The sequence below is a fragment of the Cavia porcellus genome, unplaced genomic scaffold (genome assembly GCF_034190915.1).
Source record: "Cavia porcellus strain 051 isolate PalLab524CR breed Dunkin Hartley unplaced genomic scaffold, mCavPor4.1 scaffold_32, whole genome shotgun sequence".
Classification (NCBI taxonomy): domain Eukaryota; kingdom Metazoa; phylum Chordata; class Mammalia; order Rodentia; family Caviidae; genus Cavia; species Cavia porcellus.
Window position 1 is genome coordinate 10,457,633 of NW_026947515.1, and position 65,607 is coordinate 10,523,239.

Consider the following 65,607-nt stretch of genomic DNA (forward strand, 5'->3'; position numbering starts at 1 on the left):
GCAGCTGTGTGCATGAACACAGCCCCAGTAAAGCCTTCCAGTTTGCATCCCCACACTGACTGCTGAGGGGATCATGTTCCTGTGTCTCCCATCATCTGGGCACATTGCTGAGTTCAATAGCACATTCCATCCTCTCAAGGCTACAACCCACATCCCAGGGCTCCTTACCTTGTGACTTAGACACTAGGGACTTAGGAGGCTCCAGATGGCCCATGAGAAGCTTGGCCTGGGGATCCACCTTGGAGTTCAGCTCCAGTGAGGAGTCAAGCATGAGAGATGCAGATCTGGAGCTAAAAGGGAGATAGCAAAGCAAGAGGTCTGGCCTCTCTTCTAACACTACTTACACAGGTTACCTTAGCAAGAGGCACATGGGTCTCTAGCCCAGCAAGTTCAGTGTCCACTCTCACCCTCTACCAACTACAGTGTGGCAGTGTGGGCCTTTGGATCCCTGAGAGGCTGAAAGAATGCTCCATGGGAGGCAATCCTTGCTTACTGGTATGACACCACTCCCTTCTTTAGGGAAGCGTGACAGTTTCTCCCTACTCTTACCCTTGCAGGTCAGCTCAACAAAGGCAAAGGCTGATATCTGCCATGTCTTTCCACTCAAGGCCTCAGTGCTGGTGCTCCATGAATATCTGAGAAGTGAGGAGTCATCGATGCCTATCCCGACTTTCTCCAGTGTCTAGATCAGACAAAGATCTGCTGCCCAGTTCTCTTGGTCTCTGTAGAACTCCTCCTACATTGTCTGTAACCACTTCTAAGGTTGGCCTTGGACATAGAAAGACTTCCTTGAGGTGAATAATATCTGTTCTTCTGCCGATTCTGACTCTGTGGCCTCCAAAGAACATCAAAACTCAAAAGCACAGTGGTTGCACCTGTTCTGCTTAGAAGATCATGGACAATACTCAGAAAAGTGTCCTCACACAGCGTGTCTTCATGTGTATTTTGGCTTGATGACACCCACCCACTTTGCAATGATACATGTAGGCCATGGACACTTTGCCATCCCTAAGAATTCCTGCCCTGAGTATACCCTGAATCACCTTGAGTGACTCTCCAATCTCCTTTCCAACGAATAGAACAGTTTTCCCCATATGTGTGTGTCAGTGAGGGGGGTGGAAGGTCATCCCTGGGAATCAGGACAGCCTCTGTAGCAAGTCTTCATGGGGCCAAGGCCACAGCTAATCCCTTGCCATGGAACCCCTATTTCATCCTCAGTGAGCCTGCACTCTGGATCCACTCAGCACCCCACAGTTCAGTGTTGTAAACTGAGACTGAGGTGCTTGCACATGGCCAGGACTTGAATACACAGGTGGCCACATCCTGCGGGGTTGCTCAGATGAGAACTTAACTTCCCTGTATCTGAACTAGTCCTGGACTCAGTGTTTATGAGTGACTGGTGGTTGAGCCTAAGGATATGTGTTCTGGGCTTCCTCTTGTCTCTGGGTGCCTCTGGGAACCTCTGTGTGCCAATGAGTACTGACCTGAGTTGCTGGCAGCTGGGTGTTTCCAGTTGGGCTTCCTGAAGCATCTGCACCAAATGAACCATCCTCTCCATATGTTTCCTCGTGGTTCCCTGACACAGGGTCCTGATGCTGGGCCACTAGCCCTGGGAAAGCAGCGTAGCATGTTCCTTGTTTACTCTCTCAAGCCAGCCATCTATGCAGGGCAACTATCACCAGATCACAGTGCCTGGTGATCAGAGCCTTCAGAGTTCTGTTTGGACTTATCACCAAGGAAGTGTGGTCATCTGCTGGGGTCCACACTTGAGGCTGCCCCTCTGATGCCTCCTTTGTTTTTATTGTGAGCTAATCTGTGTCCTCCTTAGAAACAGCAAGTTAAAAAACTAGCAAAATGTGTGTGTTTTTAGACTTTTCCATCCAAATGACCTTTTCCCTTGAGGATGAGGTGCACAGTTTCTTCATTTAGAGATTCCTCAAATTTTATTTTGACTGTCTTTTCTGGACTTATGTTAGTTTCATTTCATTATCACCAAGGAGCATGGAGATGTTCCCAGAAGGCCCATAATAATTTTCCTTGAAGGATATGAAATGTTTCATGTTTAACACCCATCTGTGCAGGAAAGGAGGATTCATAGCAAGTTTTACTCTCACATGCCTATGAATGATCATTTCATCCTGAGATGTTTACCTCAGCCACACACTGTAGTGCTCCATACTCTGACCTCCTTTGTGTGGGACAGCAGGTGGTGATGGCAAGGGGAGGCTTTGCAAGGCCATGGACATCATCATCCCTTGCTGATGAAGGACTCATGGGCACCCCTCCTGGGGAATTTGTCTCCTAGTCACTGTTTTCACTTCCTGTTCTCTCATCCTAAACAGACCATGGGCTTTGTGTCCCTGCTGGGTAGTTTGCCTTTCCTAGAGGTGATGGCACTGAGCCTGTTCAGTCTGGATGCTCTTGGTTGGTCTCCTTCAAGTAGCATCTCTGTGCTGGGCTCTCCACGTACTGCTAATTATTGGTGGTGGAGCCACCACACACTCTCATGGGGCTGAACCTGCCAACTGCAACTTGTTCATGCATCTGTCACTCACCTACTGATCCCATTTGTTCTGTTTCTGGGTTGGCCCTGGAAAGCCAGCTGCCACAGCCATTCTTATACACAGTCTTGAGTGGACATAGACTTTTATTTAAAAGAAAAAGTACTTAGATGTGAAATTTCCAGATTATATGTCTTGTGTATGGTTAACTTAGAAACTGTTAAGGTACCCTTGGAAGGATTATTTAAAATCAGAGTTAGGTGGTTGTTATGTTATGTTATGTTACAGTATGTTTAGTCTTGGTGAGGATTTTGAGTCTCCTTCAGTGCATTTTCAGTGCTTTCTGATTTCATTTTGTAAAACTCACTGGATAAACTATGACACATCACATAATCCTTGGGTAATTTTATTTTGGAAAAAATTTAGAAAGTAAATGAAAGCCATCCTTGGTAGTAAACATCTCTAACATGAGAAGTTACAAGGCTGAGACAGCAAGATTGCTGTGAGTTGAGGTCAGCCTGGGCTACAATGTGAGTTCAATGAAAGTCTAAACTTCTTAGCAAAATCATGTCTCAAAAATAAATAAATAAATCAAAACAAAAGATACATTTAAAAAGGTTTAAAAAGACACAAAACCATCTATAAATCAACAAATCAAATCTTGGTGAATTTTTCTTACATATGTACTTTATTCAGCACACTGAGCATTAGGTTTACCATGAGGTAGACATTGATCTACTGCCAAGAAGTTGAACTGTTTCAACTTTTTTGATCTTTGAACTGAGATGAATGTAGATATGCTACTGAATATATACTCTTAGGATTTGGAGAGCTTAGTATAAAGAGAATTTGATGGTTCTTTTTATTTTTGTACTAACTTTATATATGGAAGTAGGATTTGAGCAAAGGATTACTGTTTTTTGAAAAGACTTGTCTTATTTTAGTGTAACTCAAGTACATATTAATAAGGACCACATAAAAGATGCTATTGTTAAGTCTATAAAAAGATAAAATACAGAATAATAATGAGAGAATAACATTGGCTACTATATTGTGCACAATGATTTCTTAATGATCTATATTTTCATACATTTGTAAAATTTGTTATTCTCTTTACAAATTTTAAAGCATGATCTCACTACGATTGTGAGTTTCCCAGGCCATGCTTAAACCTTTTCTTATTCAATCTCCCTCCCTCTCCCAGAGGGCTAGAATTGCAGGTAATATCTTGAGTTGGTAATCAGCAATAATTTTGTGCATTGATACAAAGAAATATTTGGCTTTGATCTTTAGACACTTTGCAGAAAGAGTGGATCTAGTTAAGCCATCTCCCAACTTCCTAACTGGCAGTTTTTTCAAAGTAAGTAGGATTGAAAATCCCATTAACAATCTTTGTAGATTCTCTATTTTGTAACTGTGGTCATCATGTTCTTCAGAATATCACTGCAAATGCCTTCTACACTGGGACTGAGGCTTGGTGTCCTTGAAGCACATTCTCTCTTTTTTTTTCCCCTAATGGATTTTGATGATTGTTTGAAGTCAAACCACAAGAAAAGTGTGAAACCTAATGCACTTGGGCACACTGCCCTCCAGAAGGCCAGGACAGTGTAAAATATTATTTTTTCTACCGTTGGACTTTCCAAGTTGTTTTGTTTTGCATTCAGTTTCTATGGATTGAATACTGAGATTTGCACTTAGCTCCATGGCCTTTCACATTTAAAATTCTTTTTATTTTCATCCAGGTTCCGCATAAGTGGCTATATTGCTGAGGCTCTCCTTAAGTTGGTGATGTTTCTGCCTCAGCCTTCCAGACTGCTGAAATTACAAACACACCACCAGACCTGGTTTCATCACAGTGTTGTTAAAAACTCATTGGCTGAGCATGGAATGTTGAAAATGCCTGCAATGCCTGCACTCAGGAGGCTGAGGCAGCAGGATTCCTGCGAGTTCCAGACAAGTCTGCAACACACTCTGAGTTCAGCTTAGGCCAGAGGAAAAACTTGACCAAAAACTGAAGAAGAAAAAGAAAGAAAACTAAAGGAAAGGGAAATGAAGGGAAGCAGAGGGGGAGGGGGAGGGGAGGGAAGGGAAGGAAAAGGAGAAACAAAACAAAATTCTTGGTGACTGTATGAGTTTTTCTCTACTCGGCAGGCCTTTTTAATCTGTGGTCCAGTTCTTGCAATATAGGACCCTTTTGACTGTTGTCACATTATTATATACCAGGAAACTATGTATTTTGTTGCCTCTACTTTAATGTTTTTTCCATGGCTATATGATGACTCTTTGTCCTTCCCTGTGCATTTTCATTTTGTTTTTTCTATCAGTGCCAAAATGGAACTGGTATTTTGACAGGAATGGCATTTAAACACCTGGTTGCTCTGGGTAGCATGTACATTACAACAACATGAATTCTTCCCATCCACCATCACAGTCTGTCTTTTCTTCTCTTAGTGCCACTTCACTCATTGCTTCAATTTCTACAATTTTCCAAGAACAGGTGAGTTTGGTTTAAATTTTACATGAGTATTAATTCTTTTGGATGAATTATGAAATGAACTGTGCTCCTTGTATTTGAGTCTGCAGTTTGTTTTTAAGCACATAGATATGAATTGATTATGACATATGGATATTGTACCTTGAAACTGAATTTATTTTTCCATTTGTTCTAAAAGTTTTTCAGTGTAGTTTTAAGTTTCTTATATGAAATGTTGTGTCCTCAGGAAACTGAGACACCTCTTAATTCTTCCTTTCTGATTTGGTAAACTTTTGGTTCTTATTGTTGACTCAATTCTAGGACTAGGACTTCAAGTAGTGTGTTGAAAAGAGTCCAAAGCCTGGTCGTGTTCCTGGCCTGAGAAGCAAATCTTGCAGCTTGTCAGCCTCTAAGCATGATGTCAGCGATGGGCTTGTCATGTCTGTTCTTTGCTGTACTGAGATTCATTCCTCCTACACATGGTGTGTGAATGGTTCTTATCATGAAAGGATGGTGAACTTTTGAATTTCTCAAAGTGATTTTTCCAAATCTCTTGAGGGTTTAGCTGTGCCTCATACTGTGAATGTGGCAAGTGACACTGAATGATTTGTGCAAGTGGAACCATTCTAGCACCACTGAGCGTGAATCCAGTGTTTATTGTGGTGTTTAAATTTTGCATGTGCTGGTGAATTTAGCTGATGAGCATTTAGTTGAATATTTTTGTGTATGTTCATTAAGAATATTTGCCATTAGAACATTACCATTTTTTTTTAGCATTATGGTCTGGCTTCATTTTCAGGGTGACTTCGTCACTTGAAAGGAATTGGTGGTGGTTCCCTTCCCTTGAAAGACATGAAAATAATTAGTATTTATTCTTTTTCAAAATTTTATTTTGATATAGTAAAATACAACAGAGCAAACAGAACAAAGCACATGAAGACAATGCAGTGAAATTGATACAAAACTTCACAACAGGGTCCATGATAACAGTAATATGTACCATAGTACATCTCATTATCTTCACAATTGGTTTCCATTCAGTTAGTTATAGTGAAATCCAAACAAACACAGAACATTTTAAAACCAGTCAAAAGATAATATTGAATAGAGAAAAGCAATTAATCAGAACACAGCAAAAAATTAAAGACAACATTTCTTTTCAAACACAAGATAGAAAGAAATCCCCCATATTTTCTATATTGCACACAGTCATCTTCCCAAGAGATGCTCTCCTTGCTAACCAAAGGTGGGCAAGTGAGATGTATGGCTCTCAGTCCATGCACCAGTAGGCTCACTGGAGATGCTGCCTGGTTCTCTTCCTGGCTTGCATCAGGGGTGCTTTCCAAGGAAGGCAGGAGAATTGTTTTCTTGTTCAGCTGCGTAAATCCCAACATGGCCAGATCCAGTATTTATTCTGTACTATACACTTCATACAAGTCAGCAGGACATTTATCATATTCTGGCATTTGTTGTTGTTATTAAGCCGTTATGATTGTTGATTGATTGCCCGTGTTTGTTAAAGCTATGTCAAATGGTGTGTTTTTTTCTGAGGGTGTGGGTCAGGGACAACATGGGAGATCATGTACCGATTAAGGATCACATCACATTTTACTTAGCGATGTAGCCATTTACTTTTGTATCTTCAAACTTCCCCTACAGTATATATTTTTGTGAGTAATCTGTTAAGTTATTTAGTCTTTTAAAGCACATTGTTGCAGGTGCAGTTACTCCTGGAGGACACTGGGGCAGGCTAGGGCCAGGTCTCTTATTTCAGGCTTTGTACCATTACCTGCCTGCAGTGTTCCCACCTCCTGACCTGCTGCCTAAAAACAAATGTCTTGCTCCACAGCTGTGGTGAATTCACATGTGGCAGTTGAGATCTCACCTGGGTGGAAGACATTCAGTCAAGGTAGGCTCTGAAACATGCTGATCTTCTTGTACAGAGTTCCAGTGAGTGAGACATGGGAACTCAGGACTGCAGGGACGAACTTGGACAGCAGGGCCACAACAGCCCTCTCTTTTCCAGCATGCAGTGTATGCTGTTTGTTGAGAAGCTGACTGGTAGATCAGGAGTCCTGACCTGAGACTTTCTTGCCCATGGTACACTACTAGATGCCGTGGTGTCCTCCATATCTGCATGGTCCATCTTCCTCCTACTTCGAAATTCCACAGAGATCTGAGGAGCCCTGGGCTTCCCCTTCAAGGCTCCAAATCTATGGTGAGTTTTAGTGTGAATTTTATGATCAGGAAATTCAATTTGTATACATTTAACCTGGACATTCCACTTCTATGTCCTCATTATAAAAAATGAGATTGAGAGATACCCGTGATCTCTTCTTATTCAGTTAGGAGTGTGGACAGTTGGAAACCATGAATGTACCACAGCAGAGCTGCTCAGTCAATTATACAATTATAGTCACAGAAAATGCTGAAAGAAGGCCATGTCCTAGGCCATGTCCTGGATGCTACCTGAGATGATAGAAGAGCTCATAGCCTGGCCCTCTCTCCACCCAGCAATGAAAAGACCCAGGCCTGAATAGCAGGTGAGGACAGATGGGAGGAGCTCCTGGAGAGCAGAGCACTGAACCTGGGGGGAATCCTTTTTAGTGTTTTTTCCATTCCATTGCATTATTTATGGTGTTCTATTCAATATTCCTTTTATTCAAATAAGTTAATATTTAATTGTGGCTAACTTCTTGAATAGGTATGTAAACATGGATGATTTAATTTCATTATATATACTGAAAGTTATGCACAATACAGACACTTCAAATATCACTATAAATATAAAATAAGGAGGCTTGGTATTCAGCAAGCCAACACATCGCTCATAACTAACTTCTAAAAATTCTAACACAGAAAGCCATGAGGATCCTGCTGTGGTGGGTGTCCTTGCCCTTCCTACCATAAAAGCCACTGAGCTGACCTATGCCTACTACTGCCAGAGGACAGCAAGAGTTTTTCTTCAGTGTCTTTTTCCAGCAAGGAAGTCCTGACTCTTCCTGCTTTCAGGCAGCACAGGGAATGTGCAGCTTGCCCAGGAGCCTAGCACTGCCTGCCTTACACCCTTTTCCCCCACCTCATCCATGCTGCAGCCCTGCAGGCAAGGGAAGGCAGAGCAGCCAGGATGCAGCAAAACCTCTGATTCCTCAGCCCCAGGGGCCTCAGTTCCTGGGTCCTGGTCTCAGCCTCCTGAATCTCAGGATTCAAGTGCTATCCTGAATTCGTCTGGCTTAGTGGGCAGGGCACCCAATCTGCACCTCTGGAGATCAAGACCACGAAGGCCACTGTCTTCAATGACCCTTCTACTCTGCAAATTTTGCTTCTATCTTTGCAACTGAGGCAGTGGCATTGGAACAAAACACAATATTTTCATTACATTTCTCTTTGTTGTTATTTTTTCTGGCTTCTTTGTTTTTTAAAGCATATATTTAGAACTGCATTTTGCAAAAAAAAAAAAAAAAAAAAAAACAGTTCTTTGCCTTTTCACTTCCCAGATAACTGAAGTTTTTACAGATTTCTACTGTAGTTCAAACCCTATGTGCCTGAATGCTGAGAATCCACTCTCAAGCCTGGTAGAATGAGGGAAGCAAAGAAGAAACTGAAATTGGCGACACTGCTGTGCCTTCCAGCATTTTGTACAGCAAACCCTGAATCATGCCTTTTTACCCATAACATATGGGCTTCAATACCAAGTGAATCTGCCACTGACAAATGAGTTTCCTACATTTACTTCAAACAATCTCATTTCCCCTCAACTTGGTAAGCACATGGTCTAAGGATTCTTACACCCAAACTTCAAAAATAATTTCCAGTAAACAAGAGACTGCTACCCATCCTGAAATCATGGTGGGGTTGTATGTAAAGACATAATCTGATCCACATCGAGGCATTCATGAGCTAAGGGGGCAGAGATGGCTTGTGCAGATAGAAACACTTTGAAATTGTCAATCAGCAGCAGCATCAAGGAGGGAGTAGAGCTGCCAAACCCTCACATTTGGGTGATGGAATCATTTGGTGGGTTTTGCCTTGGGTTTACTGAGGTGGCTCAGTAAATCTAGGTTGCTGTAGTGCAGTGCCAAAGGGAAGTCATGTCCATGTAGCATTTATTTGGAGTTATTCTTTTGCAATTGTGAAACCTGCATGCATGAGGTTTTACACCTCTGCCACTGAAGAATCATCCACAGGCATTATTTCCATGACTTGTAAAGGATCAGTTTATTTACACAACATGCAGAATGCTGTTCTCAGCCTTGTTTTTCTCACACTTGTGCATTTTCAATCATTTCTTCAAAAGGAAGCTAAACGATTTAGTTTGAGCAAACTTCAATTGTGTTGCCGTGCTCCTGTGTGATGTCCTTGTTGACAGACCTGAAGAGGAAGTGAGGTGGACCTTCTGGGGGTTCAGCTCCAGAGGGATACTCTGCTCAGGGTATCAGTCAGGGCTGTCTCAGCTGACTGGCCACTCTGGCATCCAAATGTCCTTGCTCAGTGTTGTCCCTGGTGTTTGGAAGAACTGGTTTGCAGTGTAGACTCCCAGCGCACTGGTTAGCCCATGAAAAACCTTGCTGTGCTGAGTTTTTCACCGCTAGACCTGCACCTCAAAGCCCCTGGCCAGAGTTCCCTCCAAAAATCATGCATGGCTTCTCCAAACAGCTCTCCTGTGCATGCCCTACATGAAGGCTAGGGAGGTTCCCAGTTCCTTCCTGATTCAAACAGTACTGTGAATCAATCTCTTGAAAAGAAATCTTGAAAATTTGTGTAGCATTCTCCGTTGGAGAAACCTCTCTTCTTAGTCCTGTGAGGTCTAGTGACGGCTCTGTATATAGCTGTGATGGGAGCAATGGTACAGGACTCTGTCCCCCATGTTCTCTTCATCGCTGTTCAGCTCCTGCCTTAAAATGTGCCATTGGATGGGGAGACAGCACATCTCAGTGATTTGTGCCTGTGCTTATCAACTTAGGGAGGCTGAATGTTTTCTGCACCTGTTGGCCACAGGTGGTGATTTCCTTTTGAATTACAAGACTTTCTCACTTCTCTCACAAAATGAACTGGTGAGACCTCTTTTACTCCGATAATTCAAACCCTGGGAAGGTGAAGCACTTTCATCACCAATCACAGCACTACACAATGAACCAATCACAGATGCTAGGTTTAGCTGCCTCTTTGACTTCAGGAGGCTTTGGTGGGGACACCCAGATACAAACAATAACACCTTCGAAAGTAAATCCTCTGAAGATGCCCATGCTCTGGACTAGAAGATAATTCCCTGCCTTAGTCCAGGGTTTATCTTATTTTATTTTATTAATTTATTTTTTAAATCTCTCACTGTGTAGTTCAGGCTGGCCTTCAATTCACTATGTAAATTAGGCTGACCTAGACATTGGAATAATCCTCCTGCCTCAGCTTCCTAAGTGCCAGGATTACACGCATGTACAATCACACCCAGCTATTGTTTGTTAAGCTGTATTTATTGATTTACTTGAGATTACTCAATTCAATTATATTTGTTATACTTAAGTATACAAAAATGCTAATAAATGTAATAAAATTCCAGCCCAATGTAAACAACTTAGCAACTTAGCAAGGCCCTGTCTGGGAATAAATTATGATAAAAGGACCAAGGCACTGGATTCAATCTTCAGCACAGCAAAATTAAATAAATCTATAAATAACAGACTTTGTATAAAATAATCTATAAATAAACAATACTGCTTAGAAATAAATCTATAAAAAACAAAATTGCTTGTCAGTAAATCTGTAAGTAAATAAAGCTTTTGTGGATAGCTCAGATCAGAAGTGTTTTAAAAGCAATTTTATTTCATTATAATTGACATACAATGAACTAACAGGGTTAAATACAAAATTGGATGAAACTTGACATGGGTCAGAGATGTAGCTCATTGGCAAAGTGCTCCCTGGCAATCACAGGGTACAGAATATGGATCCTGGTACCAAAAATAAACAAATCTGAAATTAAAAACAAACAAACCTCTAGGAATCTTGTCATACATGAGCCCCTTGAAAATCATCACTGAAGTGGTGATGTATACGTCACCTTCACATTTTCCTTATGGTTCCTTATAATTGCTTCCTTCCATCCTAAGCAATGTGTCTACTTTTTGTCTCTGGGAAATACTTTGTATTTTCTAGAGTTGACAGGCCTGTAACTACACAGGATGCTGGTATACTAAGATGCTAAAAATTAAAATAATTGATTAAAAGATAATTAACAAAACAGTTACTTAAAAATATAGTTATTAGTAATATTGTCATGATGTACTAAACTCATTACCCTAGTAACCAAGCACCAACCACATAGTTATAAATTAACTGACTGCATAGTTCTGCTGTTCTGTAATGCGTCACCCCTCCCCTACCTTAGTGACCTGTGTGCTATGTCAACATTTGTTCCCCTTGTAAGAGACAAATGATCTTGTTTCAACCATTATTCCCTTTATGAGAGATAAATGTTCCTGGAATTGGCAGCCCAAGTGCTATGAATTGGCTAACCACCCACTGTGAAATGCCTCTTACCTCTGCAAAGGGGAACAAAGGCCCACCTTATTTCTGTTTCTCATCACTATGTACTTAATGATCAATGAGCTAATCATAAATGAACTATAAAAATCAGTCAAAACTCTAACTCAGTTGCAAAGCTTTGCAAATTCCATCTGCACTGTGTCGCTGGGCCAACTAAAATAAAAGCGATTCTTTTAAAAAAGACATCTTGTGCCATTTGTCATCTTGGGGTCTTGCCTGTTTTTCATCATGGGGGCCCTGTTTTTTGAGTAGAGTACAACATTTGGGGGCAATCTGGGATTACATGGGGACCCCTCCCCACATTTTTTCACCAATCAATCGGCTTGAAACATCTGTAAGTATTTGGATCTTTTATTCTTTGTAATTTGAGTGCGCACCTTTGAAGTTGCAGAGAGCTTGGCTGGTTCCTTCTGCACCCAAGCGGGATGCCCTCCGGGACAGGGCTTCTAGGCCATTTATGATTTGGGATTTTTTTTATCCGTTTGGTTTTGTGCTTGGCATATTTTTACGGTGGAGCCATTTGTTCATTTGAATCTGTTACCTCAGTACAAACATTTAGATTTCTTTTTTCTCTTAAACTACTGTTGCACGTTCCATGCGGCTTATTGGACTTAAGGGTCATAATGAAAATTTATTTCCCTTTAGGTCACCGAACCATGGACAGAAAATCCTTTGTTTTTGTCTTTAATGTTGGTCTTGTCTTTTGTGGCACCTTGTTTAATGTTTTAGTTCTCAACTGATTGTGTACAACCTTGGCATGTCTTTAAAAGTGTTTTTCTGGTTAAAATGTAAATATATAACAATACATATATATTTACACAGACACAGACACAGATATATATATATATATATATATATATATATATATATATATGGCTTTTAAAATCCTATTGGCATTACCAAATAAAGCCAGGTCATACTGTTATTGAGCCAGTTTAAAAAGTTACAGTTTTTAAAGTGTAACATTTTAAGATGGTAAAAAGACATAAAATGATTTAATATATTTTAGACTACTAAGAAAGTCACTTCAAGCATTTTGTTAAAATTTTTAATGTTGTCTAAAAAGCTAGAAAAAAGGTAATTGGTAATAAACAGAAACAGAAAAACAAATGTGTTCAGAATTTGACAGTATTGGATCAGTAAAATCTTACTGCAAAATGTTTCCATTAAAATGAGATTGTATTCTAAAAAGGGGAGGACAAACTAGAGCCCTTTGTCATCCCAAGTTTATATAATGATAAAAAGTCAGTGTTGACCATATATAAAATATATTTGCCTATGAAAATAAAAATTAAAAAGGACTGTGATTCTCAGTCCCATCCGGACTAGAAGCCATCAGCGTTCAGAATTCCTGTACTCCTCTTCCTCACCCCCCTTTTTCTAAGGACCCTCGTGGCCTTATTTCTCTTTTGAAATTTGTCTTCTCCATTCATCACCCCACTTGGGATGACTGCCAGCAGATTTTACAGGTTTTGTTTACAGTAAAAGAGAGAGAGAAAAAAAACCTTCATGTTGTGGGATAAAAAGCAGTGTGCATTCCAAATAAAAACCTGTCCTCTGATCCCAAATGCCAGAACCAAGTTTCCCTTTGTCCTGCCCCAATGGGACAACCAGAGGTAAGAAGGCTCTCGTTCAGTATTGCCAGTTGTTCTCAGAAGCCTTTAAGGGCTGCTAGAAAACCCACCAATTTGTCCAAGGTAACAGAGGTGAGACAATTAGATGATGAGTCTTCGTCAGGGTTTCTAGAGAGATTGCTAGAGGCCTATTACATTTATACACCTGTAGATCTGGTAGCACCTAAAAAGGCAAGGGCCATTAATATTACCTTTGTAACTGTCAGCACCTGATATTAAGCAAAAGTTGCAAAGAATTAAGAGATTTTAAAAAATGTCCCTCAGTTAGTTATTAGAGTTTTCTTAAAACTGACTCTTTCCTCCAGCTGGTGCAAGCAATTCAACAGATTCCAGTTCCTGTGACTAAAAAACAAATATAAAAATTTCTAGGAGCCATAGGATATTGCCTGCTTTAGATTACAGACTCACAAGACCAGGCTTTTCAGCAATTGAAATCAGCCTTAACAGAAGCCCCAGTTCTGGCTCTGTCAAAGTTGCAAAAACCTCTTTCCCTCTATGTTGATAAAAAACAAGGGATAGCAAAAGGAGTACTGACCCAGAGTTTAGGACCATAGCAAAAGCCTATTGCCTATCTTTCCAAGAGACTTGATAATGTGGCAGCCCAATGTCTGCCTTGCCTGCAGATGATTGCCTCGGTGGCCCTCCTGGTGAAAATGGCCCAAAAGGTGACATTTGGACAAAAACTTTTAATTATCTCCTCTCATTCACTGGAGACTCTCATCAAAGCTTCACCGGACGGATGGCTGCCTATCAGGCATTACTTCTAGATCTGACTACCATCAGTTTCAAGGGGACAGTGTCTTTAAACCCAGATACTCAGCTGCCTGATGATGACCTCTCCTTGCCCCTCTGATCATTTCATGGGGCTTTGACCAGACTTGACAGAGGAGCCACTGTCCGGAGTTCCATCATATTTCTCTGATGAAAGCAGTCACATATATCAAGGTAAGCAGGTCGTGGGAGCCACTGTCACAGACTCTCAGATTCTATGGGAACAAATCTTAGAGCCAAAATCATCAGCCCAATGGGCTGAACTCATTGCCCTCAATGAGGCCCTCAAGTTGTCAGACAGATAGCACATATGCATTTGCTACTGCCCATGTTCATGGGGCCTTTTATCAGGAATGAGGTTCACTGACTTAAGGGGGCCAAAAGATAAAAATGCTCCCCAAGTTTTGGATTTGTTAGCTGCCATTTGGATGCCAAGGAATATGGCTATTAAATAATCTAACAGATGCAGCTCCCCAAAAAGCAGCCACAAAATCAGTGGGGATTGAGACAATCCCGGCATTGCTACTGATTCCACCCACTCTGTCAGAGCCCTTTTGCACTCAAAAAGACTTACATTTGGCAGCTCAACTCCAAGCAAAGTCTGATATCCCTGGGGGCTGGTACCAACTGCCTCATACTCAAGTCCTCCTCTGCGAGGCCTTGAGATAAAAACACATCCAACAAGCTCATCAGTCCACTCAAATGGGAGGATCAAAACTCGCTGCCCTTTTTGAGATCATTTCTTTATCCCTCAGTTATCAAAGCTTACTCAGTCTGTGAGCCTTAGAGGCCCTGTGTGCCAGTTGGTAAATCTTAAGCAACCACAACAAATGAAAACCACTTGGTATCATGGGACTGTGCCTGAAAAACATTGAGAATTAGATTTTACAAAAAAAAAAAAAACCTGGACTTCAAGGGAATGAGTACTGGTAGATAGCTTTTCCCAATAAGTCTTGAGTCAGCCCTGATAGCAGTTTTTCCAATTTGGCCTCCCTTTATCCATGGGGTCTGACAATGGCCCGGGTTTTATAGCCCAGATAACTGAAAAACTAACCCAAGCTTTGCAGATTGATTAAAAACTCCATTGTGCTTACCGGCCTTAAAGTTGAGGACAAATAAAAAGTATAAACCAGACTTTAAAAATGGTAGTAACTAAGATGACATTCAAAATTGACGAGAACTGGGTGAGTCTCCTTCCTTTTTCCCTCTTGCGTGCACAACGTACCCCCTATGTTACAGTTGTTTCCCCTTTAATGTTCTATGTGGGAGACCTCCTCCTCTTATTCCTAAGATTTCTGAAAAAAAAATTAGCTGAGCTGGCTAATCAAGATCTTGCTAAGTTCCTCCAGGCCCTTCAACTTGCTCTGACTTCCATCCATCAGTTATTCCGAGAACAACAACCTCTGCCTACAGCCCATCCTGAAGACAAACGTCCTGCCGTGAAACCTAGGACACTACTCATCAAGAGACATCACCGTGAGTCCCTCAAACCATGGTGAGAAGACCCTTACACAGTGGTCCTCAGCACTCTGACTGTCTTCAAAGTCATAAAAAAGCCTGCCTCAATTCATCATTGCTACCTCAAGCCAGTTCTGGCCTCTGACAGCAATCAACCTACAGGTAAGTGGACTGTTGTTCCCTCCAAGGATTCTTTAAAGCTTAAGATTGCCAAATGTATCTGATAATCTTGTTCTTAGGTGTTTTTCCTTATGGAGACCCCAAGGAGATACCTTGTAACCCACTGTTTAAAACTTACAATTACTGACTATTTCACTGGTAAATTATTGGAAGCCAATGCTACTGTCTATAAGATAATTAAGATAAATTTATGTTCCCTATTAGATAACATCCCAGCAAAAATTAGACAAAAAAAATTGTTGTTGGGTGTGCATGTCATGCTGCCTGATTGGTTGCTAATCGAGATGTACAGGGACCTATGTATTCAAAAAAATTTACCGTCCACTCGCTGGTATCTTTGTCCCCAAAAGCAACAGCCAGCCTCTGATTATAGGTGTTCACAATCCATAGAGACAAAATATTTTGTAGACATTGGGGTTGTAAATTTGTATCTCCTTGACAGGGAAATAAATGGGGTCTTTAACTTTTTCCTCACTTTTGAGACCCAATCTTCTGTTCTCCTCCACTAGACTTCCTGCTCCTGAGACCTTTTTGCCCTCTGCGATTTCTGTGACATCTCTAGCCCCTTCTTGCCTCTGGACATTGCTTATGGCAAATCAACTTTTAATTCCTGTACAGATGACACCTTTGTTGGTGGGATGCTAAGCCCTGGCTCACACTGGACAATGTACAGGGTGCTCCAGGAATCTGTGTTTACTCTGCCTCCTACTCCTTGCACACTTCCCCTAATGCTGCACTCTGTAATCCTACCTCTTCAGCTTTGATTTATACTTTTTCCTATCCTGCTAATCAACACCTTGTTGCTCCCAATGGAGCCTGGTTTGCCTGTAGTTCTAATATAACTCCTTGTTCCATGCATCACCTGTTTACCCAGTGCTCTGAGCTTTACATATTAGTCCATATCTTTCCCCAAGTGTATTGGTACCCTAGAGATAATGGTAAGAGTCACTTGTTCCCTAGCTTTGACTTAAAGAGTCCAGTAAGAGCAAAAAAAAATCCTGCATTATTACCTGTATTACTAAAAATTGAGATAACAAGGTCAATAGGTTTAAGAGTGTCCAGCCTAATAGTCAAAAGACCAAAATTATAGACACTTATGTGTACTCATTGACCAAGATTTAGCAGCCCTTAGTGATTCTGTCTCCAAATTAGAGGATTCTTTAAGTTCACTGACTGAGATGGTTTTACAAAACTGGCGGGGTCTAGATCTCCTGTTCCTAAAGGAAGGAGGCTTTTGTCTGACATTAGGAAAATATTGTTGTTTGTATGCCAATCATTCTGGGGTTATCAGACAAAGTATGGTCAGCCTTAAAGGGCAGCTACAGGATCAAGAACAAGCCAGACAAACGGAACAGAATTGTCTTGAGGGATGGTTTTCTCTATCTCCCTGGTTGACAACATTAATCATAGCAGCCTCCAGACCTCCGTTAATCTTACTTACTTGTTTAACAATTGGACCTTGCATATAAACAGATTAGTAATGTTATACTAAGATGCTAAAAATTAAAATAATTGATTAAAAGATAATTAACAAAAATATTTACTTAAACATGTAGTTATTAGTAATATTGTCATTCTATACTGAGCTCAATACCCTAGTAACCAAACACCAACCACATAGTTATAAATTAACTGACCACGTGGTTCTGCTGTGCTGTAATGCGTCATCCCCCCACCTTAGTGACCTGTGTGCTATGTCAACTTTTGTTCCCCTTGTAAGAGACAAATGATGCTGTGTCAACCACTGTTCCCTTTATGAGAGACAAATGTTCCTGGAATTGGCAGACCATGGGCTATGAATTGTCTAACCACCCACTGTGAAATGTCTCTTACCTCTGCAAAGGGGAACAAAGGCCCACCTTATTTCTGTTTCTCATCACTATGTACTTAATGATCAATGAGCTAATCATAAATGAACTATAAAAATCAGTCAAAACTCTAACTCAGTTGCACAGTTTGCAAATTCCATCTGCACTGTGTCGCTGGGCCAACTAAAATAAAAGCACTTCTTTTAAAAAAGACGTTTTGCACCATTTGTCATCTTGGGGTCTTGCCCCGTTTTTTCATCATGGGGCCCTATTTTATTTGAGTAGAGTACAACAAAGAGCTGAGTGCCAATTAGTGACAAGGGAACTATGTGGCAAGGGGAACTTAGAGTGTGAAGTCCTCGGGTGTCCCTGCCTCACCAGAAGGAAATGTTTAATTGGATTAGGAATTTGGTTCCATTTCAGCAATAATTGTCACACCCATGCTTGGCAATATGATCACTTTCAGAATTCAGAAACTATATGAGTCTGAATGAGTAGCAAGCTTGTCTTGGAGAACTGATGCTAGCTTTTATTTCATCCTTACTCTGTTGCAGACCATTACTATCATTTAAATGTAATGTCTTCACTTTACACGGTAACTATGCTCCTTTTGTTTTCACATACTGGGTTTCTAGGTGGAAAATTAATAGAAAGGAGTGAAAATCATTAAGATGAAGTCTGCTGCCTCTAACACAGACTTCCGACTCTCTGTTCTGTTGTGTCCTGTCCTGGCCTGTTCTCAGAATATTTTCTGACACCAGTGGATTTTTTATTCCTGGAGGATTGAACCTTAATCCTGAAAATATTTGCAGCCCATTATGGAAAGAGTCCACTGATCCTTGAAAGAAAGCAGGGGTAGCCATGAAATGGCAGGGATAAATAAGAAATTTAGAGAAGACCTAACACCACCACTTCTCAAAATTCAATGAAATTGAATGGTAAATTGTTCTTCCCAATTCATTCCTGGAAGCAAGCATTACCCTGATACCAAAACCAGAGAACAATCCAAATAAGAAAGAGAATTACAGACCATTCTGCCTAGTGAAAATTGAAGCAATATCCTCAGTAACATACTGGCAAACAGACTGCAGAATATCATCGAGAAGATTGTACAACATGATCAAGTGGAATTATTCCCTGGGACGCAAGGGTGGTTCAACATACATAAATCCATACATATAATACACCGTATTGACAAATCCAAAAGCAAAAATCATTTGATCATTTCAATAGATGCAGAAAAAGATTTTGACAAAGTCCATCACCTATTCATAATAAAAAACCTACAAAAATCAGGAGAGATGATCTTTGTCTCAATCTGATAAAAGCCTTTTATTACAAACCAACATTCAACCTCATACTAAGTGGACAAAAACTGAATTCTTTCACTCTAAAATGAGGAACAAAACAAGGATGTCTACTGCCTCCGCTCTTATTCAATATAGTCCTGGAAACTAGCTGGAGGAATTAGACAAGAGAAAGAAATAAAAGGAATAAAGATAGAAATGAAAATGTTAAACTATCATTATTTGCAGAAGACATGATACTCTACTTAGAAGACCATAAAAATTCCACCAAAAGAATTCTAGTTAAAGAAGAAAATTCAGTAATATAGCTTGTTAAAAAGACAACACTCAACAATCACTAGATTTCATAAACAAGAATAAAAAACTCATGGAAAGAGAAATCAAGCAAACAATAACTTTTACAATAGCATCCAACAAAATGAAATACTTAGGAATCAATCTAACAAAGGATGTAAAGGATCTCTATACTGTAAACCACAGTACTCTCAAAAAGGAGATTGAAGAACAGATTCTAAAATGAAGAGCTATCCCATAGTCTTGGGTAGGGAAATTCAATATAGTGAAAATGACCATACTTCCAAAGCTATTGTACAGATTTAGTGCAATCCCAATCAAAACCCTGTAGCATATTTCAAAGAATAACACAAAATAATTCCAAAAATTCATCTGGAACTAGAAGAGACCTAGAGTAGCAAAGGTGATGCTTTGAAACAAAGGAAAGATAGGGTTCATCAAAATCCCTGACTTGAAATTATACTATAAAGGTATCGTGATTAAAAAAATAAGATGTGGTACTGACAACAAAACAAACAAAACCAGACCCAAAGATCAAAGGAACAAATTAGAAGATGGAAAAACAACCCCAGACCACTAAACCATCTTATCTTTGACAAAGGTGCCAAACAAAGTCATTGGAAGAAAAGCAGCCTCTTTAATAAATGGTGCTGGAAAACCTGGCTCTATACGTTATGAATATTATCTTTCAACGTGTATTAAGCTAAGATCAGAATAGATCAAAGATCTTATATTAAAACAGAAACATTAAATCTGCTGCAAGTTAGAGTAAGTAAAACTCTTGCAGACATTGATGTACGAAAAGACTTTATGAAGAAAACTTGGATTGAACAGCAAAAATCAAAGAGAATTAAGTGAGAATCTCACCCTACTGAAAAACTTTTTAACAGCAAGAGAAATCACTAACAGAGTGAAAAGACAACCCACATTGTGGGAGAAAATATTTGCCAACTCTTCCTCAGACAAAGTATTACTATTGAGAGCACGGAAAACTAAAAAATTACAGTCTTCCCAGATTTAAAGACCCAATCCAAAAATGTGCATCTGAGGTGAAATTCACAGTTCTCAGATGAAAAAATAGAAACAGCAAATAAATACGTGATAAAATATTCTGCATCACTCGACATTTAACAATTGCAAACTAAATAACACTGATATGTCACCTTGCTCCAGAAAAAAAAATGCCTACTGTCAAGAAATCAAGCAATAACGAATGCTGGAGAGGTTGTGGGGGAAAAAGGAATCCTTCTCCATTGTTGGTGGTAAGGCAACCACTGTGGAAATCAGTGTGGAGATTCCACACAAACTAGGTCTACAGGTCCCACTCAACTCAGTTATTCTCCTTCTGGGTATCTACCCAAAAGAATAAAAATCATCATACCACAATGATATATGTGCACCCACGTTTATAGTAGCACAGTTTGTGGTAGCCAGATCTTGGATGGAATGCAGGACCTCTAGCTTGCCAGCCAGGCGATTAAGCTAAATCCCTGGACCCTTTTTTTTACTTTTTTAACTTTCAAATAAAATGCATTTGGGAGAAAAAACAAGGACTGAGGTAAAGACTTTCAGTGCAAATACCCATCAGACGAGCTGAGGTCAACATTCCAGAAGACAGCCAGCTCCAGGAGCTTCCACCATCTTTCATTGGGGATCCACAGTTCCAGGGTGGGTTTTTTTTCTGTAATTATTCTTGGTGGGGAAGGCAGGCAGGAGAGCAGGAGCCAATCAGTGATGAAGAGGCTGGCTGTAAGAACTGTCCAATCAGGCGGGCCAAGGTAGGCGGTCTCTTCCGTGTCATGGCGTCAATTGCAAAGCCAGGGCAAAAAAGAGAGCGCTAGATGTTTGCTAGACCACTATTTTTTGCTTCTATTCACTGTGGACTGCTTAGAAAGAACCTGGGAGACCTCCAAACAATGCAATGGTGATGTTATGGGATGGGAGCAGTTAAATGGGGTGGAATCTGGTTGAGACCAGTTAGAAGTGGTTTGAAGGGGCTGGGGTTTAGCTCAGCTGCATAAGTGCCTGCCATAAAAGCAGGCAGTCATAAGTTCGATCCCCGGTACCAATAAAAAGGAAAAAGACAAAAAAAAAAAAAAGTGGCGAGAAGCAGCTGTGCTGTCTACAGCCTGTGTGCTTAGCCTCAGACCCTAAGGTCGTCTAGTGCTAGCAGTGAGTCATCCTCTGTCTCTTTTACCTCTCACTGGGGCCAGGACAGTTCTGGGTCCCTAGAACGCTGTCACCACTGTGATACAACCAGGCCACAAGGCCATTTTTGAAATCGCCTGCTGCCCTTGCTCCTCCAAGTCTGGGCCCAGGACGGGGCATGAGGAGAGCCTGATTCCGATGTGGTTTCAAGCTGGGTGCAGCTGTAATAAGCCAGGTCTCTGCTCTCATTCCTGTCAGCAACAGATCTGAAAGCCAGAAGTTTATAATTGTCTGTGCTGCAGGACCTCATAGCCACAACTGCTCTCCTTAAAGTTATGCATTTATGTATTTTGTGATCACCTAAATTTATACTATGTTCTCACATTTTCAACCCCATGACAGGTGTTGGCAAAGATTATGAGAATTCAGAGATGTGTAGTGATATACTTCAGTGGAGAAAGGCTTTCCAAACACCTGGTGAACTCCTGTGTATGATAAATAACAGTGCAAAGAATTTCTGAGCATTCTTTATGTGACACATGTGCTCATAATGTATGTTTGTGAGAACAGCCATAGAGGTTTGAATTTTGAGAAAAATGAAGCAGATATAAAAGTGTCATCAAGGCCAGGGTAAAGTGTGCTTGCTAAGGATAAATTCCAGAAAAGGCTGCGTGTTAAATTCTCTTTGAAAAATGCCTAAATTTAGTCATTTGCATGAACATATACACGTGATTTCCTTCTGAATGGAAAGGAATATGGGTGTCATCTCTGAATGAAGAGGTGATTTAATAGCGTGGTTGATCATATACATTGTTTAAATATGGAAATGCTCTGTAATGGACTTTACTAATTCGTGTAAAGAGATGCCCTAAATTGAAATTGTGCAGGGATATCAGTAGTTATGTCATGAAGGGTTTTCTGCTTAGGGTGGATCAGATGAGCATGGAAAGGATGTGGAAGTGACTGGCAGGACACAGTGTGCAAATAGCAGGACATACAACAGAGAGGGTCTTCACTGAAAGTCAGGTAGTTCTTAGGGTAAGCATGAAGTTAAAGTTAAATTATGATACCTTCCTTGAGGTGAATAGCACAAGCTCTGGTAAGAATCAGTATTCCACATCCCTGTCAACCCATGAATTCTGTGTTGTTCACTTGAGATCTAGTTTTGATTATCTTGAATTATGACCCAGTATCATGAAGGTGAAATTTGAATGTTTTTTGTACCAAGGATCGAACTCATGATCTCAAGCTTGCAAGTTAGGTTTTCATGCTGCTAGCTAAATACCCAGCTCTGAAACTGTTTTCTGTATGTTATAGATGATATCAACCTTGTTCCTCAGAAAATGTTGAATATTGTGCAATTTTTCTATATTGTATTGCTATAACTTTTTAAAGCAAACCAAAGGTGTCTTATGCAGTCACTTTTCAAGTTTCACATTGTCTGTGCAGTATCTCAGTGAGGGTTTCTCTATTTCAGACAGCTCTGTAACTTATGCTAGCCCCAAACTCAAGACAATTGTCCTGCATCAGCCTCCCAAGATATATTTCTTATTTATGAATGGAAAGTGATCATTTATTGACCCTGAGCTATAATTTGAAGCTTGCACCTGGTTTCATTGTTTATACGTTTTTTACCTACAGCAGTTTTCCATGAACATTTGAGTTATAATTTATGTACCATATTTGATGTTATTTATGTTTTGTTCTGTGAAACCAAATTCAAATATCAAAATGCTGCTTAAGTATATTAAGAACAAAGGACTGTTGCCTAATTGAGATTTGAAGAGATATCATTGGTCTTACATCAAAGTGATTGATGAGATATTTGTCTGCCTCTGTGCTTCAAGGATGCTGGTCCTGCAGGCTCTCACTATGAGCTCTGCATTAGAGACAATGCACAGCGACTCTTTTTTTTTTTTTTTGTCTTTTTTTGAGACAGCGTCTCACTATGCAGTTCAGGCTGGCCTTGAGCTCACTTTGCAGCCCAGGCTGGTCTCAAACTCGCAAGGATCCTCCCACCTCAGCCTCTGGAGTGCTGGGATGACAGGCATGAACCGCCAAACCCAGCACACAGTGACACTTGCAGTGACTCAGCAAAAGAATCAGTGCTCTTATTTGGCTGTTACATTAGCTGTGAGTTGCATTATGGCATCAAATTTGCTGTCTCAAAATATGTGTATGTACAAGCAATTAATCCCCAAGATTTGGAATTAAGATTTTAAGAAATCAGTCTCCATTCAGCTGTTATGTGGGTTTTATTTGTTTAGTTTAGTTTGTTTTATTGAGACAGGTTTTCTCTACGTACATCAGCTAGATTTGAACACTTTATGGAGTGCAGAATTGCCCTAAGCTCAAAGCAGCCATCCTGCATCAGCCTCTTGAGTGCTGGGATGATAGATATGTGTGGTTTTACCCTAGAAAATATTGAGGCTTGTAACTTAGCTGTGTTGTAGATTGGCATAATAGATGCCATCTTGAGCTTTGCATTTAACTAGTGCCCTGTATTTCACCCAGAAAAATGGAAAAATCACTCAGGGTTGAAGACCCAGGAGAAAAGCAAAATGAGCTGTACCCAAAGAAAAAAAATAACCTGCTCAACAAAAGAAGCAGAATACAGTTGTCATCCAAAAATTATTATAAGATTCTAGCTAAATGATTTCCAACAGGATCTTTTTGTGATTCTATCTTTTAAAATATCTGTAACTTTCCAGTTCAAAGCCTCTTCTTTAGATCCTGAAATGGGGATGGGGGTTTTTTATACAACTGGTCCTGAGACCAGCTAATGAAATTCCACATTTCTCAATTGGTTTGCTTGTCTTCCTATATTGTTGTTCACAAACTCAACTCAAGCTGCAGAAACCTTTACTGACACAAGCAAACAACAGGATTAAATGACATTGCCACTGAAATGAAAGAATAATAGTGAAAAGGAGAGGAGAAAAAAGACAACTGCCATGTGTTATAATGCCCACCTCTTTTCCCTAGTGATGAAGAGACTGAAACAGGAGAATGGCCATGTATTCAAAGACAGGCTAACCTACATAGTGAGTAGGCTGGCCAGAACTCCTAAGTGAGACTATGTCTTTAAATCAAAAAACTAAAATGAAAAACATAAACAACCAAGGTGACAGAAAGACTACGAAAAAAATTATAGAGCTGAGTGAAAGTTGACTTATGCAAAATGGGATTTATTGAATGATGCTGCAGAAGAAGGAAGGCTATGTAGTGGCATCCAGGAGGCAGTGACAAAAACAGATTTAGGAATGGCACCTACTGTGCTACAGCACAACAATGACCTCCTTCCTCCAATACATTTGCAGTTCACTAGAATGAGGACTTTTAAAAGCTCATGGAAGGGCTGGGGATTTAGCTCAGCGGCATAAGCACCTGCCTTGCAAGCAGGCGGTCGTGAGTTCGATCCCTGGTACCAATAAAAAAAAACGAAAAAGACAAAAAAAAAAAAAAAAAAAAAAAAGCTCATGGAAATCTTAAATTCATGGCAAACAAGCAGCTTGAAATCCAGGCTTTGGAACGTGGCCTTTAGCAGAATTTCATATTTAAATTGAAATAAGAAAAATATAATCCTGCCCTGTTTGATGTCAAATGCACCAAGTTTTATGGCTCACAACATTGAGAAAGGAAGTCACAAACCAAAAGAGGTTCAAAAATTTTCTTAGAAAAAAAGAGAGAAGAATAGCCTTGAATTTTCAGGAGTGGTCTTCAGTGTTTTGTCCACAGACCTATTGTCAGGGGTCATTTATACAGGAAAGCCACAATGTGGGTACAGTGTGGGTCTCAGACTACATTCAACCTATAAACTTATGGCTGCTTAACTAATATTATTCATCAGGAGAACAAGTCAGCCAGAAAAGGTATGTGGGAAGAGCCAAGGCATTTTGTGGGAACAATAGTCCAGTTGTTCTGGTCATTGACTATGGTGATTGATGCCCATCTGAACTTCCTGGAGGAGGTGGTGGTAACTATAGTACATTTCAAGCTGTTGTTTCTCTCTTCAGGAGCATGTAGACCTGGTCACTTCATCTTCACCTTCAGGTCTGGCTTTCTTCAACTGTGCCTGTAGCAGTGATTGTTGTATTAGTTTTTTGCATTGACTCTTGAAGGTTCCAGTTCCTCTATGATTGTATATCAATTTCTGTCTACATTGACATCCTTTGCTAAAATCACAATAGTATTTGAATGGATAAAGTGATGTTAATACATTTAAAATATTCATTAATACAGGCCAGGGCTTTAAGCTCAGCAACCAGAAACGTCTGCCTGGAAAGTGCTAGGTTGTAACTTTGATCCCTGGTACCTATAAACAAAAGTAATTTAAACTGCAAGGAAAGAAAATCATTTCATTTGTGAAAATGTAAGTTTACAAAATTTATAACTAAATATGTCAAGGGCAAATTAAACATTGTTAATAGTCATATTTAGTATCTAAAGTTGTTGGTTCGGGGGATTAAGGTCAGTGATACAAGAAGCTGCCTGGAGAGCACAAGGTCATGAGTTCAATCCCTCATAAAAAAAAAACTCGCATTTGTCAGTGATGCAGTGCTATGAGCACATTTATTGAAACTGATACTTGTTAATTAATAGGCTTAATGTTTCCTTTGTGGTCTATGAAATACCTGCAGATAACATGGCAATTACAGTAAATGATGTACTGTACCCTACAGGATTGCTATTTTCTGAGTTGTTTTTATTTTTTGTTTTCCCATATACTTGAAAGTTGAAAATGTTGGCTGATGCTAGCTAGAAAAACTGTGATAATCATTTTTTTCAATTTAGTGATATATTTCCCTATATCCATTAAGAACATTTTATTTGCTACAATTACCCCAAGTCAAATTGATAAACAATTCTTAAAGTTACAGGCAGCTGAGTTAGTTAGAAATACAGGCAACCATGCCATGATATAGTGGAATGAAACTCCTGAACTTCTATGTCTGGTATGAGTTTGTGTTCGCTAAAGTGCAAGAATGAATTTTAGGAACAACAGAGTTGAAGAGCAGAATATATTTATTGAGAGATAGAAAGTGAAAGTATTTTGCTCTAAATAGGATATTTTGGAATTGGGAGGTGGAACCAGGGGACTTTTACCTTGAAGTCACTTTCCTTTCCCCTATTCAACCTACCTGTGGCCAGAAAAGAATCTCAATCAGCTACTTGCATATCAGCAATGCCACCTTTAATTAAGCACCACCCAAGTCAAAAACTATATGTATGCCACCCACATATTTCCAGAAGAAAATGCCAGACCCCCAGTGGTTATGGGTTTCTCCCCATATACTTAGAATAAAGGCCATTTTGACTTTGTATTCTCTTTTTTACTACACCAAAAATTCTATCTGAAAGCTTCTATCTGAGAAAAACAGGAGGGATTCTGAGCTTGTAGCAAAAGACTGTGTCTTTTCTAGAGACCTTATGGAATAAAATCATGTGATGAGATAGGTTTAAAGTGGGTTAGATTACTGAGGAGTTAAATTAGCACAATAGAGAAGCAGAATATCAGAAATGTAAAACTGGCCTTTTATTTAAAGAATGTGGAGAGGAGCTCACAGCCACCAAGGGTTTGGCTCCCCCCCCCCCACTGACTATGGGTTTATGGGGTATATGTGACTTTTGACTGGATGTGGTGCTTGGAGGGGACATTGATGTCATGCTAGGAGCTGATGGGAATTTTCTTTAGGCCCCTGGGAAAGCAAGAGGAAGTTGTATTCAAGGAGAAAAGAGGAAGTGGCCATATGAGTAAGCATCCCTGATTTCACATTCTTCTACCTTGAACTACAACCATGAGGTCCTGTAATTGTTTGAAGGGCAAAGCTCTTTCAAGTACATCCTTTGGTTTAAATGAAGAAATCAAAACAAAGAATTTTTGCTATCTGTCTTTCTCCATGGCTGTTGGTAAACCATTCATAAGAAATATTTTGAGTCAATTTCTTAATGCATTGTCAATACCATAACCAAAATTACAGATCAGTTCAGTTTCAGAAAAAGAAGCAGCACTTAAAAGCAGGGTTAAAGCCTTCAATGCAAGTATTCATGGCATGGTGAGATCAACTATGTGTGATACAAACAATTACTGATTTCTCTGACTTCAAGAAAGAGAAACGTTTATACTGATATTGTTATCCTGAAATGAATCTCCCGGTCTACTATGTCTGATATTAGGTTTTTGTCCTGTAAAGTCAAAGAATGAATTTTAGGAACAACAGAGATTAAGAGAAGATTATACTTATTCAGAGAAAAAAAGCTGCCTGAGAGAGAGAAGGTATCCTGAGCAGGTTGCCAAACACTGTCCATTCTAGGGACCTTTATAGAGTAAAATCATGTGGTGAAGTGAGTTTAAGGTGGGGAAAACTAGGAACTCACAATGCAGATGGGCATAAGATGGGACAGAGTTATGGTAGCCAATAAGATTATAAGTTCAGGTAAAGTTGATTTAATTGGGAACAAAGGGGGAAGGGAGTGACATAGAAAGCAGGCATTCTTAGGCAGCTGTGTCTCTTCCCTTAGGGGTTTGGGAGGGTGACTCCTGAGTTCCTCAGGATGATAGGAACTATTTAGAATGTCAATCTTTAGGATAAGGATACATTTCTTTAAATGGTGACTCCTGACTTCCTCAGAGTGCTAGGGAACTATTTAGAATATCAATCCTTAGGATATGGATGAATTTGCTTATCATTTGTCTTGAGCCTTGGCCCATAGCATGAGGTGTCAGTCTACGCCATAGTTGCAAGGTATCTGGTCTCCTGCATGGGCTCCTTGGGGGACCTAGCCATGTCTCATGCCAATAGTATTTAAATGACTCAGGACCTTGTTAACAGCACTGTTTAGAAAATTGAGTACAGATGTCTTGTGCTCTGGGTGAATGTTCTGGGGATGACAGTGTGCAATGTATATACCATTGTTGCCCCCTGATTGACATGTTTTGGAATTTAATTTTAGTTGATGTGTTCTTTTTTCCTTGAAATCAAATGGATTTGAAAATTAAAAGCCTGAGGAAAGCTCTTCAGTACAAACACTCCTCTGTCGAGCTGAGATCACCACTGTAGAAGAATGGCAGCTCCAGAAGTCTCTGCAATACAGTCTATTATTTGGGATCCTCTCTTGCAGAGAGGGGCTCCTTTCTCTGTTTATTCTTGACTCAGAAGGAGGGCTGTAGAGCAGGAGTCAATCAGTGATGAAGGGGCAGGCTATATGAACTGTCCAATCAGGTGGGCCACTGCTGGCTGTGACTTCTGTCTGTTCTGGTTTCTCAGCATGATTCACCTGTTCTGAGTACAATAGTGGTAGCAAAATGTTTGCTGGATCTCATTTAGTACTTTTGATGTCCTGTGGCCTGCTTGGCAAAGAACCTGAGAGATCCTGTAGCCATGGAATGGTGAGGTTGTGGATAGGCGCCCAGAAATAGCGTGGATTGGGCAAAATCAGTTACAAGTGTTTAGCAGTAGTTCCAGTGTCTGGAGCCTCAGGTATTCAGTTAGCTCCAGCTCCTGAGGTCCTCCAGCTTTGGCCATGGGTCATTCACTATTCCTTTTGCCTCTTGCTGTTGGCAAGGGTAATTTGGGGTCCCCAGAACCCTGGCTTCACTATGACAGCAGCAGACTCAAGTATCATCTTTGAAATTCACTGCTAGCCTGTAAGTCCACCATCTTAGTCATTGGGCGGAGCTTGGGAAGACCCTGACTATGATGCTTTTGTAGCTTGTAGAGCAGTAATGATCTAGGTCTATGCTCTCTTTCTGCAGAGTAACAGATCTGGAATGTCCAGAGTTTATTAATGTATGTAATGCAGGGCCTCATAGCCACAATGGCTCAACTTAAACTTGGGCTTTTTTGTATTTATAGTGATCTCCTAAATTTATAGTATGTTCTCCTATTTCCATCCTCATGACAGGTAGTGACAAAGGTCTGAGAATTCAGAGATATGTAGTACTGTGCCTCAGCAGAGAAAGGCTTCGGAAACAACTGGTGAACTCCTGTGTATTATACAGATCAGTGCAAAATAATTTCTGAACATACTTAATTATTTAGGTGGCACCCTTGCTCACAGACTAGGTTTGTGAGAACAGCCATAGAGTTTTGAAGTCTGAGAAAAATGAAGTAAAATGTGTTATCAAGGACGGGGTAAAAATTTGTGAAGGACAAATTCCAGAAAGGGCTACTTCTTAAATTCTCATCGAAAAATGCCAAAATTTACACATTTGCATGGTCATATACATGTGATGCCCTTCTGAATGGAAAGGAATAGGGGTGTCACCTCTGAATTAAGAGCTGATTTAGTAGCTTGGTTAATAGACAGTTTAAATGTGGAAATTCTCTACAGTGGACTTATCTAAGTGGTGCAAATGAGAAGCCCTAAATAGAAATTTTGCAGTGATATCGATAGTTAGGCATGAAGGGTTTTCTGCTTAGGATGGATCAGAGGAGTGTGGAAAAGATGTGGAAGTGGGTGACAGGATCCAGGCAGCAAATCGCAGGACATACAACAGAGAGCGTCTTCACTGAAAGTCAGGTAGTTCTTAGAGTAAGTGTGAAGTTAAGTTGGGTTCTGATTGCTTCATTGAGGTGATCAACACCAGCTCTGGCAACAATCAGTATTCCACATCCCTGTCAACCCATAATTTTTGTGTTCCATACTTGAGATCTAATTTGATTATCTCTAATTATGCCCCATTCTCATGAAGCTGAAATTTTCAATTTTTTTGTACCAAGGATGAAACGCATGACCTATGCTTTCCAGGCAGGTGTTCATGACACTGAGCTAAATACGCAACTATGAAAATATTTTCTGTGTATTATGGACGATATCCACATTGTTTCTGAGAAAGTGTTGACTATTGTTGGAATTTTTCTGTATTGTGTGGCTATAATTTTTTTAAAACTAACCAAAGGTGTGTTATGCAGTCTCTTTTTAAGTTTCACTTTGTCTGTTTGGTGTCTCAATCAGGGGTTTCTATTTTAGACAGCTCTGTAAGTTAGGAAAGCCCCAAATTCAAGGAAGAAATCCTTCACCAGCCTCCCAAGATATATTTCTTATATTTGAATTGAAAGTGATCACTTGGTGACAGTGATGTTTAATTTACAGCTTGGGCCTGGTTTCATTTTATATACATATTTTTAAAATACAGCTGTTTTCCACTAACACTTGAGTTATTATTTATATACCATATTTGATGTTATTTATGTTTTGTTCTATGAAACCAAATTCATGTTTCAAAATGCTGCTTAAGTATATTAAGAACAAAGTACTCATTGGCCTAAATGAGATTTGAACAGACATCATCTGTAGTCTATCAACGTGATTACTGAGATTTTTTATTTAATTTTGAAATTGGTAAAATAGAACAGAACAAGGCAGCTTAAGGTCAACTAAGATCACACAGTGAAATTGGTACACAACTTCACAACAGGTTACTGGGATAACAGTAATAGGTATCACAGTATATTTTGTTATCTTTGTCATAGTTGTTCTTTAATCACATATATCAAAATGAGATGAAATGCAGAACATTATAGAACTTATCAAAACAGAATATTGAATTGAGCAGTACCATTAATCAGAATAGAGTGAAACAATAATAAAAATGTTTTCCTTCAAGGAGATAGTAGAAGGAAGTCCCCCTTATTTGCTATGGTCTACTTCCCAGGAGATGCTCAGATTTCTGGTTCCCATTTGCTAATGTGGGGTGACAGGAGAAGAGGGGTAGGGAAGTGGGGTGTTTGATTCTAGGTGGTGCATCAGTAGGTTCAGTGTTGCTTACTAGGGAGACAGGCTGGTTGTTTGGTTTCACAGCGCCCTAAGTTCCAACATAGAACGGATCTTAGGAGCTGCTGCTGGTTATCCCCCTGGAAGGGCTGCAGTTTTCCAGACTGCCACCTCTGACTAGGGAGGGGAGGTGCTTGCTTGGCTTCCAAGGCAATTGATGAGACATTTATCTGCCTCTGTGCTTTGTGGTTGCTGGTCCTGCAGGCTTCTCACTGTGAGCTCTGCTTTAGAGAAAGAGCACAGGGAATCTTGCCATGACTCAGCACAAGAATCAGTGCTCCTATTTGGCTGTTATATTAGCAGTGAGTTGCAATCTAGTATCAAATTTGCTGTCTTCAAAAATGTATATAGACACAAAATTAACGACCAAGACATGGATTAAAATTGGAAGAAATCAGTCTTCATTCAGCTGTTTTGTTTGGTTGTATTTGTTTAGTTTAGTTTTGTTTTATTGAGACAAGCTTTCTGTATGTATATCAGCTGGATTTGAACACCCTATAGAGCCTAGAATTGGCCTGACCTCACTGATGCCTACCTGTCTCGCCTTTTGAGTGCTGGGATTATAGATATGCACCACCACACTTTGCTTTTGATTCAGATTTGTAGGAGAGAATTTAAGATATAGCAAACCTGGGGTCTCAAGCTTCCTTTGAGAAATATATGTATGATCCTTTAGGAGGCGGTTATCTTTGAGGATGTGGTTGTGAACTTCAGCAATGAGGAGTGGAGTTTGCTGAGTCCATCCCAAAAGAACCTCTACAGAGATGTGATGGGTGAAATCTTTAGGAACATGGCTGCAATAGGTAAGGATGAAATCTTTTTTGGCACTCATGCTGTCAGAATATTGTTTGTTGCTCATTAGTGCTGTTTTGTTAAAAAGAATATGAAAATATTTTTAAAAATAGCTCAGACCTGGACACATTATATCATAAATCTAAACAAAATCTATTAATTTGTATGTATTACTCAACTGAGTCCTGGTATTTCTATGTCTACAATTCAGGAGGACTTGGGGATATCCAGGAAGCTGAAAAAGAATGCAAAATTTACTGGAGATACTTAAGGTAATTCACACTCACAAGGAGAGGAATGTTCTTGAGTAATTAGTGAGTCAGCAGAAAAATGACCACCAAAGAAATGAGGCACCATTCAATTTAATGTCAGTAATATTCTCCAAAGATGTATAAGCTAGTGTATATATGAGGGAATTAAATCATGAAAATGTATGACATTGCATATAGATCTGTATGAAAGGCATGCACTTTGAGTTATGACATTCTGCCTTCAGTTTTTCTACCCATATATACATGTGAATACAACACATTCATTATCTAACAATTGCTAAGATTGCAATAGAATGTGAAATAAAACTGAGTGCTCATGTTTCCAAGCCATGCTCTAGACAATCGGCGATTCTGACTAATATTCTTAGTAGGCTGGTGGAATGTTAGTGCACTAATTTTGAATATCAGTATGCAGTTGTCTCTAGAAACTGATCCCCTCATACTTGTCCTGGATATTTTTAAAATCTCAAAATCTGCATAAAATACTGATACATGCTTAGTCATATACAAAGCAGATCAAGTTATGACAGATCAGGCCTTGAAGCTTATCTATGTATCACTGGATTTGTGGAGAAGGAAAATTTTAATAGACTCTCTGTGATTTTACATTCTTGTAAACCCAGCACACTAGAGTTTGCAAATCTGTTTGCAGAATGGCAATTTCAAGTTCAAACTTCACAGCTTAATGATCTATGAAAATCTGTTAAAATAGATTTTTAAAAAGCTATAGATTTATGCTAATATATGTTGCTCATTCCCAGCCCAGAATGGAAAAAATGTGTTATATAATGTCAAAAAATAAATAATATAATGTCATTTGCCATAAGAATTAGATGGGTCTTTCACCCATCAATTCAGTGAAATAACTCAGCTATAAAACCTAAAAGGTCACTGGCTTTCTTTTAGAGGAGAAACCAAAATACAAAATGTGGAAAGAAATGAAACAGAGTTGTTAGAGAAAAGTAAGACTGACCAGATGGAAAAGGGAACTACAAGTTAAGGACAGAAGGAAGATTGTGATGGGGAAACATATGAGAATAATCTGCATGTGATACATATATGTACCCATTCCCAAAGTGAAGGTAAAGATTATGCATTTCAAAGTACCAACTTTTAAGATTTCCAAATGTGTACCAGTCTTTTGGGAATGGTTGTTTTCAACATATCTTACAAGGCCATTCTGTTGCTTCTTGGTCAGAATTTCTTAGCAGGCATTAAACACAGAACTTGATATTAATGCAGTCATTAAACGGAGACCAATTTCACAGTGAATTTTTTCTTTTTTTAAATTTAATATAAGGAAAGATTAAATAAGACAAAATAAGTAGAAATAATACTGCATTCAAAGTGAAAAAAAACAGTAACAAATAGCAAGATGATGATTACAAATGCTGATCATAGAAATAGTCATGAAATACAAAAGTGAAACATATCAAGTGGGGATTCAAACAATGAGACTGCAAACAGTTTTGTTCAACTCTTGAAAAAAGCTTAGTAATATGGTTATAAATCCTATATGTGATTTTTTTCTTTCCAGAAACGACAAGCTAGGGAAATCTTATGGACATACATCTTGGAAGCAGTGTAAAGAAGTACTTCTTTGTAATGCAGAAGGTAATGTGAATGTGAAAGAAACAGAAACACACCATGATGTTCAGATCCATGAAAAATATTGCAGTGCAGAGAAACCCTATGTATGTAAGCAATGTGGGAAAGCTTTTACCAGACCTGGACGTTGTAAGGCACATGAAAGAATTCACACTGGAGAGAAACCATATGTATGTAAGCAATGTGGGAAAGCTTTTACCAGACCTGAATATTGTAAGGAACATGAAAGAATTCACACTGGAGATAAACCATATGTATGTAAGCAATGTGGGAAAGCTTTTAACATACGTGCAAGTTATAAGGTTCATGAAAGAATTCACACTGGAGAGAAACCATATGTATGTAAGCAATGTGGGAAAGCTTTTAAAACACAGGGAGATTGTAAGAATCATGAAAGAATTCACACTGGAGAGAAACCCTATGTATGTAAGGAATGTGGGAAAGCTTTTACCAGACCTGGATGTTGTAAGAAACATGAAAGAATTCACACTGGAGAGAAACCCTATGTATGTAAGCAATGTGGGAAAGCTTTTACCAGACCTGGATTTTGTAAGGAACATGAAAGAATTCACACTGGAGAGAAACCATATGTATGTAAGCAATGTGGGAAAGCTTTTAACACACATGCAAATTGTAAGGTTCATGAAAGAATTCACACTGGAGAGAAACCCTATGTATGTAAGCAATGTGGGAAAGCTTTTACCAGACCTGAATTTTGTAAGGAACATGAAAGAATTCACACTGGAGAGAAACCATATGTATGTAAGCAATGTGGGAAAGCTTTTAACACATGGGGATACTGTAAGCAACATGAAAGAATTCACACTGGAGAGAAACCCTATGTATGTAAGCAATGTGGGAAAGCTTTTAACACACATGCAAATTGTAAGGTTCATGAAAGAATTCACACTGGAGAGAAACCCTATGTATGTAAGCAATGTGGGAAAGCTTTTACCAGACCTGGATTTTGTAAGGAACATGAAAGAATTCACACTGGAGAGAAACCATATGTATGTAAGCAATGTGGGAAAGCTTTTAACACATGGGGATACTGTAAGCAACATGAAAGAATTCACACTGGAGAGAAACCCTATGTATGTAAGCAATGTGGGAAAGCTTTTAACACACATGCAAATTGTAAGGTTCATGAAAGAATTCACACTGGAGAGAAACCCTATGTATGTAAGCAATGTGGGAAAGCTTTTACCAGACCTGGATTTTGTAAGGAACATGAAAGAATTCACACTGGAGAGAAACCATATGTATGTAAGCAATGTGGGAAAGCTTTTAACACACGTGCAAATTGTAAGGTTCATGAAAGAATTCACACTGGAGAGAAAGCATATGTGTGTAAGCAATGTGGGAAAGCTTTTAAAACACAGGGAGATTGTAAGAAACATGAAAGTTCACATTCAATATAAAACCAGTGTATATAGGCATCATGAGAATGGTTTCAGCACAGGTATATATTGCATAATGCATGAAAATCTTCACAGTGGGCAGAAAACTTACATATGGTAGGAATGTGGGAAAGGTTTCTGCAGAAATGCTCATTGTCCAATACATTATAAAATTTGCATGGTTGAGAAACCCTGTGTGTATGTGAAGAATGTGGGAAAGCTTTCACCACACATGGATTTTGTAAAATACATCTATGACTTCACACTGGTGAGAAAGCCTATGTGTATAACAATGTGGCAAAGCTTTTACTGCATATAGTCATTGCAAAACACATGAAAAAATTCACACTGGGAAGAACCACTGGCTATGTAAGCAAATGGAGACACTTTCAGCAGCCAGATTGTAAGGGAAATACATGAAAAAAACTCACACAAGAGATAAACCCTTTGTGTTATGGGAATACTCTCAGCATACTTGATCATTGTTACATATCTGAAAGAGCTCACTAGGCAGAGATGATATGTGGATTACCAATGTGAGAAATATAGCAATCCATGTTTCTTGTTAAATACATAGAAAAAGCATCACTGTTCAGACAGTTTAGATCTAAGTTTACTTTAAAAATCCCAAGGAGACCTGAAGAAATAATCAATACAGAAGTTAGATGTCAATATTTCTTCACAAATATTCCAGAAATGACAAATCTGTGGTGGGGCTCTCCTTAGGTGCACATGTTGTATGGTTTTCAGTTAATCACTTGTACCTCTCTAGATTTATTAATCTAGATGTTTTTGTGCTTCAACATGGCATCTTGTAATTAAACATGCTAAACTGAAATGGGCTTTTCACTTTCAAGTATGGATAGTGCCTTCATACTTAATATTTTGTCTTTAGAAGTTAAATTTTGTATTTTCTGAATTGTAATGTTGTTTATTTAAAGAGAAAAAAAAGTGTAGAAATAATACAGAATTTCAGAAAAATAAACAATAAGAAATCACTAGTTGATTAGTATTATATTGTCATCTTAGAAGTAGTTGTTCAAGTTACAAATTGAAAGCATACAAAGTGATATTCAAATAATGACACTGTCACGGTTCACCTCAATGATCCACCAAAAAGTTATTAATATGCCTATCTGTCCTACACACTTTTTTTTCTTAAAGAGGGTAAGATTAAACATAGCAAAACAGAGCAAAACAGTTCATAAGGAAACAAGTTAAGGAAACACAGATTTCAAAGCAAGTCCACTGGAAATGTTCACTGTCTATTTTACTGTCTCTAGTTTTTTTCCAAATAGTTGTTCCCATCCTCACACACTTTGAATATATACTGAATATTATAGAACTAATCAAGTAATTACAGGATGATGCAAGCTTTTTTGATCTTCAAGACTGATTTGGGGGAAGTCGATAATGACTACAATAATGTCTGTCATGGTCTTTGTAGTAGCTGTCTTTATCTTTATGTATGCTGAAATGGAACATAAGAGACTAGACTAATATCATTCTGAACAGTGAATAATAGTATCCTGAGAAGGATAAAGGTGAGGAATTGCCTAAAAAAGAAGGCAGAGGACATAGTTAAAAGTGTATCAGGATTTAAAAGCTACAGTAGTCTTGTTGCTCTGTATAGTTTGGTTATATTTTGTTCTGGTCTGTCTACTCATATTAGATTTGAGGGCACAGAGAGATAACCCAAAAATAGCAGGTTATACCATGGTAATTATCCTTAATTTCCTATTAACTAAAACTGAATCCCTATATTACTTACATTGTCTTCTATGACTGATCTTCTTTGAAGCTGGATTGTTTCAATGTTATTTGGCCTTGACTGATTTTATTCACATTTGATATGCTTGCTGGTATCAAGTTCAAGAGCAGAGGCAACTACTCTGAAGATGACAAGGTGTAAAAGATATCCATTGGTGGGCTGGGGATTTAGCTCAGTGGCTTAAGGCACCTGCCTGGCAAGTGTGAGGTCATGAGTTTGATCTCCAGAGCCAAAAAAATAAATAAATAAAAGATATCCATTCCAGGTTTGATTATTTGTTTAATTAAAGAGAAGAAAGGAAATAAAAAACAAAGCAGTAAAAGGGTACAAGTAATACAGAATTTCAAGAAAAAATACAGTAAGAAATCACTAGTTAATAGGTTACATATTGTCATTGCTAGGGTTATTTCCAAAAGATGAAAAATATTAACAAAAGATGAGAAATATAAAATAAAAAGTGGCCTTTATTCTGAGAACACGGAGAGAGATGACAGGCACCCCCACCGCTGGCGTCAAGTGATCTCTCCGGCGGACACGTGGCATGGGGGCTTGTAAATAGGCTTGGTTTGGGGTGGAACCTAAGGCGGGCATTAGGGATACCCAGGTAGTCCATTGGTCTTAGGTTTGGTGCCCTATGTAAATTTCCAGGGGTGGGAAGATGGCATCACAGGTAACTTCCTAGGGGCAGGGGAGATGGGGCTTCCTGCTTCCGGTTGTGGCTTTCCTGGCTACAGTGTCCTATCTGGGCCAAAACCCTTTCAGTCATCTTAGAAACAGTTGTCCAAATTATAAAATTAAAGCATATAAAGTGGACATTCATACAGTGAGATTGCAGAAGGTTCTGTTCAGTGATCCAACAAAAGCTGAGTAATATGATTTTCCATCCTACACACTCAAGCATGCAGTTATATCCCTTAGACCACCTTCCTTTCCTCTCTTTTTTACAATAACAGTTACACGTTTTGAGTTTTTTTACTCCCACAGTTCTTATTACATTTTTTTGAAGAGAATAAATCCTAACATGACTAAATAAAACAGAGACAGTTAGAACAGAAGGATGGGCATAGTACATGATGCAAAAATAGACTATCAGATGATCAAAAATGGTTACCATGGTGCCTCTTGCTATTTTTAAAAAGAGTTGCTATATCATCAGGTATAATAGAATTGATCAAAACTGTACAGAACAAGACCAAAAAAACCTACACTGGAAACCTTGCAAGACTTCAAAAGAAGATAATAGTCAAACTATAATGGGCCATCATAATAAATCTTATGGCTTTCAAAGTGGTTGTCTATACACTCAAACTTGATATTATCAAACAAAATAGAATATAGTAAAATCAGACAGAACAAGATGTGGAGAGCAATACTGGGGTTCAAATCAGGTTAATAGGAAAACTAATAGTTACTATAATACATCCCGCTATTTTTAAATTTAGTTTTCCCTTAATTGAAAAAAATAAAAAAGTTTAATTTAAAAAAAGGGTGGAGATTGAGATAAAAGAGGATATTGTAATAGAACAACACTGGTCAGAATGGAACAATTTAAGCATAATTGTGTTTCACTCCCAGATAATCTAACATAATAGTAGTCACCATAGTGCCTCATTCCTTGAATTATTTGAGTATAACTTCGTATACAATAGCATCAAACATATCAAGACAGTGTGAAGCCATTCAACAGAATGAAAGAATTACAGGGTATTTAGAACCAGTTAACAGAAAACGAACAATGGTTTCTATATTATCTCCTTGCCTATAAAATTTTTCTTTATACTATCACATATAGTAAAATATAGTAAGATACAACATGTTAAAACCAGTGGAAACAGTTTGTTAGAGAGGGACCATTCTTGCACCACTGAGATTGAGTCCAGTGTTGATCATGTTGGTTAATTTTGAATATGCTGGTGAGATAACATTGCAAACATTTAGCTGGACACTTTTGTTTATGTTTGGTAGGAATATTAGCCAACAGAGTGTTTTCATTTATATTATTTTTAACACATTATTGTCTGGCTTCATTCTCAGGGTAACTTTAACTTTGTCACTTAAAAGAAGTTGGTGGTGGGTTTTTCTTCAACTTCATCAAAGAACTGAAAAAAATCAGTATTTATTCTTTATTATATACTGGATAAAATTCACCAGTGCACTTTTTGTATCCCAGCTTTGTTGTTGTTATTAAGAAGCTGTGATATTTACCCATTGCCTGTGCTCCTTATTGCTCTGTTCATCAGACTGTTTCCTTCTGATGCATGTGGCTGGGGACATCAATGGACACCACATATCCATTAAGGGTCACATCTCATTTTACTTACGAATGCTTCCATTTATATTGCATCTTCAAACTATCTCTATAATATATAATTTTGTGAGTAACTCCTTTCAGTTACTCAGTTTTTAATGCACACTCTTGCAGGGTTTGGTTAATGCTGGAGGAAACTGGGGCTGGTGAGGGCATGTCTCTTATTTAAGGCTTCATACCCTGACCTGCCTGCAGTGTCCCCATCTCCTGACCTGCTCCCTGTAAACACCTGTCATGCTCCATAACTATGGTGAGTCCACATGTGGCAGTTCAGATCTGCACCTGGGTGGAAAACATTCAGTCAAGTTGGGCTCTGTAACAGACTGACCTCATACAGAGCTCCCCTGAGTGAGAGAGGGGGCCTCAGGCATGTAGGGAAGAGCTCTGGAACCATTCCAGCTCTCTCCTGTGCAGCGTACAGTGTGTGATGCTTTCCTGAGAAATTACTGATGGATGAGGAGGCCTGCACCAGGCCGTTTTAAGCCATGGTGTCCTACACCTCTGCATGGACCATCTCTCTGACTTTAGATCTCCACATAGATCTGAGCAGACTCAGTCTTCCTCTACCAGGCTCTGTCTCTATGCTGATGTTTCAGGTGAAAAATCTGAGATCCTCAAATTAATCTTATATATATTTAACCTGGAAATTCCACTTCTAACAGTCATTATAAAAATGAGATTGACAGACACTGCATTCTCTTCTTAATCAGTTAAGATGTAAACTGTTAGAAACCATGAATGTTCCACAGCACAGCTGCTGTGTTAATTATAAATTACAGCCACTGAAAATGCTGAAAGAGGGCCATGTCCTAGGCCATGTCCCTGATCTTTCCTGAGATTGAAGAGAGCTTGTGTCCTGGCTCTCCACCCAGCAGTGAAGAGACACAGGCCTGCACAGCAGGTGAGGACAGGAGAGAGGAGCTGGTCAATGGCAGACCTCTCATCCTGGGAGGGATGCCTTTTTGGTTGTTCTATTTTATTTTCCATTCCATTATTTATAGTGTTCCACTCAATATTACTTCTCTTCTGTTCAATTCACTTAAGAATAAATAGTTGGTATTTTCTTGAATAGGTGAGTGGATTTGGATGACTTAATATTCTTTTATATGTAATGTAGGATACGCATATAGAAGAACATTAAAGCTTCACTTTATAATTATATAAAATAAGGAGTCTTTTTATTCAGAAAGGCAACACATCATTCATGACTAACTTTTAAACCCCCAACACATGAAGCCATGCAAATCCCACTGTGGTGGGTGTCCTGCCCTCCCTACCTGAGAAGTCACTGTGCTCATCTGTGTCTGGTAGAGGACACCCAGAATCTTCTTCAGAGTCTCTTTTGCCAGCAAGGAGGACTTGAATCTTCCTGTGCTGATGTCAAGCAGGGAGTGTGCAGCATGCAGAGGAGCCCAGCACCTCCTGAATTACACACACTTCCACCACTGCATCCATGGTGCAGCCCTGCAGGCCCAATAAGGCAGAGCCATGAGGGTGCACCAAATACTCTGCCACCTCAGCCCCAGGGGCCTCAACTTCTGGGTCTGGGCCTCAGCCTCCACCAGGCTCCAGGCTCTGCTATGGATTAGACATCCATAGTGGGCCAGACACAGCATCAGTGCCTTGGTGCAAAGTCCATTTTCCACAGTGACCCTTCCATTCTGCAAATTTTGATCCTTTCCTTTCTAAATGAGGCTGAGGCATTGGAGACAAAACCCCACACATTGGCATTATTTTTGTTTTTCTTTCTTTTCCTCCTCCTCCTCCTCCTCCTCCTCCTCCACCTGCTCCTACTATTTCTTCTTCTTCTTCTTCTTCTTCTTCTTCTTCTTCTTCTTCTTCTTCTTCTTCTTCTTCTTCTTCTTCTTCTTTCTTCTTCTTCTTCCTCTTCCTCTTCGTCTTCATCTTTGTCTTCTTCTTGGTTTCTTTGATGCTTCAAATACATATTTAGAGGTGTGTTTTGCCAAAAAACTTTCCTTGTCTTTTCACACCCCAGTTAACTGAAGTTTTTAAGGATTTCTGCTGCAGTTCACACCCTATGTGTTTGAACACTCAGAATCCATTCTGCAGCTTAGTAGAATGAGGGAAGCAAAGCAGAAACTGAACTTGGGGATGTTACTGTGCCTTCCAACACTCAGACTCATATCTTTTTCCCTCAAGAATATGGGCTTCAGTAGTAGCTGAGTCTGCCACAGACAAAATGAGTTTCCTGCATGTATATCACACAATCTCAATTCCTCTCAAGCACATTGTATCAGGTTTCTTATGGCCAAACTTGAAGAATTATTTCCAGTACATGAGAGGCTGCCACTGGTCCTGAAATCATGATGGAACTTTTTAAACACATAGTCTGATCTACACATAGTCTGGGGACAGAAGCTAAGAGAGACAGAGATGGCTGTCACAGATACAAACACCTCAAAATTGTCAATCAACAGCAGTAACAAGCGGGAACCAAGTTGCTGAGCTTTCATAATTGGGTGATGGAATCATGTGGTGGATTGTGCCCTGGGTTTACTGAGGCACTTCAGTAAATCTAGGTTACTGCCTCAATCCCCCTTCCTTCAGTGCAATACAAACAGAAAGTCATGCACATGCATCATTTATTTGCAATTTTTTTATTGCAGTTACAAAACCTGTATTCCTGAGAGTCTACATCTCTGCCATAGCAGACCCACCAAGGGGCATTACCATTATGTCTTGTAAAGGATCAGTTTATTTATACAAAATGCAGAGTGGTGTTCTCAGACTTGATTTTCCAGACTTGTGCATTTTCAGTCATTTCTTGAAGGGAAGCTAAACGATTTAGTTTGAGTACACTTCAAGTGTGTTGCTGTGCTTCAGTGTGACATCATTGCTGCCAGACCTGATGAAGGCAATAAATAGGATCTGCGGGAGGTTTAGATCCAGAGGGACACACTTTGCACAGCTGTGTCAGGCAGGGCTGCCCCTCACCTGGCCACCCAGGCATCCAAATGCCCTTTCCCAGTGCTGTCCCTGGCTTTGGGAGGCACTGGATTGCTGTGGAGATGCCCAGTGCACTGGCTGGCCATGGGAAAACATTGTCATGCCATGAGTTTATCATCCTTAACCCTGAAGCTCTGTGGCCCTGGGGCCCAGGAAAGGTTCCCCCCAGCTGCAGTGAACAGCATCCTCCAGACAACTCTCCTGTGCACACTCTACATGGAGGCTAGCAAGGGTCCCAGTTCATTCCTGCTTCAAAGAGTAATGTGAGTCAAACTCTTGAATATTAGTGCAACATTCTGTGTGGGAGAAAACTCTATTCTTAGTCCTAGGAGTTCTAGGGAAGACTGTTTAGAGCTTGGATGGGAGCTACGAGATTGGGCTGTGCTCTGCCCCTCATGTCTTTCCCATTGTTGTTCAGCATCTGCCTTAAAATGTGTCAGTGGTTGGGGAAACAGCACATTTCAGGGATGTGTGCCTGCATGTATCAGGTTTAGGAGGCTCAGTGTTTTGTGTGCTTGTTGGCCCTGGTGATTCCCTTTGAGTTAGAAGAATTTATCATTTCCCTCACAAAATGGACTCATGAGACCTCTTTCATACTTGTAATAAAAACCATCTATCTGACTACTGGTTGTAAAGAAAGGTTTTCTGTTGTGATTTTTGCATTATTGTCGTTTTTCAAATGCAATTAATCAGCCCTTTGTAGCTCCCTTTATATCACTGAAATCATGGAAAACATTTTCCGACATGAAAAGATGAGTACATACACAATGGTCTCTACATTTTCCCTATAGACTTTGTCTATCTGTGGTTTTCTCTTCTGTCAAACAGCAATAGCATCCAGCCTCCTCCAGGAATGTTTGTCCAAACAGAATCGGATGCACTGATATGAAAAACCCAGGTTAGTAAATCACAGTGAGAGAAAGGTCAGCGGTGGGTGGGGACTAGCAGGAGAGACCAGGGGTATGGATGGGTCCAATACTGAGCAGAAAGCTGGAACTAGACAGATGTACAGATTTAGATTGTGCCAATTGACAATGTGCTTACCTGTGACTCAACTGAACATGTGGAAACTATTGAAATCTTAACTTAAAATTAAATTATCTTAGAATTTAATGCTTCAAAGAACTATAGATTTAAGAGTAGAAATGAAAACTGAGAGAAATAGAAGAGGTAAAGTGAAGGGGAAATGAAGGGCAAAACTTGAGCCCTAAGTGGAGCTGAGGAAACCTGCTATGGAGCCAGTGACAGACCTGCCTTGGAATTCCACCAGACTGGGTATCTGACCTTGATTTTCAGGTTGATCCCAGAGCTGGTGAGGTCATTGGAGGTGAGGCTGGCACAAGATCTATAAGGAGACCTTGAACTCAGTCCGGTACAAGCCCTGCCTTAGAAAAATCCCCAACTGTCCTTGCTCCTTGCAAGCCCCATAGCCTCCCAGGGCCTGTCAGGGACAGCTCTGTGTACTAATGCACCACAAGAAACCTTCCTGTTTTGCCTCACTCCACTCACTTCTGCATGCCTCTGTGTTGCAGGAGGCCCCAAGTCTGACAGTCTTTCTCCCTCTAAAGTGTCCCATGACCTCCTCAGAAACCAACAGACCCAGGCCAATTCCTTCTCACTGTAGTTCTCATTTTCAGTGAGCTAGGCTTGGCCCAACTCAATCATATTTGGTTGGGCTGGTTGTCCCACCTTTCTCAGCAGCACCTGCCAGGAGCCACGAAAGGAAACTCTGACTCCTGAGGAGGACAGTTGTAAGCGGCACTACAGGTCTGGCCTCCCTCCCAAACTGCCCTCCCAGTGTATCCTGTGCACTAACCATAATCAGCCCTCACTTGCTGACAGAGTTCCCTGGATAGTGCTGTGAGCACGTGTCCTCCACTCTTCAGGAAGCCTGAAATGCAACTCCCTTTCCCACCCTTGTGGTATATTGCCTCTGTGAGAAAGAGGGTAGAGTCTGCAGTGTTACTTTAATCATGGGTGCTCAACAGGGTGCTGCTCTATAACTATCTGAAAAGTGAGTGGATAGTGGGAGTGCTTCCTGCCTGCCTTTCCTCCACCTTCAGTTCATATATGGATGCATCACCCCTTTCTGTGTGCCTTCACAGATCTCCCCTTCCCCTGTTTTATGTCCATGTGTACAGAGGACTAGACTTAGGGACATTCACTGTAATGTGGGTAGTACCTGGTCAGTTCTCCAGGGTGACTGTGTGGCCTTCATAATATGGAAGCACAAGAGACCATTGTTTGCATGTGCTCTGGTCACTGCATCATGGTCAATGCCTGGTACATTGATGATTTAAGGCCCTCACCAGCTCCCCCCATGATGTCTGTGTGGAACTGGGTCATCTGGCATCCCCAGAGATTCTCACACTGGATACCATGGAAGCACATGGAATGACTGCCCAGTGTCCTTCAGAGTGAAGACAACAGCTCCACCCAAGTGATGGATCCTTGGCAAGAGGCAAAGCTTTCCCATGGGAAAGGAAAAACCACAATGAATCCAAGGTCCCCAGTCTGAGCAGACCTAGTTTTAGACCCAACTCCTCCTTCCTACTTCCCTTGTCGACTTAGACAAGACACCATGCCTCTCAGTTCCTTTCCAGTGTGTCCCCCGGAACTATGGCATCTGCTTCCTAGGGACATCATCAGAGGTGAGAGATGACACTTTTAAACCTTGTGGGCTGGTGTCATGTGTACACAGTATACAGAATTAGAGGTCACTTCCATGAAGGGGTGGAAGGGAGGTGAACACAGTGCACACAGGCCTGGTTCCTGCTGTATTGTGGTGGAGATTACACTCACCTCCTGGGCATGTTTCCCTGGTGGCATCATGAGGGGGCAGAAGTTCATTAGAACAGCCATCATTATGTTCCCTAAGCATCTCAATTTCTTCTATGTATTGGTGTTATGGCCTCAAGTCAGGACTTCACACAGGCTAAGCAAGCACTATGGATGCAGATGCACCCTCAAAATCTACCAGCACTGTGCCTACATTCACACCTGTGTGAGTCACCACACCCATGGCAAGGGTGCTCAACTGCTGACAGCTCACCTTCTGATGGCCACCTCCTGAGTAGCTCATTACTTGAGCGTGGTTTGTTCTGCTTTGTATTAGCCAGGCTGAAATTGAGCCCAGGTCCTCAGGCATGGTACGAAAGTGCTCTGTCTTGAGCTCTCTCCCCAATTCCTTACTTGTTCTTAATAAAACAACATGGCAGATGTAATGGGATGTGACTATCAAGGTTCACACATAAAATGACTGTGACCAACCTCCTGCTCTCTCCCTCCTCTGTTCTTCCTTCCTTCCTCTCTGTTTCATTCTGTCTTCCTCTCTAAATCTCTGACTATCTCTGGATTCTCCTTGAGGAGAGGCTGACTCTTTGCAGAGAAAAAGGTTAACAGACAGAGGAGACCTCAGATCTCCATCCTAACTGAGTTCCTGCCTGTTAGCAAGAGAGAGAGAGCCTGAGAACAGATTCTGCCACAGCAGTGTTTCCACTGAGACTGCAGCCTGGTCAGGAGAAACTATGGTGGATCCTGCAGCAGCACCTCCTGTATTCCTGACCCATAGAACCTGAGAGAACTGAAGTTTACATGTTGTACCTAAGTTTGCAGCCATGCAATCATCAGTGGTCACTGGTGCACTGGTGCAGATGTGAGGTTCTGCCCCCACCCTTGTTCCTCGCCAACTCCTCCCCTCCCTTATTCTCACCAGGCCTTCTGTTCTCCCTTCTCATCTCTTTTTTTTTTTTTTTTTTTTTTTTTTTTTTTTTTTTTGGTCTTTTTCATTTTTACCGGTACCAGGGATCAAACTCATGACTTCCTGCTTGCAAGGCAGGTGCTTATGCCGCTGAGCTAAATCCCCAGCCCCTCATCTCTTTCTTGACTAAAAAAAAAAAAAGACTTTGAATCTCTAAATGGTTGGTCCTATATTCTGCCACACAGACTCAACTCTGTACAGCATTAGGGCCTGCATGTCTCAGGTTTAGGCATCAGTTCCATCTCAGTGAGGCTTTTTAGATGCCCCCATGTAGTGACCTTGACCTCTGTGTGCCTTTGCTTTATTGGGATATAGCTCTGGGTCTTCTCTTCCACTACATTCTGCAGTGATTTGTCCCTCTCCTCCAGCCTTCCAGCTTCTGGGTGGCCAGTGACATATGGTCCTGTTCTGTGTTGGTGCCAGCCTAGCTCAGCCCAGGAATAAGGTGAGAATTTGAGGCATGTATATTGAATGAATCATATCACTTTTCCTTTGAGCTAACCACTGGGTGCCTGTGGAATCACTGTGTGTTCCTTTGTGTGTGTGTGTGTGTGTGTGTGTGTGTGTGTGTATGTATGTGTGCATGTGTGTATATCCCTTGGGATGCTGCTTGAAATCAGTCCCATATGTTTAGGCTCAGGTCCCAAGAGCCTGGGGGCCGCTTTTCTAATGCCTATGGGAGTGTGCTAAGAGGTTTTTCTCTTTTGGACTTCTCCCCCATCCTCTTTACTCTGCCCATGTCCTGTGACTTGGGCCTGGCATTGTCCCTCTCTGGACACTGGTTCTGAAATGTCCATTGGGAATGGAATAACACACATAGTCCTTTACTGTAGAGATTCTAGCATGCTTGGGTGTGAGACACTAGAGGGACACATGGGGTTCTCTTCACCTGGGCACTGTCCCTATCTACACATGCCTGTAATTTGATACCATCCCTACTAAGGCCATCATCATCCGGTTACCTCACATTGTCATTGTCACATGCAGTCTAGTGGGCAGGGCAAGGCCTGGACTTAGAACTCACCACTCAGTGTCACTGATGCCTTGCCCCAAGCCTGTGACACATTATAGGCCTACTTAGTTCAAAGACCATGGGAAAACTTTCTATCATCCATGGAATTCAGGAGCTACACCTTAACTCATACTGGGGCACCCACGTGCTCAGCTATTTCTTTGTGGGAAACCTAGTGGTTGCTGAATCAGTGATCTAAACACTCTGGCTGCCCAGCCCCCAAAGGCAGCACAGTACAGCCAGGACTTGGGGGAATAACTTCAGCCTGGAGCATTTATAGCTTGCAGCAACCAATCAGCTGGCCTCTGTGAAGGCTGCAGGGGTTTACACCATGACACAGCAGATCTGTGATTGAAGACCGCACCCCAGGCCTGAGGAGTCATGGAGAGCTCTTGGGTCCCCACCATCTACCCCAGCCTGGCCAGGAGCCTGGTGGATTCGAGTTCTGGGCTGGTTTTTACTACCTGGGACTTGATGCCTCTGCTGTTTCCAAGTGCTCATTTCTCCAGCTTGTTTGCCTCACTGACCATTATGTTTCTTTTCTTATGAACACAGCCCATTCTTAATTGGGCTGTGTTCATGTGTCTTGTTCTTTGACTGAACTACTGGTTAAGAACTAAAACTTATAGGTGGTGACATGCTTAGACTGACTTTCTGTAAATTTACTCTGTCCAGAGAAGAGGACATAGGCAGCCATATTCATGACATTGCATGGAGATAAACCACAGGGGAATTCAATGGACATGCTGCCTGTGACACTGCACTTTCTATACAGGGTTATAGATTTTCCTTGGAACACACAGTGCCTCACATTTTAATGGTTGTATTACAACTACAACACTTTACTTTTGTGATTGTTTTCATGTTAAGCACTCATAAATTAAAATTAATAATTTATCATTGGAAATATCTAAAGAATAAACATGGGTGTGACACTCCCATGATGCTGCTCTGTAACAAAAGAAAGTGTGTTAGTCTCTTTCATATGAAATGGATATGAAATGACCTACATGTAATTAAACATAGAGCGGTTTTGATGTGTATATGGCTATAAAGCCAGGAACATAATAAACAAAACAAAGAATCCTAAGAATTACAAAAAATTCCTGAATTCTTTTTCTATGCCCCGCCAAGAGTTCATGAATACATGCATGACAAATTAATGCAATCTGTCTGGATTTTCCCTTCTCAGACAAGGCGAGAATAAACAGTTACTTACAGCAGGGTAAGGCAGAGTAGAAACACAACTGCAGTGATGTGGAAAAGGTAGGAAAGGTAAATTACAAAGACATAGGAAGAGTGGTGGCCAGGTTATAGTAGGAAGGAAAATAAAAGAAAATATATTTGCGTAGTGAGTTGATGAAAATGTTCTGCAAGAGGACACTGATGAACGTTTAACAATATGGAGAATGCACTAAATCGTACCAAACTCATCAACTGAAACAAGAATAAATCTTAAATTTCATTTACAATAATTCTATCACTCGCATCCCAGGATAGAATAATAATAAATAGAATGATATGTAAATCTGGAAGAGAGGGGAATGGCAGGTGTGGGTCAAGAGCTGCCTACAGGTAGAGGTCAAGAGATGCCTCCTGCTGGGGAGCCACCAGGAGATCCAGCTCTGCAGCTGGTGAAGAAAGGAAAACATGTGCCTGCTCTTGCTGTGAGGCCACAGCTGGTGAGGGAGCTGTAGGTGGAGCTGGCATGAGCACTGCGGGTACAAATTCAGCATGCACTGGAATTGCCTCTGCAGTTGCAGGGGAAGGAAATATCACTGACTTTCCAGGGACTTCTCAGGGCCAAACCATCCCACTGCCTGTCAGAGGCAGCTGTGTGCATGAATACAGCCCAATGAAAGCCTCCCAGACTGCATCCCCACACTGACTGCTGAAGGGATCATGTTCCTGTGTCTCCCATCATCTGGGCACATTGCTGAGTTCCCTAGCACATTCCTCCTCTCAAAGCCACAACCCACATCCCAGGGCTCCTTACCCTGTGACTTAGGCACCAGGGACTTAGGAGGCTCAAGCTGGTCCATGAGAAGCTTAGCCTGGGAAGCCACCTTGGAGTTCAGCTCCAGTGAGGATTCAAGGACAGGAGATGCGGACCTGGAGCAAACAGGGAGGTAGCAAATCGAGAGGTCTGGCCTCACTTCTAACATTACTTTTACAGGTTATCTTAGGGAGAGGAACATGGGTTTCTAGCTCAGCAAGTTCAGTGTCTACTCCCACCGTCTCCCAACTACAGCGTGGCAGGGTGGGCCTTGGGGTCCCTGAGAGGCTGACAGAATGCTGTGTTGGAGGCAGCATTCTCTGTTGGAGAAACCTATCTTCTTAGTCCTGTGAGGTCTAATGACGGCTCTGTATATAGCTGTGATGGGAGCTATGGTACAGGACTCTGTCCCCCATGTTCTCTTCATTGCTGTTCAGCTCCTGCCTTAAAATGTGCCATTGGATGGGGACACAGCACATCTCAGTGATTTGTGCCTGTGTTTATCAACTTTGGGAGGCTGAATGTTTTCTGCACCTGTTGCCCACAGGTGGTGATTTCCTTTTGAATTATAAGACTTTCTCACTTCTCTCACAAAATGAACTGGTGAGACCTCTTTTACTCTGATAATTCAAACCCTGGGAAGGTGAAGCACTTTCATCACCAATCACAGCACTAAACAATGAACCAATCAAGATGCTAGGTTTAGCTGCCTCTTTGACTTCATGAGGCTTTGGTGGGGACACCCAGATACAAACAATAACACCCTCGAAAGTAAATCCTCTGAAGATGCCCATGCTCTGGACTAGAAGATAATTCCTTGCCTTAGTCCAGGGTTTATCTTATTTTATTTTAATAATTTATTTTTTAAATCTGTCACTGTGTAGTTCAGGCTGGCCTTCAATTCACTATGTAAATTAGGCTGACCTAGACCTTGGAATAATCCTCCTGCCTCAGCTTCCTAAGTGCCAGGATTACACGCATGTACAATCACACCCAGCTATTGTTTGTTAAGCTGTATTTATTGATTTACTTGAGATTACTCAATTCAATTACATTTGTTATACTTAAGTATACAAAAATGCTAATAAAGGTAATAAAATTCCAGCCCAATGTAAACAACTTAGCAACTTAGCAAGGCCCTGTCTGGCAATAAATTATGATAAAAGGACCAAGGCACTGGATTCAATCTTCAGCACAGCAAAATTAAATAAATCTATAAATAAACAGACTTTGTATAAAATAATCTATAAATAAACAATACTGCTTAGAAATAAATCTATAAAAACAAAATTGCTTGTCAGTAAATCTATAAGTAAATAAAGCTTTTGTGGATAGCTCAGATCAGAAGTGTTTTAAAGGCAATTTTATTTCATTATAATTGACATACAATGAACTAACAGGGTTAAATACAAAATTGGATGAAACTTGACATGGGTCAGAGATGTAGCTCTTTGGCAAAGTGCTCCCTGGTAATCACAGGGTACTGAATTTGGTCCCTGGTACCAAAAATAAACAAATCTGAAACTAAAAACACACAAACCTCTAGGAATCTTGGCATACATGAGCCCCTTGAAAATCATCACCAAAGTGGTGATGTATACGTCACCTTCACATTTTCCTTATGGTTCCTTATAATTGCTTCCTTCCATCCTAAGCAATGTGTCTGCTTTTTGTCTCTGGGAAACACTTTGTATTTTCTAGAGGTGACAGGTCTGTAACTACACAGGATGCAGTATACTAAGATGCTAAAAATTAAAATAATTGATTAAAAGATAATTAACAAAATAGTTACTTAAAAATATAGTTATTAGTAATATTGTCATGATGTACTAAGCTCATTACCCTAGTAACCAAGCACCAACCTCATAGTTATAAATTAACTGACTGCATAGTTCTGCTGTTCTGTAATGCGTCACCCCTCCCCCCACCTTAGTGACCTGTGTGCTATGTCAACATTTGTTCCCCTTGTAAGAGACAAATGATCTTGTGTCAACCATTATTCCCTTTATGAGAGACAAATGTTCCCAGAATTGGCAGCCCAAGGGCTATGAATTGGCTAACCACCCACTGTGAAATGACTCTTACCTCTGCAAAGGGGAACAAAGGCCCACCTTATTTCTGTTTCTCATCACTATGTACTTAATGATCAATGAGCTAATCATAAATGAACTATAAAAATCAGTCAAAACTCTGACTCAGTTGCAAAGCTTTGCAAATTCCATCTGCACTGTGTCGCTGGGCCAGCTAAAATAAAAGCGATTCTTTTAAAGAAGACATCCTGTGCCATTTGTCAGATTGGGGTCTTGCACGTTTTTCATCATGGGGCCCTGTTTTTTGAGTAGAGTACAACATTTGGGGGCACTCCAGGATTACATGGGGACCCTTCCCCACATTTTTTCACCAATCGATTGGCTTGAAACATCTGTAAGTATTTGGATCTTTTATTCTTTGTAATTTGAGTGCGCACCTTTGAAGTTGCAGAGAGCTTGGCTGGTTCCTTCTGCACCTGAGCGGGATGCCCTCCGGGACAGGGCTTCTAGGCCATTTGTGATTTTGGATTTTTTTTATCCATTTGGTTTTATGCTTGGCATATTTTTATGGTGGAGCCATTTGTTCATTTGAATCTGTTATCTCAGTACAAACATTTAGATTTCTTTTTTCTCTTAAACTACTGTTGCAGGTTCCATGCGGCTTATTGGACTTAAGGGTCATAATGAAAATTTATTTTCCTTTAGGTCACCGAACCATGGACAGAAAATCCTTTGTTTTTGTCTTTAATGTTGGTCTTGTCTTTTGTGGCGCCTTGTTTAATGTTTTAGTTGTCAACTGATTATGTACAACCTTGGCATGTCTTTAAAAGTATTTTTCTGGTTAAAATGTAAATATATAACAATAGATATATATTTACACACACACACACACACACATATATATATATATATATATATATATATATACATATATATATATGGCTTTTAAAATCATATTGGCATTACCAAATAAAGCCAGGTCATACTGTTATTGAGCCAGTTTAAAAAGTTACAGCTTTTAAAGTGTAACATTTTAAGATGGTAAAAAGACATAAAATGATTTAATATATTTTAGACTACTAAGAAAGTCACTTCAAGGATTTTGTTAAATTTTTTAATGTTGTCTAAAAAGCTAGAAAAAAGGTAATTGGTAATAAACAGAAACAAAAACAAATGTGTTCAGAATTTGACAGTATTGGATCAGTAAACCTTTACTGCAAAATGTTTCCATTAAAATGGGATTGTATTCTAAAAAGGGGAGGACTAACTAGAGCCCTTTGTCATCCCAAGTTTATATAATGATAAAAAGTCAGTGTTGACCATATATAAAATATATTTGCCTATGAAAATAAAAATTAAAAAGGACTGTAATTCTCAGTCCCATCCGGACTAGAAGCCATCAGCGTTCAGAATTCCTGTACTCCTCTTCCCCACCCCCCTTTTTCTAAGGACCCTCGGGGCCTTATTTCTCTTTTGAAATTTGTCTTCTCCATTCATCACCCCACTTGGGATGACTGCCAGCAGATTTTACAGGTTTTGTTTACAGTAAAAGAGAGAGAGAGAGAGAAGAAAAAAACCTTCATGTTGTGGGATAAAAAGCAGTGTGCATTCCAAATAAAGTGTCCTCTAATCCCAAATGCCAGAACCATGTTTTCCCTTTGTCCTGCCTCAATGGGACAACCAGAGGTAATAAGGCTCTCGTTCAGTATTGCCAGTTGTTCTCAGAAGCCTTTAAGGGCTGCCAGAAAATCCACCAATTTGTCCAAGGTAACAGAGGTGAGACAATTAGATGATGAGTCTTCCTCGGGGTTTCTAGAGAGATTGCCAGAGGCCTATTACATTTATACACCTGTAGATCTGGTAGCACCTAAAAAGGCAAGGGCCATTAATAATACTTTGTAACTGTCAGCACCTGATATTAAGCAAAAGTTGCAAAGAATTAAGAGATTTTAAAAAATGCCCCTCAGTTAGTTATTAGAGTTTTCTTTTTTTTTTTTTTATTTAAGAGGAAAAAGAGAAAAACACAAAACAAACCAAAGCGGCGTAAGGGTACAAGCAATACAGAACTACAAAACAACACAAAACAAAACAAAACAAAACAAAAAAACATAACAGTAAAAAATCACCTGCTAGTAGATTACACACTATCTTCTTGAAAATAGTTCCTCAAATCACAGTATCAAAGAACACAAGGTGGACATTCAAACAGGGAGACTGCAAACAGCTGTGTTCAATGTTCCAAAAACATTGATAAAGTCAGCTATTTAACACCTCCAAACACACTTGCTGTTATATCCGTTAGAGCTCTTTTTCTTTTTTTTTTCCAATCTCTTTTTTACAACAAAATTTACACATCTTGGATTTTATTACTCCTTAGTGCTTATTACTTTCTTTGGGGTGGGGGGAAGAATACAGTCAAATATGGCAAAACAAAGCTGTCAGTCAATACCAAGGATAGACATAGCACATGGTGTAGAACAGAGTACAAGTTTATCAACAATGGTTATCAACGTTGTCCCTTGTTTCCTTAAAAAGAATTGTCTATCTTATTAGATATTATAAAGTTGGACAAAACAGTAGAGAACAAGACCAATAAAACTTAGGCATTGTAAACATTACAGGACTTCCAAAGAAGACAATAGTCAAACCAGAATGGGTATCTTAGTGAATCTTATTGTCTTCAAAGTAGTTGCCTATGTCTTCAAACTTGATACTATCATATAGAATGGAACAGAGTCTAATCAGTCAAAACAAGATCGTGGGAGTACTACAGGACTTCAAAACAAGTTAATAGGAAATCGAAAAGAGTTACTATTTATATATCCTAATTTTTTTGAATTTTTTCTTTAATTAAGACAAACATAAGAAATGACTAAATAATTGTTTTTTGAAACAATAAGGGGGAGATTGAGATAAAACAGGACATAACAATATAACAATAGAGGTCACAGCATGACTGTTTCAACAACCTAGTACTTCACCACCTTATAACCTGACTTAATAGTAGTTACCATAGTGTCTTTTTCCTTGAAATATTTGGATAAAACTTCATATACTCTAGCTTCAAATATTTTCATATCAAGAAGCCCAGAATAAAGCCTTTCTAATTAATGAGTGAAAACTTTATAAGGCTTCAAGGCCACCTAATGGGGAATCATGATTACCACATATTTTTATATATTTGAATCATTATTTACATTAGGGAAACTATTCAGTATTCACACATGCGAGATTGATTTATTTCACTAATGAGTATGGTCTCAAGCTGTGCCCATTTATTGATAAATATCTCAATGTGATCCTTCTTTATACCTGAATAATACTCCATTGTATAGAAATACCACAACTTTTTTATCCATCCCTCAGTTGATGGGCACTTGGGTTGTTTCCAAGATCTGGCGATTACAAATTGTGCTGCTATAAACATAGGTGCACATATATCACTGTGGTATGATGCTTTCAGTTCTTCTGGGAATATGCCTAGAAGTGGAATAGCTGGAATAAATGGGATTTCCAGTCCCAACTTTTTGAGAAATTTCCAGACAGATCTCCACAAAGGCTGTACCAGTCTACATTCCCACCAGCAGTGCAGGACAGTTCCTTTTTCCCCACAGCCTCTCCAGCATTTGTTGTCGGTTTTCTTGATCCTGGCCATTCTTTCAGGAGTGAGATGGTATCTCAGTGTGGTTTTAATTTGCATTTCTCTAATGACCAATGATGATGAGCATTTTTTCATGTATTTATTTGCCATTTGCATTTCTTCATCTGAGAATTGCGTATTCATCTCAGATGCCCATTTTTGGATTGGATCTTTGAATTTCGGAGGTCTGAGTTTCTTTAATTCTTTATATGTTTTAGACAAGAGGCCCTTGTCTGAGAGAGAGTTCACTAAAATCTTTTCCCAGTTTGTGGGTTTTCTTTTCACTATGCTGGAGATTTCTTTTGACATGCAGAAACTTTTTAATAAGAAGTGGTCCCAGTTATTGATTCTGGGAAGTATTTCCCGTGCGGTTTGAGTCTTGTTCATGAATTCTTTACCTACTCCTACGTCTCCAAGGTTTCTACCTATTTTGTCTTCCAATAGATTTAGCGTTTCTGTTTTAATATTCAGATCTTTGACCCATTTAGATTTTAATTTAGTACATGGTGATAGACATGGGTCTAGCTTTAGTTTTCGGCAAATGGAGAGCCAGTTTTTCCAGCACCATTTATTAAAGAGACTGTCGTTCTTCCAGTGAAACTGCTTGGCTCCTTTATCAAAAATAAGGTGGTTGAGTGTGTTCGTAGTTGTGGTTGTATCTTCTAATCTATTCCACTGATCTTCAGCTCTATTTTGATTCCAATACCATGTTGATTTTACTACTGTTGCTTTGTAGTATAACTTCAAGTCAGGGATTGTGATGCCTCCTGCTTTGTCTTTGCTGCTTAGAATTGCCTTTGCGATTCTAGGTCTCTTCTGGTTCCAGATGAAATTTAGGAGTGATTTCTCTAGATCTATAAGGTATGTTGATGGTATTTCTATTGGGATTGCATTGAATCTGTATAACAGTTTTGGGAGAATGGCCATTTTCACAATGTTTGTTCTTCCTATCCATGAGCAAGGGATGTCTCCGTTTTCTGAGATCATCTTCAATTTCCTTTTTCAGTGTATTATAATTTTCACTGTATAAGTCTTTCACTTCTTTCGTAAGAGTAATTCCTAAATATTTCATTTTTTTGCTTGCTAATGTGAATAGTCCAGTTTCTCTTATTTCCCTCTCTGTAATTTTGTTGTTCGTGTATAGGAATGCTATTGATTTCTGAGTATTGATTTTGTATCCAGCCACATTACTGAATTTATTTATTGTATCTAAGAGTATTTCAATGCAGCTTAGGGGGTCTTCTATGTAGAGTATCATGTCACCTGCAACCAATGATAATTTAACTTCTTCTTTTCCTATCTTTACCCCTTTTATTTCTCTTTCTTGCCTAATTGCTCTGGCTAGTACTTCCAGTACTATATTAAATAGGAGTGGTGATAAAGGACATCCTTGTCTTGTACCCGATTTTAAAGTAAAGACTTTCAATTTTTGGCCATTTAGTATGATGCTGGCTGTTGGTTTGTCATAAATGACCTTTATTATATTGAGATAAAGACCATTTATTCCAATTTTCTGTAGAGTTCTTATCATGAATAAGTGTTGGACCTTATCGAAGGCTTTTTCTGCATCTATAGAGATGATCATGTGATTCTTATTTTTGGCTTTATTGATATGGTGGATTACATTTATTGATTTGCGTATGTTGAACCATCCTTGCATTCCTGGGATGAATCCCACTTGGTCATGGTGTATAATCTTCTTGATGATTTGCTGGATCCTATTTGCCAATATTTTATTGAGGATTTTTGCATCTGTGTTCATTAGGGAGATCGGTCTATAGTTCTCTTTTATAGTTGGGTCTTTCTCAGGTTTTGGTACTAGAGTAATATTTGCTTCCAGGAATGACTTAGGAAGGATTGCTTCCCTTTCAATTTCATTGAATAGTTTGAGGAGTGTCAGCATTAGGTCTTCTTTATATTTCTTGTAGAATTCTGCAGTGAATCCATCTGGGCCTGGGCTCTTCTTGGTGGGCAAGGACCCAATTACATTCTCAATTTCATTAGCAGAGATTGGGTTATTCAACAGTTTTATATCCTCTTGATCTAGCTTTGGTACTTCGTATGCTTCTAAGAATCTGTCTATTTCTTCTGTGTTATCAAACTTTTGAGAGTAGAGGTTTTCGAAATAGGTGTTGATGATCCTCTGTATTTCTATTGGGTCTGTAGTGATTTCTCCTTTTTCATTTCTTATTGCATGAATTTGAGCTTTTTCTTTCCTTTTTTTAATAAGGTTGGCTAGGGGCTTATCGATTTTATTTATTCTTTCAAAGAACCAACTCTTTGATTCGTTGATTCTTTGGATTGTTTTCTTAGTCTCTATTGCATTGATTTCTGCTCTGATTTTTATAATTTCCTGTCTTCTTTTGGCTTTGGGCTTGACTTGCTCTTCTTTTTCTAGCTGTTTGAGGTGTAGCATCAAGTTATTTATTTGTATTCGTTCTGTTTTCCTGATGTGGGAACTCAGTGCAATAAATTTTCCTCTCAGAACGGCTTTCATTGCATCCCACAGATTCCGGTAAGTTGTATCTGCATTTTCATTTTCTTTTAGGTATTGTTTAATTTGTTCTTTAATTTCTTCTGTGACCCACTGATTACTCAAGAGTGTGTTATTTAGTTTCATGTGTTTGCAGAATTTTTGCAGTATCCTTTGTCATTAATTTCTAATTTCAGAGCGCTATGATCCGATAATATGCAAGGGATGATTTCAACTCTTTTGCATTTGCTTAAATATGTTCTGTGAGCTAATATATGGTCTATTTTAGAAAATGATCCATGTACTGCTGAGAAGAATGTGTATTCTGATGTTGTTGGGTGGAACATTCTGTATATGTCTATCAAACCCATTTGTTCACAGATGTGATTCAGTTCTGTTATTTCTTTGCTCATTTTCTGTCTGGTTGATCTGTCCCTTGGTGTCAGTGGTGTATTAAGGTCTCCTGTTACAATTGTGTTACTGATAATTTGAGTTTTCATTTCTGTTAATAATTGTTTTATATAACTGGGTGCTCTGGAGTTTGGTGCGTATATATTTAAGATAGTTATCTCTTCCTCTTGGAGTTTTCCCCTTACGAGTATGTAGTGACCTTCTTTGTCCTTTATGGTCATTGTTGGTTTAAAGTTCACGTTGTCTGCAAACAGAATGGCTACTCCTGCCTTTTTTTGGATTCCTGCTGCATGAAGAATTGTTTTCCATCCTTTGACTTTCAGGCTGTGAGTATCTTTCTGGGTTAGATGGGTTTCCTATAAACAGCATAAGGTTGGATTTTGTTTCTTGATCCATTCTGCTAGTCTGTTTCTTTTGATTGGTGCATTGAGACCATTTACATTAATGGTTATTACTGTTAAATGCTGGTTAATTGTAGGAATGTTATCTCTCTGCTGTTGCCTCTTTATCTTTCTGTTCTGTTTAATTATGTGCTTTGCTTAGTGGTTTTTTCCTTTGTGTATCTAAACTGCCTTTCAATATTTTTTGCAGGGTTGGTTTGGTGTTCATGAAGTTCTTCAGCTGTTCTTTGTCATGGAAGTATCATATTGCACCATCTATTTTGAATGATAGTTTTGCAGGATATATCAGTCTTGGTTGGAAATCATTTTGCTTTAGGATCTGGAATACTTCACTCCATGCTCTTCTTGACTTTATCGTTTGTGCTGAGAAGTCTCCTGTGATTCTGATAGGTTTTCCTTTATAAGTGATGTGTCTTTTCTCTCTGACAGCTTTTAATAATCTCTTCTTGTGTTGGATTTCTGGGATGGTGATTATTATATGTCTGGGTGTAGTTTTATTTTGGTTATGACTGTTTGGAGTTCTATATGCTTCACTGATCCTGATGTCAGTTTCTGATCTCATGCTTGGGAAATTTTCAGCTATTACTTCTCTAAATATCCTCCTGACATCCTTCATGTTGTCTCCCTCTCTTTCATTAATCCCTATCATTCTTATGTTATTCTTCTTTGCATCGTCTTGCAGTTGTTGAATTGTTGTTTCCTGGTTCCTTGTTATTTTCAAAAGATCTTTCCTTTCCTGTTCACTAGCTGCAATCCTGTCTTCAAGGTCTGAAATTCTATCTTCACTTTCATTAAGGCGGTTTTTACAACTTTCAGTGGAGTTTTTTATTTCCTGTATATCTCTGTGCATCTGCATTATGTATTTTGTTTGTTTCTTATATTGCTCGTCTAGGGATTCTATCTTTTTGTTTAGTTCCTCCAATTTTTTATCTGTGTTTTCTTTAGATATATTTAGAATCTCTTTCATTTCTTTTATCATTTCTTCTTTTATCTGGGAGATTATTTCGAGTTTGAATTTCTTTAAAGCTTCCTGGAGTTGCTTGTCAATTTCAGTGGCTATTGTGTCCGATATATGAGGTGGATGGGATATATTTTCTTCTATATACATTGCTCCTAGGGTTTCTTGAGATGGGCTGGAGTTTGAGGTTGTAATTTGGTCTTTTGTTTTGTCATTTTCCTATATTTCTGTGTTTCAAGTGTTATTTGAAAGCTTCCTCAGGATCTGTTGAAAATCCCCTTCTATGTTTGGAGCTACTGAGACTCTGGCGCCGTGCTACCCCAAGCCATTAGGCCTATAGAACCAGTGGCCCTCCTCTGCCTGCTCAGAACTCCGCAGTTCCAGACAAGCTGGGCCTCAGGGACACTGTGCGCCCACCTGCCCCTTGGAAGCTCCACAGTTCTTCAATCGCAGCCGGGTTAGGGTACTCACCACAGGCCGCAGTGCTTCAGGAACCTGTGGACCCTCCCTGGTTGCAGAGATACCCACAGTCCCCCAGACACATGGAGACGCCGATGCAGGCACCCCAAATCTGCCCAGCTCCTCCTCTGCAGACCAATGGCCAGGCGCGGCAGCTAAACAGGCTGGGCTAGGCTGGTAGTGTGGGCCAGCCCACCTATCGGGAGCTCAGCAGGTCTCCAAATGAAGCCGGAATGGGGAGGCTGATGTGGAAGCCTCAAACCCACCTCTCCCCTTCACTGCACCTGGAAGCCTGAGGGAACTCCAGCAGTCTGGGCACAGATATCCAGAGTCCTCCAGACATGCAGAGAGGCCAGTGAGGGCACCCCAGATCTGCCCAGCTCCTCCTCTGCAGACCTATGGCCAGGCGCAGCAGCTAAACAGGTGGGGCTAGGCTGGTAGTGTGGGCCAGCCCACCTATCGGAAGCTCAGCAGGTCTCCAAATGAAGCCGGGAATGGGGAGGCTGATGTGGAAGCCTCAAACCCACCTCTCTCCTTCACTGCACCTGGAAGCCTGAGGGAACTCCAGCAGTCTGGGCGCATATATCCAGAGTCCTCCAGACACACAGAGAGACCAGTGAGGGCACCCCAGATCTGCCCAGCTCCTCCTCTGCAGACCTATGGCTAGGCGCGGCAGGTAAACAGGCTGGGCTAGGCTGGTAGTGTGGGCCAGCCCACCTATCGGGAGCTCAGCAGGTCTCCAAATGAAGCCGGAATGGGGAGACTGATGTGGAAGCCTCAAACCCACCTCTCTCCTTCACTGCACCTGGAAGCCTGAGGGAACTCCAGCAGTCTGGCCGCAGATATCCAGAGTCCTCCAGACACACAGAGAGACCAGTGAGGGCACCCCAGATCTGCCCAGCTCCTCCTCTGCAGACCTATGGCTAGGTGCGGCAGGTAAACAGGCTGGGCTAGGCTGGTAGTGTGGGCCAGCCCACCTATCGGGAGCTCAGCAGGTCTCCAAATGAAGCCGGAATGGGGAGACTGATGTGGAAGCCTCAAACCCACCTCTCTCCTTCACTGCACCTGGAAGCCTGAGGGAACTCCAGCAGTCTGGCCGCAGATATCCAGAGTCCTCCAGACACGCAGAGAGGCCAGTGAGGGCACCCCAGATCTGCCCAGCTCCTCCTCTGCAGTGTAAATTTTGTTGTAAAAAAGAGAGGGTTAGGTCACATATATCAAGTCACATATATCAAGGTAAGCAGGTCGTGGGAGCCACTGTCACAGACTCTCAGATTCTATGGGAACAAATCTTAGAGCTGAAAACATCAGCCCAATGGGCTGAACTCATTGCCCTCACTGAGGCCCTCAAGTTGTCAGACTGGTAGCGGATATGCATTTGCTACTGCCCATGTTCATGGGGCCATTTATCAGGAATGAGGTTCACTGACTTAAGGGGGCCAAAAGATAAAAATGCTCCCCAAGTTTTGGATTTGTTAGCTGCCATTTGGATGCCAAGGAATATGGCTATTAAATAATCTAACAGATGCAGCTCCCCAAAAAGCAGCCACAAAATCAGTGGGGATTGAGACAATCCCGGCATTGCTACTGATTCCACCCACTCTGTCGGAGCCCTTTTGCACTCAAAAAGACTTACATTTGGCAGCTCAACTCCAAGCAAAGTCTGATATCCCTGGGGGCTGGTACCAACTGCCTCATACTCAAGTCCTCCTCTGCGAGGCCTTGAGATAAAAACTCATCCAACAAGCTCATCAGTCCACTCACATGGGAGGATCAAAACTCGCTGCCCTTTTTGAGATCATTTCTTTATCCCTCAGTTATCGAAGCTTACTCAGTCTGTGACCCTTAGAGACCCTCAGTGCCAGTTGGTAAATCCTAAGCAACCACAACAAATGAAAACTACTTGAAATCATGGGACTATGCCTAAAAAACATTGAGAATCAGAGGTTACAAAAATAAAAATACCTGGACTTTAAGGGAATGAGTACTGGTAGGTAGCTTTTCCTAATAAGTCTTGAGTCAGCCCTGATAGCAGGTTTCCCAATTTGTCCTCCCTTTATCCATGGGGTCTGACAATGGCCCAGGTTTTATAGCCCAGATAACTGAAAAACTAACCCAAGCTTTGCAGATTGATTAAAAACTCCATTGTGCTTACTGGCCTTAAAGTTGAGGACAAATAAAAAGGATAAACCAGCCTTTAAAAATGGTAGTAACTAAGATGACATTCAAAACTGGTGAGAACTGGGTGAGTCTCCTTCCTTTTTCCCTCTTGCATGCACAATGTACCCCCTATGTTACAGTTGTTTCCTCTTTAATGTTCTATGTGGGAGAACTCCTCCTCTTATTCCTAAGATTTCTGAAAAAAAATTAGCTGATCTGGCTAATCAAGATCTTCCTAAGTTCCTCCAGGCCCTTCAACTAGCTCTGACTTCCACCCATCAGTTATTCCGAGAACAACAACCTCTGCCTACAGCCCATCTTGAGGATAAACGTCCTGCCATGAAACCTAGGACACTACTCATCAAGAGACATCACCGTGAGTCCCTCAAACCATGGTGAGAAGACCCTTACACAGTGGTCCTCAGCACTCTGACTGCCTTCAAAGTCACAAAAAAGCCTGCCTCAATTCATCATTGCCACCTCAAGCCAGTTCTGGCCTCTGACAACAATCAACCTACAGATAAGTGGACTGTTGTTCCCTCCAAGGATTCTTTAAAGCTTAAGATTGCCAAATGTATCTGATAATCTTGTTCTTAGGTGTTATTCCTTATGGAGACCCCAAGGAGATACCTTGTAACCCACTGTTTAAAACTTACAATTACTGACTATTTCACTGGTAAATTATTGGAAGCCAATGCTACTGTCTATAAGATAATTAAGATAAATTTATGTTCCCTATTAGATAACATCCCAGCAAAAATTAGACAAAAAATTATTGTTGGGGTTGCATGTCATGCTGCCTGATTGGTTGCTAATAGTGACTTACAGGGACCTATGTATTTAAAAAAAATTACAGTCCACTCGCTGGTATCTTTGTGCCCCAAAGCAATAGCCAGTCTCTGATTAAAGGTGTTCACAATCTGTAGAGAAGAAATATTTTTGTAGACATTGGGGTTGTAAATTTGTATCTCCTTGCCAGGGAAATAAATGGGGTCTTTAACTTTTTCCTCACTTTTGAGACCCAATCTTCTGTTCTCCTCCACTAGACTTCCTGCTCCTGAGACCTTTTTGCCCTCTGCGATTTCTGTGACATCTCTAGCCCCTTCTTGCCTCTGGACATTGCTTATGGCAAATCAACTTTTAATTCCTGTACAGATGACAACTTTGTTGGTGGTATGCTAAGCCCCTGCTCACACTGAACAATGTACAGTGTGCTCCAGGAATCTGTGTTTACTCTGCCTCCTTGCACACTTCCCCTAATGCTGCACTCTGTAATCCTACCTCTTCAGCTTTGATTTACACTTTTTCCTATCCTGCTAATCAACACCTTGTTGCTCCCAATGGAGCCTGGTTTGCCTGTTCTTCAAATATAACTCCTTGTTCCATGCATCACCTGTTTACCCAGTGCCCTGAGCTTTACATATTAGTCCGTATCTTTCCCCAAGTGTATTGGTACCCTAGAGATAATGGTAAGAGTCACTTGTTCCCTAGCTTTGACTTAAAGAGTCCAGTAAGAGCAAAAAAAAATTCTGCCTTATTACCTGTATTACTAAAAATTGAGATAACAAGGTCAATAGGTTTAAGAGTGTCCAGCCTAATAGTCAAAAGACCAAAATTATAGACACTTACATGTACTCATATACCAAGATTTAGCAGCCCTTAGTGACTCTGTCTCCAAATTAGACGATTCTTTAAGTTCACTGACTGAGATGGTCTTACAAAACTGGCGGGGTCTAGATCTCCTGTTCCTAAAGGAAGGAGGCTTTTGTCTGGCATTAGGAAAGAATTGTTGTTTGTATGCCAATCATTCTGGGGTTATCAGACAAAGTATGGCCAGCCTTATAGGGCAGCAACAGGATCAAGAACAAGCCAGACAAACTGAACAGAATTGGTTTGAGGGATGGTTTTCTCTATCTCCCTGGTTGACAACATTAATCATAGCAGCCTCCAGACCTCTGTTAATCTTACTTACTTGTTTAGCAATTGGACCTTGCACATAAACAGATTAGTAATGTTATACTAAGATGCTAAAAATTAAAATAATTGATTAAAAGATAATTAACAAAAATAGTTATTTAAACATATAGTTATTAGTAATATTGTCATTCTATACTGAGCTCAATACACTAGTAACCAAACACCAACCACATAGTTATAAATTAACTGACCACGTGGTTCTGCTGTGCTGTAATGCGTCATCCCCCCACCTTAGTGACCTGTGTGCTATGTCAACTTTTGTTCCCCTTGTTAGAGACAAATGATGCTGTGTCAACCACTGTTCCCTTTATGAGAGACAATTATTCCTGGAATTGGCAGACCAAGGGCTATGAATTGTCTAACCACCCACTGTGAAATGCCTCTGTCCTCAAGCAAAGGAGAACAAAGGCCCACCTTATTTCTGTTTCTCATCACTATGTACTTAATGATCAATGAGCTAATCATAAATGAACTATAAAAATCAGTCAAAACTCTAACTCAGTTGCAAAGCTTTGCAAATTCCATCTGCACTGTGTCGCTGGGCCAGCTAAAATAAAAGCACTTCTTTTAAAAAAGATGTCTTGCGCCATTTGTCATCTTGGAGTCTTGCCCCGTTTTTTCATCATGGTGCCCTGTTTTATTTGAGTAGAGTACAACAAAGAGCTGAGTGCCAATTAGTGACAAGGGAACTATGTGGCAAGGGGAACTTAGAGTGTTAAGTCCTTGGGTGTCCCTGCCTCACCAGAAGGAAATGTTTAATTGGATTAGGAATTTGGTTCCATTTCAGCAATAATTGTCACCCCCATGCTTGGCAATATGATCACTTTCAGAATTCAGAAATTATATGAGTCTGAATGAGTAGCAAGCTTGTCTTGGAGAACTGATGCTAGCTTTTATTTCATCCTTACTCTGTTGCAGACCATTACTATCATTTAAATGTAATGTCCTCACTTTACACGGTAACTATGATCCTTTTGTTTTCACATACTGGGTTTCTAGGTGGAAAATTAATAGAAACGAGTGAAAATCATTAAGATGAAGTCTGCTGCCTCTAACACAGACTTCCGACTCTCTGTTCTATTGTGTCCTGTCCTGGCCTGTACTCAGAATATTTTCTGACACCAGTGGATTTTTTATTCCTGGAGGATTGAACCTTAATCCTGAAAATATTTGCAGCCCATTATGGAAAGTGTCCACTGATCCTTGAAAGAAAGCAGGGGTAGCCATGAAATGGCAGGGATAAAGAAGAAATTTAGAGAAGACCTAACACCACCACTTCTCAAAATTTAATGAAATCGAATGGGAAATGGTACTTCTCAATTCATTCCTGGAAGCAAGCATTACCCTGATACCAAAACCAGAGAACAATCCAAAAAGGAAAGAGAATTACAGACCATTCTGCCTAGTGAAAATTGAAGCAATATCCTCAATAAGATACTGGCAAACAGACTGCAGAATATCATCGAGAAGATTGTACAACATGATCAAGTGAAATTATTCCCTGGGACGCAAGGGTGGTTCAACATACATAAATCCGTACATATAATACACCGTATTGAGAAATCCAAAAACAAAAATCATTTGATCATTTCAATAGATGCAGAAAAAGATTTTGACAAAGTCCATCACATATTCATAATAAAAAACCTACAAAAATCGGGAGAGATGATCTTTATCTCAATCTGATAAAAGCCTTTTATTACAAACCAACAGTCAACCTCATACTAAGTGGACAAAAACTGAAAGCTTGCACTCTAAAATTAGGAACAAAACAAGGATTTCTACTGCCTCCACTCTTATTCAATATAGTCCTGGAAACTAGCTGGAGCAATTAGACAAGAGAAAGAAATAAAAAGAATAAAGATAGGAAATGAAAATGTTAAACTATCATTATTTGCAGAATACATGATACTCTACTTAGAAGAACATAAAAATTCCACCAAAAGACTAATAGTTTAAGAAGAAAATTCAGTAATATAGCTGGTTACAAAGACAACACTCAACAATCACTAGATTTCATAAACAAGAATAAAAAACTCATGAAGAGAAATCAAGGAAACAATAACTTTTACAATAGCATCCAACAAAATGAAATACTTAGGAATCAATCTAACAAAGAATGTAAAGGACCTCTATACTGTAAACCACAGTACTCTCAAAAAGGAGATTGAAGACGATATTCTAAAATGAAGAGCTATCCCATAGTCTTGTGTAGGGAAATTCAATATAGTGAAAATGACCATACTTCCAAAGCTATTGTATAGATTCAGGGCAATCCCAATCAAAACCCGGTAGCATATCTCAAAGAATAACACAAA

The 65,607-nt window shown here is 40.0% G+C and overlaps 1 protein-coding gene across 1 annotated transcript; it reads left to right on the plus strand.

Annotated features, from left to right (window-relative positions):
* Window positions 1-26,719: 26,719 nt before the first annotated feature.
* On the plus strand, window positions 26,720-34,882 carry LOC134474498 (zinc finger protein 709-like; the record flags this gene model as incomplete). Its single annotated transcript, XM_063242670.1, has 3 exons — window positions 26,720-26,732; window positions 33,501-34,204; window positions 34,289-34,882. Coding segments are annotated over exons 1-3 (1,311 nt in total), but the record flags the coding sequence as incomplete, so codon positions are not given.
* Between the last annotated feature and the right edge of the window lie 30,725 nt (window positions 34,883-65,607).